Raw genomic sequence first — 72089 nt, forward strand, 5'->3', positions numbered from 1 at the left:
TCTTCCACCAGGCAGCAATGTTCGGCTATTCCGGACGACGCAATTGCCAACGCTCAGGCGTATATATAGCAAACGTTCTGATTCAATTTTAGCATACATATGAACGACGAATTGGTGAAACAGTTCACGGCATTTTAAAATATAATTTTCTTCATCCTGCCGAATCATTAGTCTATAGGAATAATAATGCATTGCACTGCATTTCTTATTCATTTCTTTGTTAGTGGCTGGATTCATCAATTTAATATTAAAGTGATAGCCGTCGACTCCATCCCAAAAAATGATAGGATATTGTAGGGCATCGTAGCATCGATGAGTTTCAGCAACTCTTAACAACTGAGCGTTTCGCTTATGAAGAATAATATCTCGAGGTAAAAACTGATCACCGACCATAACGATTGCCACTTCATCGATAGTTGGAGCATTGTATCTACGCACATGTTGGCCAGGAGGCGTTTTGTCAACGGAAATAACAATTTTATGCGTATCAGTAGGCATCAAATCGATGGCTGTTTTGAACAGACGCACTAAATTATTATTTTCGTGGAAAAGATGTTGCAATTGGGAAACGATTGTCCTTTCAACGTTGAGAGAAATTTCGCAACGTGCATTCAATTCAGAATTTCTATCACTGATGAAGTACAATTGTAAAAATTTATGATTCTCGCCTGAGAATGGTAGAAGGGACCCTGCTCTATGATAAATTTGCCCTTTTACTTTGAAAGTAGACATAAATTGATCTGGATTTTCGATTTGGACTCCAAACGACGTCATTTGGAAACATGAGTTATATTTTCTGATTTGTGATAAAAAACGCTTAAATTTTGACGTAGTTCCAGTAAGGAAAGTCTTCAATGACTCTGGTGGTGCAGCCAATAGAGGAAGTTTAACTTTTCCTGAGGCGCAACACATTCCCATTGTTTCACCATTGAATTTCAAGGCCTTGCAATAGGGACAAATTTTAGACATTGTCCCGATTTGAACACATCTACTCAAGCTATAATCATCGACTGGGTTGTACCTGAATGCCAGGCGATAACTTTCAGGTTGCTCTGATTCCTCGGCACGCTTTCTTTTCTTACTTTCTCTATCAGCAGCAAGCCTGATTTCTTGCTGTTCTTGTGATTCCTCGGCACGCCTTCTTTTTTCACTTTCTCTTTTAGCAGCAAGTCTGGTTTCATGTTGCTCTGGTAGTTCCTCGGCACGCCTTCTTTTTTCACTTTCTCTTTTAGCAGCAAGTCTGCTATCGCGTTGCTCTGGTAGTTCCTCGGCACGCTTTCTGTTCTTTCTTTCTCTATCAGCCTCAAGCCTGTTTCCTTGCTGTTCTTTTGATTTCTCGGCACGCTTTCTTTTCTGACTTTCTCTATCAGCAGCAAGTTTATTGGCATAGACTCTTTGAGCATCTTCCTCGGCTGTTGCCATTGTAAGTTCATCAGTCATTTTAAAGTTAAACATTAATAGATTTCTACGTGAACACATGTCTTAAATATCTTTAATGACGTCACCGTCATAACAAAAATGACGACAACTAACTTCATGACGTCAGTCAACACACAAACATGACGTCACCTGACAGACACATCCACAGACAACTTATTTTTATATATATAGATAGATAGAAGATATATATAATATATATATATAGATAGAAGATATATATAATATGAATTATAGTGGCTTTGTTATGAGGAATTTACAAATTTAAAGATTCAAATTAATATAATAAGTTTTACCAAAACAAAAATATTTTAAAAAGATTTTTTTCCTTGACAGTGTATTACTTTTTGAATATGTAATCAGAAATCCAGTTTTTTCTATCCCTTTAGCTTATTTCTTGGAAAAGCATATCAAAACTTATTTTAGTATTATTATTATTTATTGAAAACCCGTCTTTATACAAAGAGGGAGCACTATAAAAACAAAAAACACACACAAAAGCAAGGATTACTATACAACTGTGACAATGTAACTAGGTTAGAAGAAGTCGGTTCCAACCATGTTTTGAAATCTTTCGGTTGTGTTTCTCTATAAGTTTGGCAACAGCTATAGTAGGATCTGCTATATGAAGACTACTGATGACATTTAAACTGCGTTTCCAAATTGGGTATATAAGTAGGTATTTTGCTGAACGCAAGAAAGTAGAACAGATTTTCAATTTATCAGCATTTGTTAGAATTTTCCACAAGGGTGCAATGAAGAAGATGTGGGGGGTGAAAATAGTGTTGAACAGCTTTGCCAGATAACAGAGATTGACACGAAGCTTAGCAGATATTATGGAAGTATATGAAGCTGATATGCAGCGTTTGATGTGTTATGTTAGGAGATGTGGCGAGCGTGAATAGTTTTATTTACAATGCTAATGCCAAGATAAACGATTTGGTCAAACGGATGGATCTTCAAATTTCCAAGTACACTTTCGTCAGGAAGTGGGCCTTTCCAGTTAAAAAGTACTATGTCAGACTTTTCAGCATCGAATTCAAGACCAAATTGATGGATACCCTTTATATAGTAAAAGTCTACCAAAGATGGCGGAAAATCAGCAATCATAAAGTCGCGTAACCGTTACATCAAAGTAGATAACCAGTGGGTCGTTCCATACTCACCTTTATTAACATACTATGCGCACATAAACGTGGAATACTGTAATTCCGTAAAGTCAATCAAATACATATGTAAATACGCCAACAAAGGCAGCGACATGTCAGTTTTTGGCTTGCAGTTATTTCTCCTATTTTAGTTTTTCTTTTTTTTAATGTTTTTCTTTTTTGAGTTTTTTTTTCTTTTTTTCCTTTTTAGCTTTTTTTCTTTTTTACATTTTTTCTTTTTTTGGTTTTTAGTTTTTTTTTATTTTATTTCTTTTTAGTTTATTTTTACCTTTTTTTAGATTTTTAGTTTTCTTTTTCTTCTTTCTTTTTTAGTTTTTTTCCTTTTTTTTATAGAAGACTAGCTGTTGGGGTGGCACTTCGCGCCACCTTAACACCTAGTTGGTGGGGGCGCTTCGCCCCCCCCGTGCGCGTAAGTCATAACGCGCCATATTAGTTACGTGCCAGTGTAGTTGTGTCCCTGTGTCCCACCTGTGAATATAGATATAATATATATATATATTATATATATATATATATACTAGCTGTTGGGGTGGCGCTTCGCGCCACCCCAACACCTAGTTGGTGGGGGCGCTTCGCGCCCCCCCCAAGCCCCCCCGCGCGCGTAAGTCGTTACGCGCCATAATAGTTACGCGCCATTGTAGTTGTGTCCCTATGTCCCACCTGTGAATATAGATATATATATATATATATGGTTTTAACTACGTAAAACTTGCGAATATACAACATTCTTTGCTGTCCCATTGTCTTTGCATATAAATAGATTGTCAGGTTATCCCCCTGTTTCCCCCGGTGTCCCCGTTGTAGTTGTGTCCCTGTGTCCCGGTCGTCATTTATATTCCCTGTGTCCCGGGTCCCGGTCATCATTTGTATCCCGGTGTCCCGGTCTGTATATACATTCGTTTTTTAGTTTTGTTTTTCTCCTTTATTTTTTTCCTTTTTTTTTCTTTTTTAGCTTATTTAGATTTTTAGATTTTTTAGTTTTTTTTATTAGTTTTTAGTTTTTATTTCTTTTTAGTTTTTTTGTCCCGGTCGTCATTTATATCCCCCTGTTTCCCCCGGTGTCCCCGTTGTAGTTGTGTCCCTGTGTCCCGGTCGTTATTTATATTCCCTGTGTCCCGGTCGTCATTTGTATCCCGGTGTACCGGTCTGTATATACATTCGTTTTTTAGTTTTGTTTTTCTCCTTTATTTTTTTCCTTTTTTTTTCTTTTTTAGTTTATTTAGATTTTTAGATTTTTTAGTTTTTTTATTAGTTTTTAGTTTTTTTTTCTTTTTAGTTTTTTTGTAGTTTTTACCTTCTTTTTAGTTTTGTTAATTTTTTTTTTTACTTGTGTCCTGGTCGTCATTTATACTCCCTGTGTCCCGGTGCTTTGTTGATTGCTAATCGAACATTCCTTTTGTCCTGGTCGCTTTCTCTTTGAGTGTCGTCATTTATTTTTTTCTTTTTTAGTTCTTTTAGTTTTTACCTTTTTTAGTTTTTTTTAGTTTTTAGTTTTTTTAGTTTTTTACCTTTTTTTAGTTTTTTTAGTTTTTTAGCTTTTTTATTTTTTTTATTAGTTTTTAGTTTTTTTGTAGTTTTTGCCTTTTTTTTTAGTTTTTTGTCCTGGTCGCTTTCTCTTTGAGTGTCGTCATTTATTAGTTTTTTCCTTTTTTTTTTTGTTTTTTATTGGTTTTTACCTTTATTTTAGCTTATTTTTCAGTTTTTTCCTTTTTTTTAGTTTTTTTTTTATTTTTTATTTTTTTTAGTTTTTTACCTTTTTTTAGTTTTTTTAGTTTTTTTAGTTTTTTAGCTTTTTTACTTTTTTTATTAGTTTTTAGTTTTTTTTTGTAGTTTTTGCCTTTTTTTAGTTTTTTCAGTTTTTTTTTTAGTTTTTTATTGGTTTTTACCTTTATAGTTTTTTTAGTTTTTTAGCTTTTTTATTTTTTTTATTAGTTTTTAGTTTTTTTTGTAGTTTTTGCCTTTTTTTAGTTTTTTCAGTTTTGACGTCACCTAATCCAGTTTTTTCAGGTGACGTCACCTGACACATCCATCCACACATCCATCCATCCATCCATCCACAGACAACTTATTTTTATATATATAGAAGATATATATACTAGCTGTTGGGGTGGCGCTTCGCGCCACCCCAACACCTAGTTGGTGGGGGCGCTTCGCGCCCCCCCCAAGCCCCCCCGCGCGCGTAAGTCGTTACGCGCCATAATAGTTACGCGCCATTGTAGTTGTGTCCCTATGTCCCACCTGTGAATATAGATAGATATATATATATGGTTTTAACTACGTAAAACTTGCGAATATACAACATTCTTTGCTGTCCCATTGTCTTTGCATATAAATAGATTGTCAGGTTTACCGACTCTTGAACATGCAACATATAATGGTCCATGGGAAAACAATCTGTATTCAGATCTATACCTCATGATTCTAATGATTGCCCTTGAGCTTTGTTGATGGTGATTGCTAATCGACCATTCCCTGTCCCGGTGTCCCGGTCGTCATTTACATCCCCCTGTTTCCCCCGGTGTCCCCGTTGTAGTTGTGTCCCTGTGTCCCGGTCGTCATTTATATTCCCTGTGTCCCGGGTCCCGGTCGTCATTTGTATCCCGGTGTCCCGGTCTGTATATACATTCGTTTTTTAGTTTTGTTTTTCTCCTTTATTTTTTTCCTTTTTTTTTCTTTTTTAGCTTATTTAGATTTTTAGATTTTTTAGTTTTTTTATTAGTTTTTAGTTTTTTTTTCTTTTTAGTTTTTTTGTCCCGGTCGTCATTTATATCCCCCTGTTTCCCCCGGTGTCCCCGTTGTAGTTGTGTCCCTGTGTCCCGGTCGTCATTTATATTCCCTGTGTCCCGGTCGTCATTTGTATCCCGGTGTACCGGAGTTGTGTCCCTGTGTCCCGGTCGTCATTTATATTCCCTGTGTCCCGGGTCCCGGTCGTCATTTGTATCCCGGTGTCCCGGTCTGTATATACATTCGTTTTTTAGTTTTGTTTTTCTCCTTTATTTTTTTCCTTTTTTTTTCTTTTTTAGCTTATTTAGATTTTTAGATTTTTTAGTTTTTTCATTAGTTTTTAGTTTTTTTTTCTTTTTAGTTTTTTTGTCCCGGTCGTCATTTATATCCCCCTGTTTCCCCCGGGTCGTCATTTATACTCCCTGTGTCCCGGTGCTTTGTTGATTGCTAATCGAACATTCCTTTTGTCCTGGTCGCTTTCTCTTTGAGTGTCGTCATTTATTTTTTTCTTTTTTAGTTCTTTTAGTTTTTACCTTTTTTAGTTTTTTTTAGTTTTTAGTTTTTTTAGTTTTTTACCTTTTTTTAGTTTTTTTAGTTTTTTTTAGTTTTTTAGCTTTTTTATTTTTTTTATTAGTTTTTAGTTTTTTTGTAGTTTTTGCCTTTTTTTTAGTTTTTTTAGTTTTTTAGCTTTTTTATTAGTTTTTAGTTTTTTTTGTAGTTTTTGCCTTTTTTTAGTTTTTTTAGTTTTTTAGCTTTTTTATTTTTTTTATTAGTTTTTAGTTTTTTTTGTAGTTTTTGCCTTTTTTTCTCTTTGAGTGTCGTCATTTATTAGTTTTTTCCTTTTTTTTTTTAGTTTTTTATTGGTTTTTACCTTTATTTTAGCTTATTTTTCAGTTTTTTTCCTTTTTTTTTTTTTTAGTTTTTTTTTATTTTTTTTTAGTTTTTTACCTTTTTTTAGTTTTTTTAGTTTTTTAGCTTTTTTACTTTTTTTATTAGTTTTTAGTTTTTTTTGTAGTTTATGCCTTTTTTTAGTTTTTTCAGTTTTTTTTTTAGTTTTTTATTGGTTTTTACCTTTATAGTTTTTTTAGTTTTTTAGCTTTTTTATTTTTTTTATTAGTTTTTAGTTTTTTTTGTAGTTTTTGCCTTTTTTTAGTTTTTTCAGTTTTGACGTCACCTGATCCAGTTTTTTCAGGTGACGTCACCTGACACATCCATCCACACATCCATCCACACATCCATCCACAGACAACTTATTTTTATATAGATAGATATATATATATATATATATCTATCTTCTATATATATAAAAATAAGTTGTCTGTCTGTGGATGTGTGGATGGATGTGTGGATGGATGTGTCAGGTGACGTCACCTGAAAAAACTGGATTAGGTGACGTCAAAACTGAAAAAACTAAAAAAAGGCAAAAACTACAAAAAAAACTAAAAACTAATAAAAAAAATAAAAAAGCTAAAAAACTAAAAAAACTATAAAGGTAAAAACCAATAAAAAACTAAAAAAAAAACTGAAAAAACTAAAAAAAGGCAAAAACTACAAAAAAAAACTAAAAACTAATAAAAAAAGTAAAAAAGCTAAAAAACTAAAAAAACTAAAAAAACTAAAAAAAGGTAAAAAACTAAAAAAAATAAAAAATAAAAAATAAAAAAAAACTAAAAAAAAGGAAAAAACTGAAAAATAAGCTAAAATAAAGGTAAAAACCAATAAAAAACTAAAAAAAAAAAGGAAAAAACTAATAAATGACGACACTCAAAGAGAAAGCGACCAGGACAAAAAACTAAAAAAAAAGGCAAAAACTACAAAAAAACTAAAAACTAATAAAAAAAATAAAAAAGCTAAAAAACTAAAAAAACTAAAAAAAGGTAAAAAACTAAAAAAACTAAAAACTAAAAAAAAACTAAAACGAAGCGCCACCCGGCGCTTCGCGCCACCCCAACACCTAGTTGGTGGGGCGCTTCGCGCCCCCCCCAAGCCCCCCCGCGCGCGTAAGTCGTTACGCGCCATATTAGTTACGCGCCATTGTAGTTATGTCCCTGTGTCCCACCTGTGAATATAGATAGATTTATATATGTGTTTCAAACTACGTAAAAATTGCGAATATACAACATTCTTGGCTTTCCCATTGTCTGTGCATCATATCTTTATTCATGAATGAAAGACTATCTATACTAGTGAAGCCCTTTTCGCACAGCATATCCTTCGCAAGCATGACCAGTGCACACCTCAAATGTGAAGCAGGGCCCTTCAAAAGACAATTTATAAGTCAGACTACAGATGAAACCGAAATCGCAGGAGAGGGGTGTGCAAACCCAAAGCCTCCTTCTCTGTGTACGTGTCGTGAAACCATTGCTAATGAAGGACTAAAAATGTTGTCTGCACTAGGAAAAACTACCAGGACACTTCCCAAGGACGCTTCACACCTGTGGGATAGCTGATTTTTCAAGTAAGATTTCTTAGAAATTTACTAACATTATTCAAATTCAAGCAGCTTTAATTAATTTGGTTAGTAACAAATGGCTTTAAAAACTTGAACAAAGAATTTCCAAAACTTCAACTTAAAAAAAAATCCTTGGAGCGAGAGTCGGTCCAGCACAAAGTCTTCTATTACAGTGAGGACTTAAATAGCGAGAGCGGATCGTTGAGGAGGGAACAGCCCCTTTCATACACAGACTAGTTTCTGTTCGTTTTAAGTTTTAATATCGCTCCTTACTTCCAGTTAAAAAAACTGTTTTTTTTTATTTAGTTTCTGAATGTTTTTGAATTAATGCATGTTTTGATTTTGGTTCTCCGCAGGTGAATAATTAAAACTAAATTTGTAAACTAAATTAATTTTTTTTTTGCTAAATGGCTTTCTCATAGTTTTGATCGAATGATTTTGAGAAAAAAGGAGCGGGGGAGGAGGCCTAGTTGTCCTCCAATTTTTTGGTAAATAAAAAAGGCAACTAGAACTTTTAATTTTTTACGAACCTTTTTATTAGTAAAAGATATACGTAACTTACAAATTAGCTGACGTAACGAACTTCTATATTTGTATATTTTTACTACGTATATGAGGGGGTTCCCCCCTCGTCAATACCTCGCTCTTCACACTTTGGTGTTAGTGTGGAATTGTTGTCAAAAAGCCTATTGAGCCACAGGAGGGATAAAAATGCATTACCAGGTTATACTGTGATATTAAGGGTTATGCTCCCTATACAAGTTTCTGGTAATTTATTCTTCTGCATGCCAAAGACTTCAATGTTTCAACGTACGATGGCAATTTTGCTGTTATTCGATAACTGAGATTTACCTTTATCTACCATTAAGTTTTAACTTGCTTTACATTTTAGTAGATTGAAAAATAGCTTGAAAATTGGAAAAGTAAGAAAATATCCAATTTTTTAAACAAGTTCAGTTCAGTCTCTAAGAAAAAAGTAAAAGTGATGTCTAAATTGCAGCTCAGAGAATGTAAGGGTGAATAAACAGTTTTAGTAAATGAAGTCTATATCATCGACGAAGACTATATAAAAAAGACTGGTAAGCTTACCAGTCTTTTTTTTATCATTTTTGAAAAAAAAAAAAATCAATTTTACAATGGGTAAAGTTTTTATTTTTTTTTGGGGGGGGGGGGGTGAGTGCGTTTTTTGGTTACAGAAAACCAAAAAACGCATCAAAAACTTGTTAATATCCATTTTGTTACGTTTTTACGAGTTACACAAATATTTTTTTTGGGTGGGGAGGGGAAGGGTCAAAACACCTAACTGGTTCCGAAATCCTTCATTAGACAAAATGAATCCTTCATTAGACACAATGTATTACCATTAAATACATAGGAAACAAATTATAGATGGAATATTTTTAGACAAGCTAACGTTGCCTTAGCTTTTACAAGCTGCATTTTTAGATATAAGAACATACTTTGTGTAATCCAAAGCTAAATCCGACGAATTCTATAAAATAGTATATAGAATTCGTATATAGAATAGAATAGTATAAAGAATTATAATAGAATTAGTAAATGAATAAACAGCTTTAGTAAATGAGGTCTATATCATCGACGAAGACTATAAATGTATGACTGCTAAGCACCTAACTCTTAGATTATTAAAAAAAAGTGCCCAACAAGCTAAATCCGACGAATTCTATTTACTCATAAGAAAACCACGACAAACTGATACCTATGGAGGCATTTTAAACTTGACTCCCTAATTAATCCGTTTTGAATTCCTTATTTGAATTCATCTTAAAAACATCCAACTAACAATATCAATTCCAGATTGTTTTTCTATCACCCTCGTTATATAATACTATTTAAAAAAAAATACTGTCACATAAATGTTATTAATGGTCATTCTATAAAAGTCTTTTCGAACAGAAATAACCAGCCTTTAAAAAATAACCCCTATTTCCAAAGACGGCAACTCCTCTCTTTGTATCAACGCCATCTATCATAGCTATGAGGTCAACATGGGAATGTAACTTCTTTTGGTGCACGTCGCCGAATGTTTTCTCTATTCTGTTGTCATCCTAAAATATAAAACTGCATTAATGAGTTGATTGAAGTCAAACTTTGTAATATTTTCCCTTCAATAGGGAGGGGGAGAGATCTCGATTAGTTTAGAAGTGGAATATTAAGAACACTTGGGGCAAAATCAGCTTATGTAAAGTGTAAATCAGTATTAAAATAACCTATGCAAAGATGAGTGCTAAATTCATTTGAAGGTAAAGGTGTGGCTAGGGACACGTCTTTAATGATCATGCGCAAGTTCTTTGTATGTCTTAAGCAGCCTGGCTGCTATAATTTTTTTTGCTGAAAACGATTTGTATTTCGAACAGGTTTTTTTTTTTTATGTTTTGGGTTTTTAGGTCATATTGTTTTAAGCATTGTTTGGCTACTATGATTTATTTGCTGAAAACGATTTGTTGTTCGAGCAGGCTTTTTAATGTCATATATTTTAGGTGTGGCTAGGGACCCATCTTTAATTATCATGAGCGAGTTCTTTGTATGTCTTAAGCAGCCTGGCTGCTATAATTTATTTTGCTGAAAACGATTTGTATTTTGAGCAGCTTTTTTTATATCAAATATTTTAAGCAGCCCAGCTGCGATGATTTATTAGCTGGAAACGATCTGTATTTCTAGTAGTTTTTTTTTATTTTTTTTGTGTCATTTGTTTTAAGCAGCTGCTTAGATTTATTTGCTGAAAACGATTTATATTTCGAGCAGGTTTTTTAATGTCATATGTTTTAGGTTTTTTAGGTCATGTGTTTTAAGCAGCCCGGCTACAATGATTTATTTGCTGAAAACGATTTGTATTTCCAGCAACTTTTTTATGTCAAATATTTTAAGCAGCCCGGCTGCTATGATTTATTTGGTGAAAATGATTTGTATCGTTTTGAAACACCCCACGTTGAGGAGGTTTGACTTTTCCCCCCCGCGTTTGACTCTTTCTCTCAACTCTACTTTTTAAAACAAAAAAAAACTTTAGCGTAAAGAGCGGAGCGTTGAGGAGGGAACAGCCCCTTTGATACACGGAATAGTTTCCGTTCGTTTTAAGTTTTAATATCGCTCCTTACTTCCAGTTAAAAAAAAACTGTTTTTTTCATTTAATTTCTGAACGTTTTTGAATTAATGCATGTTTTCCGCAGATGAATAATTAAAACGAAATTTGCACATTAATTTTTATGGCTAAACGGATTTCTCACAGTTTTAATCGAATAATTTTGAGAAAAAAAGGAGCGGGGAAGGAGGCCTAGCTGCCCTCCAATTTTTTGGTAAATTAACGGCAACTATAACTTTAAATTTTTCAAGAACCTTTTTATTAGTAAAAGATATACGTAACTTACGAATTAGCTTACGTAACGAACTTCTATATTCGTATGTTTTATTACGTATATGAGGGGGTCCCCCCCCCCGTCAATACCTCGCTCTTTACATAAAACTTAAATTTTGTCCCAATTCCTTAAAAATGACCCCTGAATCACAACTTACTTAGACTTAGGTCCTCCCACGCCTGAGGGCACATAAGGCAGCAACAGTGGTTCGCCACGACGACCTGTCCTGAGCCTTCGACCAAAGCTCCTCCATCGAGGACCTCGCCAGCTTCGCCTCCTTCTCTAACATCCTGCCAACTGTCATTTTGGGTCTCCCTGACTTGCGGAGGCCGGGGGGTATCCAACACCATATGTCATGAGGTAGCCTTCCATCACCCATTCACACCATGTGCCCCCAATACATCCATCGTCGCTTTCTAATGGTATCAAGGATGGGGGTATGATTTGATATGGTATAAATCTCATCATTTCTTATTCTCTCAGTCCAATGTATATTCAAAATATATCTTTGGCAGTTATTATCGAATGCCCATAGTCGTTTTCCTAGTTGCGCAGTGATACTCCAAGTTTCACAACCATATGTAAGGACGGAGAGGACATTGCTATTATAAATTCTGAGTTTTAGCTTCTGGGAATATTTACTATTTCTCCAAATATTTCTGAGACAATTGACGGCAGAGCCAGCCAATGCTATTCGGCACAAAATTTCTCTTTCAAGATTGGCATCTTGCGTAAGAATGCTGCCTAGATATTTGAACTCTCTCACTACTTCAATTTCCTCATTGTTGACCAAAAGTCCCTCAGCTAAGTCAGGAATGACTGCATTTGACATTGATTTAGTCTTGTTAGCGTTTATGGAGAGTCCAACAGCATTTGCCACACGCTCAAGTTCATTTATATTGTGTTGTATATCTTCTGATTCGTGAGTGAAGAGTGCAATATCGTCCGCAAAAACACCATCATGGAGGGTTCTTAGTGGGTTTAATTGTAGACCCCCACTGAAGCTACATCCACGAAGCACAAAATCTATGACTATGGCACCCCTCATAACGTAATAATTTTGGTTTGTTTTAAGTTTTAATGCTGCTCCTTGCTTTCAGTTGAAAAAACTTTTTCATATTTATTTTTCATTGTTTTTTAAATAATGCTAGAAAATCCTGCGCCACCTTCATGAAAATTTCCTTCCCTCATGACAAATTCCTCCATGGAAAGTTCCCCCCACATAGTTCCCCCCACTCTTCTCTACCCCCCCCCCCCCCCCGACCAAAATTCCCCCTAAAAACTTCTGTACACTTCCCAATAACCATTATGATATGTAAACACTGGTCGAAGTTTGTAGCTTGCATTCCCTCCCACGGAGACTCTGGGGGAATAAGTCGTCCCCAAAGACATATTTATAAGGTTTTTCGACTATGCTGAATAAAATTGCTTTTTCAGAATTTTGATCCGTTGACTTTGGGAAAAAATGAGCGTCGGAGTTGCCCTCCAATTTTTTGGTCACTTAAAAAGGGCACTAGAACTGTGCATTTCCGTTAGAATGAGCCCTCTCACGATATTCTAGGACTACTGGATGGATGCAATGACCCCAAGAAAAAAAAACGCAGCCGTGATCTGTCTTTTGGCAAAAAATAAATCGCTAAGATTCTATGACTTTTTGGGGGTGTTTCCCCCTAAATCTAAAATAAGGCAAATTTTCTTAGGCTCATAACTTTTGATGGATAAGACTAAACTTCATGAAACTTATATATTTAAAATCAGCATTAAAATGTGATTCTTTTGATGTAACTATTGGTATCAAAATTCCGTTTTCAGAGTTTTGGATACTATTGAGCCGGGTCGCTCCTTACTACAATTCGTTACCATGAACTGTTTGATATATTTCAGGTTTTTTAGTTCGTATGCTTTATGAACAGACTGTTATAATTCATTTGGATTTGTATTTTGAGTAGATTTTTTTTTTATGTTTTAGGTTTGTAGGTGATGTTTTAAGCAGCCCGGCTGTTATAATTCATTTGCTGAAAAAGATTTGTAAATCAAGCAGGTTTATTAATCTCATACGTTTTAGGTTTTTTTAAGGTCATATGCTTTAAGCACTCCAGCTGTTATAATTTATATAATTAACATTTATATAATTATTATATAATAAATAACAATGAAGTTACATTAAATTTTTTATTGTGTTTCATTGACAGTTCTTCACCTCTTTTTACTTTTCTTCATTCGTTTTTTTGTACATTTTTTTATCCTTATTATTTTTACTCACACTTTCTTTACTCTCTATGTAAGCTAGATAATTTCACGATAACACGGCAGTGTTTAAAAAAAATGTTTCATTGGTTAATTCTGGCTTATATGACCTTACTATATCATCAGACCAATGAGTGTGAGAAATGATTGTCAAATCTGACAGCCGGAGGCCCGATCGAGTGCAGGTAGACTGAAAATGGTCAACAAAGCCATCTTAACATTATCGTAGTAAATTTACCTGCATAATTATTTTCTTTCCCCTTTTCTCTGGAAATATGCTTCATTTGCTCTTGTATCAGTTTAGTACTAAGAGCAACACTAGATGGCAGATAATGCTTTTATATTTTGAAGTGCAAACGAGTTTATTGCATTTTATTTTCCATTCGCATTTCAGATGACCATCAGCAGCTGAGCAGGCCATCAGCACCTAAACAAACCAACAGTAGCAGTGGTGAAAACAATGGTCACAGAGTTATAAAAGCTCCCGTCAGATCCCGTTTCGACTTTGTCATGTGTTTTGGTGGTCTTGCTTATCGGCAAGATGTGAGGCTCATCAAATATGTTCGAATAAAATACAGTATACGTTAACTGTTCAGTTTCTTTGCTTTGCCCTTTTCTCTTTTTTCCGTTTTGTCGTTTTATGCTACTTTTTGTTTAGTTTCTTTTGTTTTCTCTTTTTTCCCTTTTATACTTTCATGTTATTTTCTAGTATATGTTAAGCGTTTAGTTTCTTTTGTTTGTCTTTTTCTCTTTTTTCCGCTGAAGTAGGCTGCTGGACACAAAATAGAAAGAGCAGATCATTTATTCTTTATTCTTTTTGCGAGAACCAGACGACGAACTGTCCTGCCCGGCACCAACGGACTTCAGGATTATATCCAACGACTACTTCGATCTGTTGGCTGCATCTTCCCCAGCAATCTTCAGTCAAAAACCTCCCCATGGTTCAAATTACTCTTTGATTTTCCTTTGTCTCCAGGGTGGTACTGGCTCGCAGATAGGATGTCTCGACATATCCTACCCTTGGTGCGGTGCCAAGTGTGGCCGATGAGTTTGAGGCGACGTCTTTTAATGATTAAGGATAGCTCTTCAACCTAGCCACAGTGGGTTCTTACTTCGTTATTGGAAATTCTAGACCATCTGTTGATTCAGAGTATATAGCGTAGGCAGCGGTGATCGAACTCGTCCAGACATCTAGCCTCTTCAGCCATGAGAGGCCAGGTATCATAGGCGTACAGTAGTATGCCTCACACGGATTCTATTTAGACCTGAGTTTGGTTTTTGTTGAGATCTCACGTATGGCCCACAGCGCCTTTTTTCAGACTAGTGAACACTCCCCAGGCCCTTGATATCCGGGCAGAAACGTCTTTCCAGCTCCACCATCTGGTATTAAAATTACTGTTATTTATTAGTAAATCATTTATTACTTAATATATGGTAATATTTCATTTTATTAGTATATGTTAAAATTTTTTTGATAAAATTATATTATTTGTTATAATTAAAATTTTATCCCTCCATTATATTTTCACTCATTTTAATTATAAGTTTAAAAGCTTATAATTAAGCTTTTAAACTGATAAAGCTTAATTATAATTAAGCTTAATTAAAGCTTTAATTAATTAAAGCTTAATAGATTTTATTAATTAAAGCTTAATAATGTTTATTATAGTATAATCTAGGTTTCCCGCCCCTTCTTCTCTTTTGCAAGCAATTAAGTAAAATAAAAAAGAGATTCGGTCTTTTTCAAAAGCGGAACTAACTCACCTCCGTGTCAGAAATAAGAACAGATTCATGCAACTTATTCCCAATTTCCCTAAGTATTGCTTCTCTGTCTGCTGCGACCATTTCAATCTTCTTTTGTTTTTTTACAATTCGCTCTTGAAAGTCTTTGCTGAGGTGAGTCAATTGTGACACATTCAGGGATTTCAAATCATTAACGCTTAAGCTCTCCAATTTTGAAAAAAGATCCTCAGGTAAGACAGGGTCTCCAGCTTCTTCCTTTTTCTGAAGTAAAATAGATATAATTTTTACTGCCTTATAAGTGTCACTCAAAATTTCGAAGAAAAGAAAGAATTTTCTCAAGTTCATGTCAAATCTTACCAGCCTCGTGTTTTCACTTAGTTCTCTCTGAATCTGACAGAAATCTGCATACAAAACATGGAAAACTTTTAATTGTGATTTTCGAATTCATAGAAAGTTTGAAAAAAACTTAAGAAGATCATCAACCAGCCCATAAAAGTAGTAAAATATAAAAATAGTAGAATATAAAACACTTTTTGCAACGCACTTAACTATGTATAAGCCCCCTGAAATACTTATGTCGACCTGACCTGATGCCGACCTGATATATGACAATTTTGGTGGAAGGTGCCCTTAAAAGTCAATATTTCAAATTCAGCATATTCTAGTGTCGCATTCTGGTTGTGATATCTTTCAGGTTTCATTCTACATAAGACCTTTCAGGTTTCATTCTAATGAGAAAACAACATCATTATTAAAGGCTAAAAGGCGGTTTTACTAGCGTGTCTAAAATCATCACTTGACAACGAAGAAATAAGAACCTTGTAGCCCCAAGGTAACTAGCCCCAAGGAGGCTCAACATGCAAAATTTTACAGCAACTATGAAAAAGATCACAAAATAGGATTTCCACAGGCTGATGAAAATATGAAATTACCCTTGCAAAATTTGTATTTCACAAAAGAAACATTATACAGAGATAGGACTAGAGAAGGTACTGTTGTATCAAAAAGGTAGTTAAAAAGAATTGTTGGCTTCTAGTTATTTATTTATTTTTTACAGTTTTTTTAGGCGGGATTCAATGGAGTCTATTTAATTTTCCTACAACCTATTCATCTATCTATTTAATCTTTATAATTTATTTAATAGTTGAATTTTTGGGTTCTGCGATTTTTCTTTTTCTCTCTTCTCTCTGTAAGCGATTCTTTTCTCTGAGCTAGTGACTCGTGTCTCTTTCCCCTTATTTACAAGCCAAGGAGCCATTGGGGGAATAGTAAAGTGTATTATTGTGTGTATATTTCATCATGAATTAATCTATCTTATCCCAAAAATGCGCCATGGCCTATAAAATAAGCAAATTTACTATTTTGAACAAATAAAATAAATTGTTTCCATATATTTTGCCATGCGTCACTCTTGTTTCAACCCATGTACACGTAAACTGAATCAGCGCTGTCGAAATCAAGAAACGGAAAAAAACGAGGAAGATAAGCAATTTGGGCTATATATTCGCATATTATAGGGGGGGGGGGGTATAGCGGAATCATTTTCATTTTTTAAACTACAATTTCTGGCATATTATGAAGTAAGAATTGTTTTCTTACTTCATAATTTCTTACTGATTTAAGAATTGAACAATTCCGATATACCAACTCCAACCCAGCGAATACTATATTCGCATATTAGGGGGGGCGGAGTATAGCGGAGTCACTTTCAAATTTTTTTAACAACAACTTTTGGCATATTATGAAGGAAAGAATTGTTTTCTTAACATGTTTCTATCTAAATAGCCCATAATTCTAGGCTTATACATCGAATTCTCAAATGCATACCAGATTCTAAATTCGTTTTATAGTTTTCTATTTGTCTAGTAGAATTATAAAAGAAAACACCAGATTTACTTCTACTCATATAACTTCGGGAGCTTACATCTCTACGTACAGAAAAATTGGTAAAATATGAATTTCTAACTTTTTTACCGAGAATTTCCTAAATTTCTCATAAAATATACCCGTACTTTTCGTCTTTTATCCCCTTCTCCTGTTCCGCAGAAATAAATTCGTGTCTGTGGATTGCTCCATGAACTGTCAACTCGATTTATATACCAAAGGAATATAAAATGATCTGCTTGTAGTTGGTTGCGAATTGGTTTGTTTTCAGTACCTGGAAATTCTATTTCAATGCTGAATACACAAAATTTTCAATAAAAATTAGCTGTTTGCTCTATTCACAGATGCCCTTATATATACATTTGCACATTATTAATTTGTTTCAAATTCATTTGAATTGAAATTGAACTGATTGCGTACTGTTGACCTTTTGTAGCCACTGCTAAAACAACTAGGTCTGAGAGGTACGATGAAAGCCATATAATCGACTCCGACTCCAGACATTTCCAATATACCAACTTTGAATTTAATCAGCAAAAAATTACTAAAACTCCGACCCCCCTCCCGCCCTTTTTTAAGCTTCATTTTTCTTGATTCCATAAGTTTTAACCGACTCCAATTCCATACCTCTTGGATATATCGACTCCAACTCAGACTTCATTCAGCAAAAATCTACTAAAATTCCGATTACACAGCCCTGTTTTTAAGCTTTATTTACCTAGATTTCAAAAGTTTTAACTGACTCCAGACATTTTCAATATACCGATTCCAACTCACACTCCATTCAGTAAAATTTACCCCGACTCCGACTCCAGACATTTTCGATATACCAACTCTAACTTAGCCTCCATTCGACAAAAATTTACTAAAACTCCAACTCCACAGCCTTGTTTTAAGCTTCATTTAACTGGATTTCATAAGTTTTATCCGACTGCGACTCCAGACATTTTCGATATACCGACTCTAACAAAGACTCCATACAGCAAAAATTTACCAAAATTCCGACTCCACAGCTCTGTTTTTAAGCTTTATTTAACTGGATTTAATAAGTTTTAACCGACTCCAACTTCAGACATTTTCGATTTACCGACTCCAACTCAGACTCCATTCAACAAAAATGTACTTAAACTCCGACTCTAAGACTCTTATTCCAATCCCTGGATAAAATGCATGAAAGGTACGAATTGTGGTCAAAACTAAGAAATTAACTAAAACCAAGATGCGGATTAAACATTCAAAAATAATAAGATAAGATATATTCTCCAACAAATAAAAAAAACAGGCAGCAAACATAGGCAGTGATTCACATTTAAGGTCAGATTTCAATCCTGTCATAGCGAGCCATAATAAGTAGAATATGATGTCTGAATAAGTGAATCAGCTCGAAGGTGCCACTCTTTCAGGTTATTCAAAAAAAAAAATTGCCATTTTTTTAAATGTAAAATTGTAATTTTTTTTTTATTTCATTAGTTTCTTTTATTCCCTTTTTGGTGCAGGATTTATTGTTATCTATTTAATCTATTTATTTAATCTATCAGATCTAATTAATTTTCTGCACAATATTTTTTTATCTCTTCTTTCTGTAAGTGTTTTTTTTTCTCTGAGACAGTGAATCGTGTGCATCCCCCTTCTTTACAAGCCAAGGAGCCTTTGGAGGTATAGTATAGCGCATTATCATATGTCTATTTAATCATGAATAATTCTTAAAAAATTACTAATTATCTTATATAATTATATTTATAATAATTATTAATTATTAAAAAATTAAATTAATTAAAATGAATAGATCTTATCTTATTGTGTCAGCAATTCTTTGCTATGTGGACATGACTTGGGAGCCAAACAAAACATTTTACAATTTACATTTCACACAAACCGCTAACTTAAAGACCTTATTTCACAAGCTGGAAAGTGAAGCTGGAAAGGTTATTCGCAAGAAGACAACAATTGGTTAGATTTAGAAAGAAAATCCAGCCCGCGATTGTAAAGTGTTTATGGCTTGTAGTTTTTACATCTAATTCGAATTCTTATGCTCATGACTTTAGTAAGAACTTTAGCATCTTAAATTTCTTGTAAAATCACGACTGAGATCCATTGTTAACGCTTGTTATCCGATAAAAACTGATTATGACCACGGAAATATTTCCGTAGAAATTTTCTATCGGAGGGGGGAGGGGGGTTTCCAACATGATTTGGAGAACGATCAGATTTTTTTTTAAAAAAGTAAGGAGAATTTTCCAGGGGAATTGTACACAGGAAATTTTCCGACGGAAAATTTCAGCGAGGAAGGAACTGTCCAGGGGGGAGGAGATTTACGTGGGAGGTATTTTTGGTTGGGAAGGGAGGAATTCCCACGTAGGGGGGGGGGGTAGATTTTCTGGCGTGTTCTGAAAAACGATAAGAAGCAAAATGAAATTATTCCGTATATAAGAAAGCTGCCTCCTCCTCATTCCCTTGTTTCTTAAAGCAAAAGTTCAACTTTTTGTCCCAAATCTTCAAGAACTACTCTTGAAACACAAGGGCTGTCTAATTGGAATAAAAAATCTTTTTAAAGCGCTAGAAAACTTTAGCTTAACGAGTGAGGCATTGAAGAGGGGGCTGTTCGTTTTAAGTTTTAATTTTTATCCTTACTTTTAGTTGAAAAAATTTGTTTTTCTTACTTAATTACTAACTTCGAAGCTGTTTCAATTTGAATCAAAAATACGTTATAATTTTGTAGTACGGTGCGAAGATTAAATGAAAAACACATGGTTATATTTTATCACGTTTGTGATGCTTTTGTCAGTAAAAAAAAAGTAGTAACGACCCATAACAGAGACACATGAAAACACTGCCTCAATAAAAGCACGTCATTCCTTTTAAAACCCGTACATTTACGAATCCACCTATTATCTAAGTTGAATTATATGCTTGTTGTGCGTGGAAACCGTTAGCCCCTTAACTCAGAGATTATAGTCAAATGAAATTAAAAAACATACAGTATAGTACACACAGCCCATATTAGCAATGAAGTTTGTAAAGTAGCCCTCCAAAAAAATGTTGGCCTGCAACTGACTCAACTAATTAAAACCTGGCGTGGCTAAGAAGTTTCTTTAGTATGAAACGTTTTGGCAAAAATTAGGAAAGGCATTCACCACTAATTTGGTGCCAAGATCTAATCGGATCATCGCTTTTATAGACTATGTTCTTCAATTATGTGAGTCTATTTTCTTTTTTTTTTAATAGAGTGTCACTAAGGGAATTATCGATAATCCATAGATTTCCAAACTTGTTAACTCACACCCCTCCCCTTCTACCCGAAGTTCGCATACCACGCCTTATCAAACTGACTTGTCAAGAGTCAGCTGCAGAAATTAATTAAACAATAAAACCTATCTATCTTATGAAACAAACAATAATGTTATATGGTATATATATATATATATATATATATATATATATATATATATATATATATATATATATATATATATATATATATATACTAGCTGTTGGGGTGGCGCTTCGCGCCACCCCAACACCTAGTTGGTGGGGCGCTTCGCGCCCCCCCAAGCCTCCCCGCGCGCGTAAGTCGTTACGCGCCATATTAGTTACGCGCCATTGTAGTTGTGTCCCTGTGTCCCACCTGTGAATATAGATAGATTTATATATGTGTTTCAAACTACGTAAAAATTGCGAATATACAACATTTTTGGCTTTCCCACTACTGGAAGCTTTCCGTTTCCAATTGCCAGCAATTGATCTGAAAATGTTTGACCGAGAATCATCGTTTTGCAATCGGACACGCATATTTGTAGTTAATTTTAATATTTTTACGTGTGCCCATAAATTAGAATTTTTCAGGCAAGCATTCATTTCGTCTGCAGGAGTTAAACTACGTAAAAATTGCGAATATACAACATTCTTGGCTTTCCCATTGTCTGTGCATATACAAAGCCGTATGAACTAATAATGATGTCATATGCAAACGCTCTTTTTACAAACAAACAAACATGCATACACACAACTCGTTTTTATATAGATAGATAGATAGATGGATACAATACAAATTAACTGCGTAAAACTTGCGAATATACAACATTCTTCGCTGTCCAATTGTCGCTGCATATAAATAGATTGTCAGGTTTACCGACCCTCGAACATGCAACGTACAATTGTCCATGGGAAAAACCATCAGTATTAAGATCTATACCACATTTTTCTAATGATTGACCTTGAGCTTTGTTAATGGTGACTGCAAATGCTAATCGAATTGGGAATTGCAATCTTTTAAATTGAAAAGGCAGATCCGTTGGAATCATGGGAATGCGAGGAATAAGAACAGCCTTACCCTCAAAATGCCCTGTCAAGATTGTCGCCTTTATTAGGCTTTCCATTGTTTTTTTTTACGGCAAGTCACGTGCCATTGCAAAGCTTTGGTGGGTCGCCTATTTTTAGTTGTAGCACGTGTCGTGGAAACCCTGAAAGATATATGGAATTTAAAAATTCAGATGGATAATTAACCGCTTCATTCGGTTCCAAAACTGTGTCGACTGACTTGCAAAGGACTGCCTGGTCTCGAATCTTGGTCAAAACAATATTGTTGATTTCGTGGACGTCTATATTTTTGGGTGCGAGAATCGCTCTTTCACTTAGCCATTTATTATTTTTATAATTTTTTAGAATATTCGGAAATACTTTTTCAATCAATTCATTTTTGGACGTCACTAAACTACAGAAATCAGCAGGTAGTTGTATACGTCCTGAAATTGAGTCTATCGTATCATAAATGTCTTTTTGTTCCGACGTTAACTTGTAAATGTTATTTTGTACATACGACAATAGATCACTCGTACTGTAACTTTGTTCACGATCCAATTCTACACATGTCAAAACAGCAGCGATACGGTTAGGTGAAGGCATTCCCAAATCCTGAAGAGGTTTGTTTGCCATACGTACGCACAAATCTTCTATAATAACTAAAGTGTCGTTATAAATTTCTGATGTAAAATCAAAAGTCATTTCTGACGTCTCTAACTGTTTTCGATGGAGTATATCTTCGGACATTTTTGACTTATATTTTCCCATAACTCTGTAGGAGCTGATGGAGAGCAAGTGTACGAATTTGACTTGGGGTTGACGTTTCGCACGCGTCATTGATGCAGTTATCCCAGTGTTGGTCATTCTCCAATAAATTCAGAGCTTGGCATGCACTACGGTAAGTGTCATGTATAGTACCGTTTACAGTTCTCAAATACTCAAAGGATGTGGGACCGGGTACATTCACCAAAAGCAGGCGTAGAAAGAAGCATTCATGTTGATTGGGGTGAACGGTGTAGAGTCTTCCTATCGTGGTATCTTTGAAGATGGTAGGTTGGCCGTAAACCCACTGGTTATCTACTTCGATGGTGGTACCGTTGCCATTTTAGGTTTTTCAGTCATTTTACAATTAGAAATTTCTCTTTCAACGGTCTTCTTACAATTAAAAATTTGTCTTTGAACGATATTCTTAAATACCTGTGTCCTGGTCGTCATTTATATTCCCTGTGTCCCGGTCGTCATTTGTGTCCCGGTATCCCAGTCTGTAATTTCTCTTTTTTCTTTTTTCAGTTTTCTTTTTCTTCTTTATTTTTCAGCTTCACTATGAAATACATATCGCCGAATCTTTGTTTTTTTTAACTAAAATCTGGTAGTCATTGATGACCTTATCCAAGTCAAAATCCCAAACCCAATCATCATCGCTATCATTTTCAGTTTTAATATGTTTTGACTCTCGCTGTCCAGGTGGATCTTCATCTAACTGCGCGGTTTTGCGTTCTTTAGCCTCAAGTCTGTTTCCTTACTGTTCTTTTGATTCCTCGGCACGCTTTCTTTTCTGACTTTCTCTATCAGCAGCAAGTTTTTTGGCATAGACTCTTTGAGCATCTTCATCAGTCATTGTAAACTTAAACATTAATAGAATTCTACGCGAACATATGTCTTATATAACTTGAATGACGTCACCTTCAAAGCAAAAATGATGGCAACTAATTTCATGACGTCAGCCGAAACATGACGTCACCTGATCCATGATCCACAGATCCACAGACAACTTATTTTTATATATATAGATATATATATATATATATATATATATATATATATATATATATATATATATATATATATATATATATATATATATATATATATATATATATATATTTCTGAAAATTGGCCTATTAACACCTTCCAGTGTGAAAAATGATCTACATTGGTCACGACATACGAATAGTTCCTTTAGAACCTGAATATTGGAAAAAAAATTGTTTCATTACATAATTTTTCTTAATAAGGACCGGCTTATTCTGCACGTCATTGATTGTAGTATTAAGGTAAACTCCCCATTTCCTTTCTCCCATGTTTGTATGTAAGGAGAACCTTTCATGTCCCCTAGTGAGACCAATCCCTACACTAGGAACATGGCGACTAAAAAACTATAGATCATGCATAGACATGACAAAAACTTACCAAGATCTGCTCCCTTTTGAAATTGCTATATGACTTTATATGTCTCCACCATCTTAGTAAATACACAAGGTCATTGCCTGGTTCTGATTTAAATTGTTTCCATAGTTCTAAATCACTAATAGATACACTATGGCCACCTATGTAACTTTGTTTCATAAACAAAACATTGAAGTCCTGAATCATGTCAACCGTTACGGTTTCAAAAGCTTTCGGCTGATTTACCCTTTCTAGCTTAATACAATCTTTCTATAAAAAAAAATAAAGAAAAGGGTCAAACTATTACATGTTTCAAAAAGTATTGTTTTCTTAAATCAGTAATTAAATGTATCAACTAATAAACGAATTTCGACCTTACTAATCAATACGTGTACATGAAAATTTCTTTCAGAGGGGGAAGGGATTATATCTGGTGGTTTGTTTTGCATCCTTAATTCAAGAGGAACAAAAAACATTGGAGAATTATATTTTGTAATCACAAATACTACATCCTAAGTTCCTCTGAGTACGTTAATATCCCGATCATACTCGAGTACACCAGAACCTTTCATAAATAATAAAGACCAGGTAATACCTGGTAATAATACTAGGTAATAACACCGATATACCTGAACCTTTCAGTACACCAGAACATATTATCGAACAGCTGGTCATTAGTTTGTTTTTCTTGATTTAATTTTTATTACGAAGGAAATGGAAAGAATTTCTATTCAATCAGGAAAAAATATTCATTAAAGTATATTTTTAAACAGCTAGTTTTTCTTGTTGCTCATTGTATAAATATCAAAGTTTTATTAACAAAATTACTATTAAATAAAGCAAGTCAGTTTTGCCACACAAGGCTTTCGAATCTCTAATATGCTAAATGATATTACAAACTAGATCTACGTTGCATGGGCAACGTGAGGTGTTGCGGCAACCTTTGCTCGGCTTCGCCGAGTAAAGTGTTGCGAGAGCAACACTTTGGTTTTGTTTCCTCGCTGCAACTAAACGCTGAAGTTGTTAATCTGTAAGGATGCTAAAATACATACTAGGTACACCAACTCGCAAAAGTTGCAAACTCCTCATTACTAAAGATGATTGTAGCCTTACAGCCGATTATTACTTACAAGTCCCCTACATGTCTTACCACTGGAACCAAATTGGTCTTACCATCAAATACAACGGAAACAAAAATAGGTACACCAACTAGTAAGAGTTGCGAACCCCTCATTGCCGAGGAAGATTATGAGCTAACAGCCGACTGTTGCTTACAGCTCCCCTATATGTCTCACAATTGGTATCGGCCTATTTTTGGTTTCAGTGTGTACCTTACTACTGAAGTTGTCAACCCCTTTAAACTTTCAAACTGGTATATCTCATGAAGAAATTTTTGTACAAAAAAATGGATGACATATACTTTGATCAGCTCATCAAAAGCTATCGACTGCCGTCGAAAAAAAAAATCTATCTGTCTTAGTTCAAAAGTTGACTTTTTTGCCGTAGGCCAACTTTCTAATGTAATCACTTAGAAAGGAGCAAAGGATAAACTCTAATTTCTTTAGCAATGAGAGAAATTTTAAAGTTTAAGAGGCACATCTGATACCATTTCTCTACCGCAATCCCAAGTGCGAAAAACCGAATGATAAACTCAGCTGAAATCACGAACAGAAATGGGTAGAAACAATAGATGGCAGCACTTTCAGACCCGTGGGAAAATGCCGCTTTTTTGCTTCTCTAAATTTTTCTATTTATCACTCAAAGAAGATATATTGGCTGTGGGGCAGGGTAACTGTCATATATATTTAACACTTATAGATTTTAGTCCATCTTCAATTTGAAACTGGTGCCTGCCTGCTTGCCTGCTAGAACGGAGCTTTCCACTCGAAAGCAGAAACATGGTTTGATGAAACGAAAGCTTGGCTGCATAACTTCAGATAGTCCTCTCTGACATAGGCTATACAACTCCTCTTCACTTCACACACTATAGGCTCTGGCTCAAGGACAAGCAAAAACCATCCTTTTTGGCCCCAGGCAAGAGTTCTACGAAGCTTTTCAAAATGTTAAGTCATATTCATCAATCCGGCCTAAGGTCCACACTTTCCGTAAAAACCGCAGAGGTTAGACCCTTACCACTTTCTAGGAATAAGCTGAAATCGGGGTGCTAGGAAAAAAAAAAAAAAACACGACAAAACCAAAGTGTTGCTCTCGCAACACAATGAAGATATGTCCAAAGCTTTGTTAAAAAGTCTTTGAAAATAACAGGGAAAGAGGCGATCCACAATAACAACCATTTGTGGAATCGTCGATTCAAGGCTGCCTAGAAGAAGCTCATCAAGATTTCACTCTGGGCAATTGACTTCAATTTGAGATACCTCATGGCACCTCTAGAAAAAATGGCCCAAACCATCTTCTTTCGCATTGCAGATTGGGCAATTTTTCTTTGCTGTAGTACATCTCGAAAAAATTTAAAATTGCTCCCCTTTTGAGACAAAACGAGTTACTTCCCTGTTTCCTTTGTAAAAGATTTATGTATATTGTTTCTTGTTTAATAAAGTCAAATCCCTACGGGTAGACATGTTTGGTGTAAAATCAATAAAGGAAGCAGTACTTTTATTTTTATCCTTTTATATATATTTTTACTTTTTTCTCTTATTTATTTTTTCACTTTTAATTTCTTCTTCTGCAATTAAAAGTGTTTAGCTCCTTTTAAGCTACTCATTTTTTTTCTATTTTGCTTGCTACATTCCCATGCAGCAAGCAAGGTATTAAATAACATCACGAATACAGTAGCAGTAGCATCCTAGAAGGGTGACTCTTAATGGTTGAAAACTGAAAAACTTGCCCAAAGAAATTGTATAGTGATAAAAAAAATCCTTATTTTGTAGTGATTCGTAAGCATTAATTCAACTAAACAGTAATTTGCAATTAAGAAAGTAAATTAAAAAAAAAAAATCCCAAATATGACATTTCAGCAATTTTCATTGCTGAAAACGCTCATTCTACTTTCTTTACTCTACTTTCTATTCTACTTCTACTTCTCTATTCTTCTCTTTTATTCTACTTTCTGTGATCATTCTGTCCTTTATGCTTCAGGTCTTTTCCCCCTTCTTAATAATGGTAATTTAAAAAGAATTCGGATAAATTATTTCAAATTTTGCAAATTTTTTCTGTATCTTCCTCCTTGGACAAAAAACTGGACTCTTGTTAAAAAATTCTCGGTTCCTGATATAACTTTGAAGTTGGAGATTCTTCACAGAAAACTCTCTAGTACAGCTTCTGCGCGCCTATCCCCTCACCACCGTCTTATCCGTTTTTTTCGTTGACTATTTGTGTTTATTGTTTTTCTTTTTGTGCTTTTTTTATATTTATTCTTACTCCACCATATTTACTTTATGTATCGTGTTGGTGAAAAATAAAATAATTAATAATTAATAATAATAAGGTTCAAGAACCTTAAGTTTTTACTTTGAAAAAGTACATTTTAGGCTCAAACGTTTTTGTTTTCTAAAATAGATGTTTAAATAGTCAATAGAGGGCCCCCCTTACCCCTAACTTCTCATTATGACAAAATATATAAATTCACAAATTCTTTTTTTTATTTCTGACAAAAACTGATTCAGCTATTTACAAACTTTGCATAAAATGTGAGATAGATGCAAAGGTTAAAGGGCAAGTTTTATGTAGGACCCTAACCTTTTTAGAGGTCAAAATAAATTAGATATGAACACACAATTCTTATCATATAAGCTTTTTAAATAATTCTGGCCAGTAGAATTCTTATGGTCCCATCAAAAATATCTTAGATAAAAATATTAGCAATCAAGGGATGTTTTTCCCTTGAATTCAAGGGAGCAAGGGAGCAAAATATTAGCAATCAAGGGAAATCGGACTCATCTGGACAGAAAAACATACTTTTATATAACATGAAATATGAATTTTAAAATGAAACCAACGAACTATGATAAATTAAATGTTTTTAATATTTAAATAGGAATATGTTATGTCAACAATGGCGAGTGTAGAATAAACCACTTACTTCCATTCTTTCTGTTATTTCTTTGGAACATTGGTTTTTTAGCTTGTTGTAGAGATCTAGTTCAAATCAACCTGTAAGGAAAATTACAAATTAAGGTCAAATAAATATAATAGAGCAGAGTTAATCCTCACTAAAAATAAAGCATGGGTGGTCAGATTATATTCCTATTCTTTTGGATAGAACATTCTTTTTCAGCCTATCAAGTTTTTAAGACGGTATGTTCAAATAAGAACGTAATCAGTTATCAAATGACCAAAGGCTATTCCTCAGCGTTGAAAAAACAACAACTACTAAATAATATCGCATAAGGGACTAAATTGACTTTGCAGCTAGTTGAACTTTATCCTTTTCAATCGTAAACATCGTGACGGATGAAAAATTGGAACAATATTTTATATAATCTAGTTGGTATTATAAAGCTATTCGTCAGTTTTCAGGATTAAAATACCACAGGTGAAACTAATTATTACGAAACTACCTCATTGTTTAACGTTATAGTTTGTACTCGTTACGTAAATACTTAATTCTGTCAGATTTAAAGAGATCGAATACAATTTGCACCAATTTGCACAAATTTCTAGCCCAATGTGAGCATATTTTTACTTACAAGTTAATCTCCCGTGATAGACATCAAGTTTACCGGAAACAAATTAATGGGTACACCAAATAGCAAAAATTTCAAGGCCCTCATCGCTGAAGAGAATTGTAGCCCAACAGCCGATTATTACTTACAAGTCCCTACACGTCTTACCACTGGAACCAAATTGATTTAACCATCAAATACACCGGAAACGAATAATAGGTACACCAAGTAGCAAAAGTGGCAAATCCCTCATTGGCGAGGATGATTATGAGCTAACAGCTGTTTCTTGCCCAAAGTGAACCGATTCTTACTTATAAGTCCTTCTCCCGTGATAGGCATCAAGTTCGCTGGAAACAAATAAATGGGTACACCAACTAGCAGAGTTGCAAAACCCTCATTGCCGAAGGTGATTATTACCTAGCAATCGACTGTTGCTTACAAGTCCTCTATATGTCTAACAATTTATATCGACCTAGATTTTGTTTCAGTTTTAGTCCATCAACCTCACTACTGAAGTTGTCAACCCCTTGTAACTTTCAAACGGGTATACCTCATGAAGAAATTTTTGTACAAAAAAATGGATGTCATATACTTTGATCAGCTCATCAAGAGCTAAATTGGAACCAAATTGGTTTTACCATCAAATACACTGGAAACAAATAATAGATATACCAACCAGCAAAAGTTGCTAACCCCTGATTGCCGAAGGCGATTATTACTTAACAGTCGGCTGTTGCTTACAAGTCCTCTATATGTCTCAAAATTTGTATCCACCTAGATTTAGGTTCAGTTTTAGTCTATCAACCTTACTACTGAAGTTGTCAACCCCTTGAAACTTTCAAACGGGTATACCTCATGAAGGAATTTTTGTACCAAAAAATGAATGAATTATACTTCGATCAACTCGTCAAGAACTATCGATTGACGTCAAAAAGTTCTATCTGTCTTAGTTCAAAAATTGATTTTTTTGCAGTAGGCCAACTTTCTAACGTCACTACTTAGAAAGGAGCAAAGGATAAGCTCCAATTTCTTTAGCAATGAGAGAACTTTTAAAGTTTATTAGGCACATTTGATACCAAATCTCTACCGCAATCCCAAGTCAGAAAAACCGAATGATAAACTCGGCTGAAATCACGAAAAGAAATGGATAGAAACAATAGATGGTAGCACTTTCGGACCCATGGGAAAATGCCACATTTTTGCTTCTGTAAATTTTTCTGTTTATCACTCAAAGAAGATATATTGGCTGTGGGGCCAGGTAACTGCGGCATATATTTAACACTTATAGATTTTAGTCCATCTTCAATTTGAAAGTGGTACCTGCCTGCTAGAATGGACCTTTCCACTCGAAAGCAAAAACATGGTTTGAGGAAACAGAAGCTTGGCTGCACAACTTCAGATACTCCTCTCTGACATAGGCTATATAACTCCACTTCAATTCTCACATTATAGGCTCTGGCTCGTGGAAAAGCAAAAACCATCTTTTTTGGCCCCAGGCAAGAATTCTGCAGAGCTTTCCAAAATGTAATATCATATTCATCAATCTGACCTGAGGTCCACATTTTCCGTAAAAACCGCACAGGTTAGACCATTACCAGTTTCCAGGAATAAGCTGAGATCGGCGGCATAGGAAAAAAAACCGGGAAAAAACCAAAGTGTTGCTCTCACAACACAATATAAAGGAGATCTGGCACAAAAAATGATAATCAGTCTTTCTACTACAAGCCTACTTCACACTTGCCGCGTAGTAAAATATTGCCTGGTGGTGCAAACTTTGGCAAAAGTGATAAGAAGCTCAATTTCCACCCATTGTTCAAGGCCCTTCCTAATTAAACACTAGACCTATAATGCCTGAGCAACGTGAAGCGTTGCGGCAACCTTTGTCCGGCTTCGCCAAATAAAGTGTTGCGAGAGGAACACTTTGGTTTTGTGTCTTTGCTATCGGTTAAACGGTGAAGTTTTAAGCCTATCGAAGCTTTTAAAACGTTATGCTCAAAGAAGAACGCGATCAGTAATCACATGATCAAAGGCTATTCTTCAGTGTTGAAAAAACAACAATCACAAAAGAATATCGAAACAAGGGACTAAATTGACTTTGCAGCCAGTTGAACTTTATCCTTTTTAATCGTATGCATCGTGACGGATCAAGACTTGGAACAATATCTTATATAATCTAATTGGTATTATAAGGCTATCCGTTACTTTTCAGGATCAAAATACCATAGATAACACTCTATTAATTATTACAAAACTTCCTCGTTGTTTTACGTTATCGTTTGTACCCGTGACGTAGAAATTTAAATCTAAGTTATAGTGAATATGGGTAGGCTACGCCAACTATCAAAAGTTACAAGCCCCTCTTCACCAAAAATGATTATAGCCTAACAGTCGATTATTACTTACAAGTCCCCTACATGTCTTACCACTGGAGCCCACTCGGTCTTACCATCAAATACACTGGAAACAAGTAATAGGTACACCAAATAGCAATACTTGCAAACCCCTCACTGCTAAAGATGATTATGAGCTTACAGCCGACCTTTCCTTACAAGTCCCCTACATGTCTCACAATTGGTATCGGCTTATTTTTTGTTTCAGTGTGTACCCTACTACCGAAGTTGTCAACCCCTTGAAACTTTCAAACTAACATATCACATGAAGAAATTTTTGTACCAAAAAATGGAAGGCATATACTTTAATCAGCTCATCACGATCTATCGATTGCTGTCGAAAAAAAATTCTATCGGTCTTAGTTCAAAAGTTGATTTTTTTTGTTGCCGTAGGCCAACTTTCTAACGTCACCACTTAGAAAGGAGCAACGGATGAGCTCCAATTTCTTTAGCAATGACAAAACTTTTAAAGTTTGAGAGGTACATCTGATAAGATATCTCTACCTTAATCCCAAGTCCGAAAAAACAAATGATAAACCCAGCCAAGTTACAGCAGCACTTTCGGACCCGTGGGAAAATGCCGCTTTTTGGCTTCTGTAAATTTTTCTATTTACCACTCAAAGAAGATATATTGGCTGTGGGGCCGGGTAACTGCCACATATTTTTAAGACACATATTGTATCAGATTGACGACGCTTCTTGACTACTAAGGTCCCTGCGTCGGCCCTGCACTGCATTCGCACAGCATTATACGATCTAGATTTTAGTCCATCTTCGATTTGAAATTGGTGCCTGTCTGCTTGCCTGCTAGAACGGAGCTTTCCCCACAAAAGCAGAAACATGGTTTGATGAAAAGAAAGCTTGGCTGCACAACTTTAGATACTCTTCTCTGACATAGGCTACATAACTCCACGTCACTTTGCACACCATAGGCTCTGGCTCGTAGACAAGCAAAAACCATCCTTTTTAGCCCCAGGCAAGAATTCTGTGGAGCTTTCCAAAATGTAATGCCATGTTCGTCAATCCAGCCTGAGGTCCACACTTTCCGTAAGAACCGCAGAGGTTAGACCCTTACCAGATTCTAGGAATAAGCCGACATCGGCGGCATAGGAAAAAAAACGGGACAAAACCAAAGTGTTTCTTTCGCAAAGCAATTAAAAAAAAATTCTTTTATAAGGAAGGCTGTGGGCGGGCCTCATAATTCAATTGCCCCCTTAGCTTTTTACTCCCAGTTTGGAATTTGCTCACAGGTTCTGGAGCTGATTGATCAGGCTTGTTAACTGGAGAAGCAATACATGGATAGAAGGTATAGAACAGGGATCGAAGGTATCGGAGCTTTTGGTAAATTTGGCGCAAGGAAATAAATCGGTGACGGTTGTAGATTCCTGTAGGTTGTTTTCAGGCCCAACAATTTAGTTATAAGTATCATAGTTTTTTCTCATAAGATGATGGTAAGACGGTTGACTCTAAAAAGCTGAAATAGAGTGACGGAGAGCAGTGTTCTTCGAAAATAAAACAGCGCATTGGAAATGCGGAAAATCACCCTTCCGCAGAAATTTTTTTCAGGCAAGAAAACATGCAGAAAATAGCCCCCGTATAATTCCCCAAGAATTTCTCCACAAGAAAAATTGAGTTGGCAAAGATAGTGTAAGGCAATTAACATGAATTTCACATTGGAAAATGTCCCCACAGTGTCAAATTTTCCCATGAATTCCCCCCCCCCCCGGAAATTTCCCATCCGAAGAAAGATTCTCCCAATGGATACACACCCCAAGCACAAAATCACCCCCCCCCAAAAAAAAAGAAAGTATCTATACTTCCTAATAACAAAATCAATGCGTAAACAATGGGTGAATTTCACAACTTACAAGCCTATCCCCACAGACCGTGGGGAGAGGGCTTGTTTGAACAGCAAACAAATCGTTTAAAATAAATCATTTTGAAAAGCAGTTCAAATACAATCATACCATTATACATGTGTCTACCCATGATTCTGTCTATTTGTTTTTGAAACAGTATGTAAAACTCATCTGGATCATTCTTCTTATTGTTTCAGTTTTTACTGAAACTCTATGAGCAATGCACATCTCATTGAGCAGGTTGATGTTGAAACTCTCTTAGTAAATTACCTCCTCTTGGCCCTTTTAGCTTAAGACTCTTTTTAGTAAAGCACATCTCATTGGACTGATTTTGTTCAAGGTCTGTAAAGAACACTAAATTGATCATCCATTCAGTTTCTTATTGTCTTAATTTTTGTACAAACTCAATTAGAGAATCTTCCTATATTGGACGAGTTTTGTTGAAGTTATGTTAGTGAAGAACATTGAATTAATCATCTCTTTGCTTTCTAATTGTTTTAGTCTTTGTTGAACTCTCAGAGTGAAGCAAACCTGAACGGCAAGATATCATTTAAACTTTGTTGGTAGAGCATATAGAATTGATTTAGTTTTTGTGGAAATTCTATTGGTTAAGCATTTTATATCCGACTAGTTCTTGTCGAACATCATTACTGAAGCACATCTTATTGAACTGGTTCTTGTTGAAACTTTTAAGATGAAGCATTTTACATTAGTCAAAATTGTTGAACATCATTGGTGAATCATATCTCATTGGACTAATTTTTTTAGAAACTCTTTTAGGGAATCATGCCTTATTTGACAAGTTTTTGTCAAAACTATCTTAGTGAAGAGTATTGAGCTGTTCATCTCTACGCTTTCAAATTGTTTTAGTCTTTGCTCAATCTTTCAGATGGAAGTAAACCTTAACGACTAGTTATTATTTAAACTCTGTTTGTGGAACATATCCTATTGGAATAGTTTTTGTTGAAACACTCATGGTGAAGTACTTTACGTCAGACTAGTTCTTGCTGAACATCTTTAGTGTAGCATATCTTATTGGACTAGTTTTTGCTGAGACTCACTTGGTGAAGCACATCTCCATGGAATAGTTTTTGGTGAAATTGTAGTACTGAGGAGCTCATTTAAGCGATAATTCATAATTTAAACAACTAAATATAAAGTATATTATTTGCTAGATTATTTCTCTTGGTCGGGATTTCAGCTAATTTCTTGATTCTTAAATTTCACTTCCCAATATGTAGGTGTTCACAAAATATATCGAATAAATTGTTCAAGCAGGAAATGCTTGAAGCCACTTCTGTTGGCTACTGCTCAAAGCCTAAGAGAAGACAGCTGCACAAAAAGCCACAGAAAACTAAGAAAGTAAAATGCATATATTTTATCTATATAGTTTATATCTCTCGCACAAGGACATAGGGATATTGAGAAAAAAAAGGTAAGCTTGTCAAACATGCTATCCTTGTGCTTTGAAATAATATCCTTGTACCAGCTTTCCGGCTTTGCTAGAAGCTTATCCAGGTTTGATAGTTTGGCGTCAAATTTTAAATCTTCACGGTGTTCAATCTTCAAAATTTTAATCTTTTCCTCATTACAATCTTCGGAAACTGGTCTCTCTTCCACTTGTTTCTCTTTTTTAGAAGCACCTGACTGTACAACAGCTCTTTTAGCATTTTTAGTTGATTTTGCTTTGATGTATTTGTCAGGGAGATTTTTTTCTTTCTTTGCATCTATCCCCAGGGCTGTTATTTTTTGGGCATCTTATTTTACTGCAGTTGCCTCCGGCCTCTTCATGCTTTTGGCAGCTAGGGTTTCTACAGCTGGTTCATCAACATCTTTCGTGTTAGATTGCCTTGTCATTTCCTCGTATTCTTTCTGCGACTCCTTGTTATTGACAAGGAATTCTTGTCTGATTTTGTTTTTCCCTCCTTTCGTCTTATTTGTACCAACTTTTTCATCATCAAGCAGTAGCTTTGACTGACACGATTTTTTCTCTGCTGTATGTTCTTTAGCCTTATTGGCTGTTTTAAGATCATTCTTCTTCATATTACTAATGTATTTACTGATACCCAAAACACAAATGGATAATGTGATAAAAACCATAAATAATAAAATAAAATAATAATATGTATACCTTAGCAATATACCATAAAAAAATAAAACCATAAAATGATGTGATAAAACGTGAAATAGATACAAATCCATACCTGTAGTTCCAGTTAATATTTTTCTCAGACTGATCACATTCATTACTTCTTATCAACTGGTTGACGTATCCAGAATTGCAAGTAATATTGTGAATTTGACGTCATATTTTTTGCCCATCTGTGACGTCATAAGGAATAATTTCTCTATATATTCTACTATGATATTGTGATACATCATAACCTCACTTTGAGGGTACTGTCATAATGTATGCAGAAGAAAAAATAGAGATTGAAGATGTAAACCTTTCTCTAATGAGTCTTTTTCAAAGAAACTACCATTTAAAAAAGAATGAAGTAGATCTTATCTCAATAATAAAAATCTGATTCCTAATTATGGTATCCAGACTATTTTGGCTGGACTGATCTCAAAGGTGTATCCTAATCACAGAAAAATATTTACAGATTGATCTGTCCAGAGGGAGAGAGCTGCAGCTGGAGCATGTATCCCATCTCTGAGCTTGAACATATATTCTCTTCTCCCATTGGGATCTTCTGTTTCGTCTGCTAAATTATGTGCCAGTTATAAATAACAGTTATAAATTAACTAAAAATTAGACCTAGGCTGCCCGGGCAACGTGAAGGGTTGCGACAACCTTTGTCCGGCTTCGCCGACTAAAGTGTTGCAAGAGCAACAATTTTGTTTTGTTTCTTCGCTATCGATCAGTAATCACAAGATCAAAGGCTATTCCTCAGCGTTGAAAAAACAACAACAAAATGGTGTCGAAAGAAGGTACTAAATTGACTTTGCAACCAGTTGAAGTTTATCCTTTTCAATCGTAGACATCTTGACGGATGAAAACTCGGAACAATATCTTATATAATCTAGTTGGTATTATAAAGCTATCCCTAACTTTTCAGTATCAAAATACCATAGATGACATTCTATTAATTATTACGAAACTTTCTCATTGTTTTACATTATCGTTTGTGCTTGTTTCTTCACTATCGGTTATATGATGAAGTTGTCAGCCTATCGAAGTTTTTAAAACAAAATATTCAAACAAGAACCCAATCAGTTATCACATGACCAAAAGCTATTCCTAAGCCTACAAAAACAACAACTACAAAATAATATTGAAAGAAGAGACTAAATTGACTTTGCAGCCAGTTGAACTTTATCCTTTTCAATCGTGGACATCGTGACAAATAAAACTTGGAACAATATCTTATATAATCTAGTTGGTATTATAAAATTATATGTAACTTTTCAGGATTAAAATACCGTAAGTGACACTAATTATTACGAATCTACCTTATTGTTTTACGTTACTGTTTGTACCCGTTGCGTAAACACTTAATTCTATCAGATTTAAAGAGATCAAACACAATGTGCACCAATTTACACAAATTTCTAGCCCAAAGTGAACAGATTCTTACTTACAAGTCCCTCTGCCATGATAGACATCAAGTTTACCGGAAACAAATTAATGGGTACACCGAATAGCAAAAGTTGCAAACCCCTCATCGCTGAAGATGATTGTAGACCAACAGCCGATTATTACTTACAAGTCCCCTACAAGTCTTACCACTGGAACCATGTTGGTTTAACCACCAAACACACAGGAAACAAATAATAGGTACGCCAAGTAGCAGAAGTGGCAAACCCCTCATTGCCGAAGATGATTATGAGCTAACAGCCGTTTCTCTCCCAAAGTAAACCGATTCTTACTTATAAGTCCGTCTCCCATGATAGCCATCAAGTTCATCAGAAACAAATAAATGGGTACACCAACTAGCATAGTTGCAAACCCCACATCGCTGAAGTTCACTGCAGCCTAACAGCAGATCATGACTGACAAGTCTCCTACATGTCTTACCACTGGAACCAAATTGGTTTTACCATCACATACACTGGAAACAAATAATAGATACACCAACTAGCAAAAGTTGCTAACCCCTCATTACCGAAGGTAATTATTACCTAACAGCTGACTGTTGCTCACAAGTCACCTATTTGTCTCATAATTTGTAACGGCCTAGATTTCGTTTCAGTGTTTCCTTACTACTGAAGTTGTAAACCCCTTGAAACTTTCAAACGGGTATACATCATGAAGCAATTTTTGTACCAAAAAATGGATGTCATATACGTTGATCAGTTCATCAAGAGCTATCGATTGCCGTCGAAAAAAACAAATTTATGTCTTAGTTCAAAAGTTGATTTTTTTTTATTGCCGTTGGCCAACTTTCTAACGTCATCACTTAGAACGGAGCAAAGGATAAGCTCCAATTTTCTTAGCAATGAGAGAACTTTTAAAGTTTATTAGGCACATCTGATACCATTTCTCTACCGTAATTCCAAGCCCGAAAAACCGAATGATAAACTCAGCTGAAGTCACGAACAGAAACGGGTAGAAACAATAGATGGCAGCACTTTCGGAGCCGTGGGAAAATGCCACATTTTTACTTCTGTAAACTTTTCTGTTTATCACTAAAAACCGCACAGGTTAGACCCCTACCAATTTCAGGGAATAAGCTGAGATTGGCGGCATGAAAAAAAGTGTTGCTCTCGCAACACAATATCAAGGAGATCTGACACACACAAATTATTATCAGTATACTAGCTGTTGTTAACTGGAGAGGCAATACATGACGGCAATTCCTGACGGCTGTAGATTCCTGTAGGTTGTTTTCAGCCCAACAATTTATTTATAAGTAACATAGTTTTTCGTCATAAGATGGTGGTAAGACGGTTGACACTAAAAAGTTGAAATAGAATGACAGAGAGCATGGTTCCTCGAAGATAGAAAGCGTATTGGAAATGCGGAAGCTCACCCTTCCGCAGAATTTTTTTCAGGCCCCTCCCCCGGAAATTTCCCTTTTGAAGGAATAATCTCCCAATAGAGATACACCCCATGCACAAAATAAACCCCCCCCCCCTCCAAAAAAAGTGTCTATTCTTCCTAATAATAAAATTTATGCGTAAACAATAGGCGAATTTCTTAATTTACAGGCCTATCCCCACAGACCGTGGGGAGAGGCCTTGTTTGAACAGCAAACAAATCGTTTAAAATAAATCATTTTGAAAAGCAGTTCACATACAATCATACAATTATACATATTTCTACCCATTATTCTGTCTATTTGTTTTTGAAACAGTATGTAAAACTCATCTGAATCATTCTTCGTACTGTTTCAGTTTTTACTGAAACTCTCCGAATGATGCACATCTCATTGAGCAAGTTGATGTTGAAACTCTCTTAGTGAAATACCTCCTCTTGGCCCTTTTAGGTTAAGACTCTTTTTAGTAAAGCACATCTCATTGGACTGATTTTGTTCAAGATCTGTAAAGAACACTGAATTGATCATCCATTCAGTTTCTCATTGTCTTATTTTTGTTTTGTTTTTTTTTTCCTATGCCGCCGATGTTGGCTTATTCCTGGAAACTGATAAGGGTCTAACCTGTGCGGTTTTTACGGAAAGTCTGGACCTCAGGCCGGATTGATGAATATGGCATTACATTTTGGAAAACTCCGCAGAACCCTTGCCTGGGGCCAAAAAGGATGGTTTTTGATTGTCAACGAGCCAGAGCCTATGGTCTGCGAAGTGAAGTGGAGTTATGTAGCCTGTGTCAGAGAGGAGTATCTGAAGTTGTGCAGCTAATCTTTCATTTCATCAAACCATGTTTCTGCTTTCGAGTGGAAAGATCCGTTCTAGCAGACAAGCAGGCAGGCACTATTTTCAAATTGAAGATGGACTATAATCTGTAAGTGTTAAATATATGCGGCAGTTACCTGGCCCCACAGCCAATATATCTTCTTTGAATGATAAATAGAAAAATTTACAGAAACCAAAAAGCCCACAGGTCCCAGAGTGCTGCCGTGGTTTTGGCTGGGTTTATCATTTGTTTTTTCGGACTTGGGACTGAGGTAGAGAAATGTTATCAGATTTACCTCTTATCCTTTAAAAGTTCTATCATTGCTAAGGAAATTGGAGCTTATCCTTTGCTCCTTTCTAAGTGGCGACGTTAGAAAGTTGGCCTGCGGCAGAAAAAAAATTAACTTTTGAACTAGCAATTTTCGACGGCAATCGATAGCTCTTGATGAGCTGATCAAAGAGTATGTCATCCATTTTCTGATACAAAAATTCCTTCATGAGATATACTAGTTTGAAGGTTTCAAGGGGTTGACAACTCCAGTAGTAGGGTACACCCTGAAACCAAAAATAAGCCGATACCAATTGTGAGACATATAGAGAACTTGTAAGGAAAGATCGGCTTTTAGCTCATAATCATCTTCGGCAGTGAGAGGTTTGCAAATTTTTCTGTTTGGTGTGCCTAATATTTGTTTCCAGTGTATTTGATGGTAAGACCGAGTTGGTTCAGGTGGTAAGACATGTAGGGAACTTGTAAGTAATAATCATCTGTTAGGCTACAATCATCTTTATTGAAGTGGGGCTTGTAACTTTTTCTAATTGGTCTAGCCTACCCATACTCACTGTAACCTAGAATTAAGGGTTTACGCAACAGGTACAAACGATAACGTAAAACAACAGGACAGTTTTGTAATAATTAATAGAGTGTCATCTATGGTATTTTGATCCTGAAAAGTTACAGATACCTTTATAATACTAACTAGATTATATAAGATATTGTTCCAAGTTTTCATCCGTCACGATAATTTTAGCAACTAAATATAAAATATATTATTTACTAGATTACTTTTCAGCTAATTTCTTGATTCTTAAATTTCACTTCCTAATATGTAGGTATTCGCAAAATATATCGAATAAATTGTTCAAGCAGCAAGTACTTGCAGCCACTTCTGTTGGCTACTGCTCAAAGCCTAAGAGAAGACAACTCCACAAAAGCCACAGAAAACTAAGAAAGTAAAATACATATATTTTATTTATATAGTTTATATCTCTCGCACAAGGACATAGAGAGATTGACAAAAAAAAACAGGTAAGCTTGTCAAGCATGTTATCCTTGTGCTTTGGGGCAGTATCCTTTTACCAGCTTTCCAGCTTTGGTAGAGCTTATCCAGCTTTGCTAGGTTGGCGTCAAATTTTAAATCTTCACCGAGTTCAATCTTAAAAATTTTAATCTTTTCCTCATTACAGTCTTCGGAAACTGGTTTCTCTTCCACTTGTTTCTCTTTTATAGAAGTACCTGAATGTAAAGCAGCTCTTTTAGCATTTTTAGTTAATTTTGCTTCGATGTATTTTTCAGGGAGATTTACTTCTTTCTTTGCATCTATCCCCAGGGCTATTATTCTTTGGGCATCTTCTTTTACTGCAGCTGCCTCCAGCCTCTTTCTGCGACTCCTTGTTATTCTTTCTGCGACTCCTTGTTATTGACAAGAGATTCTTTTCTGATTTCGTTGTTCCCTTCTTTTGTCTTATTTGTGCCAACTTTTTCATCATAAAGCAGTAGCTTTGACTGACATGATTTTGTCTCTGTTGTATGTTCTATAGCCTCGTTGGTTGTTTTGAGATCAATCTTCTTCATATTAATAATGTATTTACTAATACCCACAACGTAAATTGATAATGTGACACCCATAACTGTATTTCCAATTAATATTTTTCTCAGACTGAACATATTCGCTACTTCTTATCAAATGTTTGACGTATCCGGAATTGCAAGTAAAATTGTGAATTTGATGTTATTTTTTTTGCCCATCTGTGACATCATAATAAATAATCTATATATATAAAAATAAGTTGACAGTCTGTTATGTCTGTTCCACTTTGTCTGTTAATCAGCTTGCTTGAATAATCAAATATCTTTGAAAAGACAACAGTATGAAAAGGGATTGAATTTCTTAAAGAATAAAAAACTGGTAACTTCAAAAATCTATCTATCTATTTATCTTCTATATATATAAAAATAAGTTGTCTGTCTGTCTGTGGATGGATCAGGTGACGTCACCTGAAAAAACTGGATCAGGTGACGTCAAAACTGAAAAAACTAAAAAAAGGCAAAAACTACAAAAAAAACTAAAAACTAATAAAAAAAATAAAAAAGCTAAAAAACTAAAAAAAACTAAAAAAAGGCAAAAACTACAAAAAAAACTAAAAACTAATAAAAAAGCTAAAAAACTAAAAAAACTAAAAAAAAAGGCAAAAACTACAAAAAAAACTAAAAACTAATAAAAAAAATAAAAAAGCTAAAAAACTAAAAAAACTAAAAAAACTAAAAAAAGGTAAAAAACTAAAAAAACTAAAAACTAAAAAAAACTAAAAAAAAGGAAAAAACTGAAAAATAAGCTAAAATAAAGGTAAAAACCAATAAAAAACTAAAAAAAAACTGAAAAAACTAAAAAAAGGCCAAAACTACAAAAAAACTAAAAACTAATAAAAAAAAGTAAAAAAGCTAAAAAACTAAAAAAACTAAAAAAACTAAAAAAACTAAAAAAAGGTAAAAAAGTAAAAAAAATAAAAAATAAAAAAAAACTAAAAAAAAGGAAAAAACTGAAAAATAAGCTAAAATAAAGGTAAAACCCAATAAAAAACTAAAAAGAAAAAAAGGAAAAAACTAAAAAAAATTTTCATCTAAAAAACTAAAAAAAACTAAAAAAGGTAAATACTAAAAGAACTAAAAAAGAAAAAAATAAATGACGACACTCAAAGAGAAAGCGACCAGGACAAAAGGAATGTTCGATTAGCAATCAACAAAGCACCGGGACACAGGGAGTATAAATGACGACCAGGACATAAGTAAAAAAAAAAACTAACAAAACTAAAAAGAAGGTAAAAACTACAAAAAAACTAAAAAGAAAAAAAAACTAAAAACTAATAAAAAAAATAAAAAATCTAAAAATCTAAATAAGCTAAAAAAGAAAAAAAAAAGGGAAAAAAAAGGAGAAAAACAAAACTAAAAAACGAATGTATATACAGACCGGTACACCGGGATATAAATGACGACCGGGACACAGGGAATATAAATGACGACCGGGACACAGGGACACAACTACAACGGGGACACCGGGGGAAACAGGGGGATATAAAAAAAAACTAAAAACTAATAAAAAAACTAAAAAATCTAAAAATCTAAATAAGCTAAAAAAGAAAAAAAAAGGAAAAAAATAAAGGAGAAAAACAAAACTAAAAAACGAATGTATATACAGACAGGGACACCGGGATACAAATGACGACCGGGACACAGGGAATATAAATGACGACCGGGACACAGGGACACAACTACAACGGGGACACCGGGGGAAACAGGGGGATATAAATGACGACCGGGACACCGGGACAGGGAATGGTCGATTAGCAATCACCATCAACAAAGCTCAAGGGCAATCATTAGAATCATGAGGTATAGATCTGAATACAGATTGTTTTCCCATGGACCATTATATGTTGCATGTTCAAGAGTCGGTAAACCTGACAATCTATTTATATGCAAAGACAATGGGACAGCAAAGAATGTTGTATATTCGCAAGTTTTACGTAGTTAAAACCATATATATATATATATATATATATATATATATATATATATATATATATATATATATATATATATATATATATATATATATATATATATATATATATATATATATCTATCTATATTCACAGGTGGGACATAGGGACAAAACTACAATGGCGCGTAACTATTATGGCGCGTAACGACTTACGCGCGCGGGGGGGCTTGGGGGTGGGCGCGAAGCGCCCCCACCAACTAGGTGTTGGGGTGGCGCGAAGCGCCACCCCAACAGCTAGTATATATATAAAAATAAGTTGTCCGTCTGTTATGTCTGTTACAATTTGTCTGTTAATCACCTTGCTTGAATAATCAAATATCTTTGAAAAGACACAGTATGAAAAAAGATTGAATTTCTTAAAGAGTTAAAAACTGGTAACTTCAAAAATCTATCTATCTATCTATATAAAAATAAGTTGTCTGTCTGTGTGTCTGTCTGTCAGGTGACGTCATGTTTCTGTGTCGACTGACGTCATGAAGTTAGTTGTCGTCATTTTTGCTATGACGGTGATGTCATTAAAGATATTTAAGACATATATGTTCACGTAGAAATCTATTAATGTTTAGCTTTAAAATGACTGATGAACTTACAATGGCAAAAGCCGATTAAGATGCTCAAAGAGTCTATGCCAAAAAACTTGCTGCTGATAGAGAAAGTAAGAAAAGAAAGCGTGCCGAGGAATCAAAAGAACAGCAAGGAAACAGGCTTGAGGCTGATAGAGAAAGAAAGAACAGAAAGCGTGCCGAGGAATCAAAAGAACAGCAAGGAAACAGGCTTGAGGCTGATAGAGAAAAAAAGAACAGAAAGCGTGCCGAGGAACTACCAGAGCAACGCGAAAGCAGACTTGCTGCTAAAAGAGAAAGTGAAAAAAGAAGGCGTGCCGAGGAATCACAAGAACAGCAAGAAATCAGGCTTGCTGCTGATAGAGAAAGTAAGAAAAGAAAGCGTGCCGAGGAATCACAAGAACAGTAGGAAATCAGGCTTGCTGCTGATAGAGAAAGTAAGGAACGAAAGCGTGCCGAGGAATCAGAGCAACCTGAAAGTTATCGCCTGGCATTCAGGTACAGCCCAGTTGATGATTATAGCTTGAGTAGATGTGTTCAAATCGGGACAATGTCTAAAATTTGTCCAATATAAGATAAGGTCATCAATGCCTACCAGATTTTAGTTAAAAAAACAAAGGTTCGGCGATATGTATTTCATAGTGAAGCTGAAAAATAAAGAAGAAAAAGAAAACTGAAAAAATGTAAAAAACTAAAAAATACTAAAAAGAAAAAACACTCAAAGCGAAATTACAGACCGGGACACAAATGACGACCGGGACAGAGAGAATATAAATAACGACCGGGACACTCAAAGAGAAATTACAGACTGGGATACCGGGACACAAATGACGACCGGGACACAGGGAATATAAATGACGACCAGGACACAGGTATTTAAGAATATCGTTCCAAGACAAATTTTTAATTGTAAGAAGACCGTTGAAAGAGAAATTTCTAATTGTAAAATGACTGAAGAACCTACAATGGCAACGGTACCACCATCGAAGTAGATAACCAGTGGGTTGTTCCATATTCCCCATTATTATCAAAAACATTTAATGCACACATAAACGTTGAATACTGTAACTCCGTAAAGGCAATCAAATACATATGTAAATACGTCAACAAAGGCAGTGACATGGCAGTTTTTGGCTTGCAGCCCGAAATCAAAGATTTCGACGAAATCGTACAATATCAGGCTGGAAGATACATAAGCAGTAATGAAGCTGTTTGGCGAATTCTTTCCTTTCCGATACATGAACGTAGTCCAGCTGTTGTTCACTTAGCGGTACATTTACAGAATGGTCAACGTGTTTATTTCTCGGAAACCAACGTGCAACAAAGAGCCCTGAATCCATCGGATACAAAATTAACAGCTTTTTTTTCGCTTTGCAAAAATGATTCTTTTGCAAAAAAACTGCAGTATACTGAAGTGCCTTCGTATTACACGTGGAATACTAAAAATAAAGTATTTGAACGTCGAAAACAGGGTAAGTCAGTCGACGGCCAAACTACCATCTTCAAAGATACCACGATAGGAAGACTCTACACCGTTCACCCCAATCAACATGAATGCTTCTTTCTACGCCTGCTTTTGGTGAATGTACCCGGTCCGACAACCTTTGAGTATTTGAGAACTGTAAACGGTACTATACATGACACTTACCGTAGTGCATGCCAAGCTCTGAATTTATTGGAGAATGACCAGCACTGGGATAACTGCATCAATGACGCGTGCGAAACGTCAACCCCAAGTCAAATTCGTGCATTGTTTGGCATCATTTTAACAACTTGCTCTCCATCAGCTCCTACAGAGTTATGGGAAAAATATAAGTCAAAAATGTCCGAAGATATACTCCATCGAAAACAGTTAGAGACGTCAGATATGAGTTTTGATTTTACATCAGAAATTTATAACTACACTTTAGTTATTATAGAAGATTTGTGCGTACGTATGGCAAACAAAGCTCTTCAGGATTTGGGAATACCTTCACCTAACCATATCGCTGCTGTTTCGACATGTGTAGAATTGGATCGTGAACAAAGTTACAGTACGAGTGATCTATTGTCGTATGTACAAAATAACATTTCCAAGTTAACGTCGGAACAAAAAGACATTTATGATACGATAATGCATTCTGTCGATAACAACGTTGGAGAAATTTTCTTTTTGGATGTGCCAGGAGGTACTGGTAAAACGTTTGTGATAAAACTGATTCTGGCATCAATTCGATCAAAAAATGATATAGCGTTGGCAATTGCGTCGTCCGGAATAGCCGCAACATTGCTGCCTGGTGGAAGAACTGCTCATTCCGCTTTGAAATTGCCTCTGAATTTGCATTCTACAGAAACTCCCACGTGCAATATTTCCAAATCATCTGGGATGGGTAAAGTATTGCAGCAATGCAAACTTATTATTTGGGATGAGTGCACAATGGCACACAAGAAATCGCTCGAGGCTCTGGATCAATGCTTAAAAGATTTAAGAGGGAATTCGAAACCCTTTGGCAGCACATTAATATTGCTTGCGGGAGATTTCAGGCAAACATTACCTATAATACCTAGATCAACTCCTGCAGACGAAATGAATGCTTGCCTGAAAAATTCTAATTTATAGGCACAAGTAAAATATTAAAATTAACTACAAATATGCGTGTCCGATTGCAAAACGATGACTCTGGTCAAACATTTTCAGATCAATTGCTGGCAATTGGAAACGGAAAGCTCCCAGTAGACTCAATTTCAGGACGTATACAACTACCTGCTGATTTCTGTAATTTAGTGACGTCCAAAAATGAATTGATTGAAAAAGTATTTCCGAATATTCTAAAAAATTATAAAAATAATAAATGGCTAAGTGAAAGAGCGATTCTCGCACCCAATAATATAGACGTCCACGAAATCAACAATATTGTTTTGACCAAGATTCGAGACCAGGCAGTCCTTTACAAGTCAAATAGACACAGTTTTGGAACCAAATGAAGCGGTTAATTATCCATCTGAATTTTTAAATTCCATAGATCTTTCAGGGTTTCCACCACACGTGCTACAACTAAAAATAGGCGTACCAATAATACTTTTAAGAAATATCAAACCACCAAAGCTTTGCAATGGCACGCGACATGCCGTAAAAAAAACAATGGAAAACCTAATAGAGGCCACAATCTTGACAGGGCCTTTTGAGGGTGAGGCTGTTCTTATTCCTCGCATTCCCATGATTCCAACGGATCTGCCTTTTCAATTTAAAAGATTGCAATTCCCAATTCGATTAGCATTTGCAATCACCATTAACAAAGCTCAAGGTCAATCATTAGAAAAATGTGGTATAGATCTTAATACTTATTGTTTTTCCCATGGACAATTGTACGTTGCATGTTCGAGGGTCGGTAAACCTGACAATCTATTTATATTCAGCAACAATTGGAAAGCGAAGAATGTTGTATATTCGCAAGTTTTACGCAGTTAATTTGTATTGTATCTATCTATCTATCTATCTATATAAAAACGAGTTGTTTGTATGCATGTTTGTTTGTTTGTAAAAAGAGCGTTGGCATATGACGTCATTATTAGTACATACGGCTTTGTATATGCACAGACAATGGGAAAGCCAAGAATGTTGTATATTCGCAATTTTTACGTAGTTTGAAACACATATATAAATCTAACTATATTCACAGGTGGGACACAGGGACACAACTACAATGGCGCGTAACTAATATGGCGCGTAACGACTTACGTGCGCGGGGGAAGGGCTTGGGGGGCGCGAAGCACCACCCCAACAGCTAGTATCTATATAAAAATAAGTTGTCTGTCTGTTATGTCTGTTACACTTTGTCTGTTAATCGGCTTGCTTGAATAATCAAATATCTTTGAAAAGACAACAGTATGAAAAGAGATTGAATTTCTTAAAGAGTTAAAAAGTGGTAACTTCAAAAATCTATCTATCTATCTATCTATATCTATATAAAATAAGTCGTCTGTCTGTTATGTCTGTTACACTTTGTCTGTTAACCGGCTTGCTTGAATAATCAAATATCTTTGAAAAGATACAGCATTAAAAGAGATTGAATTTCTTAAAGAGTAAAAAACTGGTAACTTCAAAAATCTATCATCTATCTATCTATCTATATCTATATAAAAAGTTGTCTGTCTGTTATGTCTGTTACACTTTGTCTGTTAATCGGCTTGCTTGAATAATCAAATATCTTTGAAAAGACAACAGTATTAAAAGAGATTGAATTTCTTAAAGAGTAAAAAACTGGTAACTTTATTCGCAAGTTTTACGTAGTTATATATATAAAAATAAGTTGTCTGTCTGTTATTTCTGTTACACTTTGTCTGTTAATCGGCTTGCTTGAATAATCAAATATCTTTGAAAAGACCACAGTATTAAAAGAGACTGAATTTCGTAAAGAGTAAAAAACTGGTAACTTTATTCGCAAGTTTTTCGTAGTTCAAAACACACATATATAAACACACTAGCTGTTGGGGTGGCGCTTCGCGCCACCCCAACACCTAGTTGGTGGGGGCGCTTCGCGCTCCCCCCAAGCCCCCCGACGCGCGTAAGTTCTTACGCGCCATATTATTTACGCGCCATTGTAGTTGTGTCCCTGTGTCCCACCTGTGAATATAAATAGATATATATATATATTTTTTTAACTACGTAAAACTTGTGAATATACAACATTCTTTGCTGTCCCATTGTCTTTGCATATAAATAGATTGTCAGGTTTACCGACTCTTGAACATGCAACATATAATGGTCCATGGGAAAACAATCTGTATTCAGATCTATACCTCATGATTCTAATGATTGCCCTTGAGCTTTGTTGATGGTGATTGCTAATCGACCATTCCCTGTCCCGGTGTCCCGGTCGTCATTTACATCCCCCTGTTTCCTCCGGTGTCCCCGTTGTAGTTGTGTCCCTGTGTCCCGGTCGTCATTTATATTCCCTGTGTCCCGGTCGTCATTTGTATCCCGGTGTACCGGTCTGTATATACATTCGTTTTTTAGTTTTGTTTTTCTCCTTTATTTTTTTCCTTTTTTTTTCTTTTTTAGTTTATTTAGATTTTTAGATTTTTTAGTTTTTTTATTAGTTTTTAGTTTTTTTTTCTTTTTAGTTTTTTTGTAGTTTTTACCTTCTTTTTAGTTTTGTTAATTTTTTTTTTACTTATGTCCTGGTCGTCATTTATACTCCCTATGTCCCGGTGCTTTGTTGATTGCTAATCGAACATTCCTTTTGTCCTGGTCGCTTTCTCTTTGAGTGTCGTCATTTATTTTTTTCTTTTTTAGTTCTTTTAGTTTTTACCTTTTTTAGTTTTTTTTAGTTTTTTAGATGAAAATTTTTTTTAGTTTTTTCCTTTTTTTCTTTTTAGTTTTTATTGGTTTTTACCTTTATGTTAGCTTATTTTTCAGTTTTTTCCTTTTTTTTAGTTTTTTTTTATTTTTTATTTTTTTTAGTTTTTTACCTTTTTTTAGTTTTTTTAGTTTTTTTAGTTTTTTAGCTTTTTTACTTTTTTTATTAGTTTTTAGTTTTTTTGTAGTTTTTGCCTTTTTTTAGTTTTTTCAGTTTTTTTTTTAGTTTTTTATTGGTTTTTACCTTTATTTTAGCTTATTTTTCAGTTTTTTCCTTTTTTTTAGTTTTTTTTAGTTTTTAGTTTTTTTAGTTTTTTACCTTTTTTTAGTTTTTTTAGTTTTTTAGCTTTTTTATTTTTTTATTAGTTTTTAGTTTTTTTGTAGTTTTTGCCTTTTTTTTAGTTTTTTTAGTTTTTTAGCTTTTTTATTAGTTTTTAGTTTTTTTTGTAGTTTTTGCCTTTTTTTAGTATTCCCTGTGTCCCGGTCGTCATTTGTATCCCGGTGTACCGGTCTGTATATACATTCGTTTTTTAGTTTTGTTTTTCTCCTTTATTTTTTTCCTTTTTTTTTCTTTTTTAGTTTATTTAGATTTTTAGATTTTTTAGTTTTTTTATTAGTTTTTAGTTTTTTTTTCTTTTTAGTTTTTTTGTAGTTTTTACCTTCTTTTTAGTTTTGTTAATTTTTTTTTTACTTATGTCCTGGTCGTCATTTATACTCCCTATGTCCCGGTGCTTTGTTGATTGCTAATCGAACATTCCTTTTGTCCTGGTCGCTTTCTCTTTGAGTGTCGTCATTTATTTTTTTCTTTTTTAGTTCTTTTAGTTTTTACCTTTTTTAGTTTTTTTTAGTTTTTTAGATGAAAATTTTTTTTAGTTTTTTCCTTTTTTTCTTTTTAGTTTTTATTGGTTTTTACCTTTATGTTAGCTTATTTTTCAGTTTTTTCCTTTTTTTTTAGTTTTTTTTTATTTTTTATTTTTTTTAGTTTTTTACCTTTTTTTAGTTTTTTTAGTTTTTTTAGTTTTTTTAGTTTTTTAGCTTTTTTACTTTTTTTATTAGTTTTTAGTTTTTTTGTAGTTTTTGCCTTTTTTTAGTTTTTTCAGTTTTTTTTTTAGTTTTTTATTGGTTTTTACCTTTATTTTAGCTTATTTTTCAGTTTTTTCCTTTTTTTTAGTTTTTTTTAGTTTTTTTAGTTTTTTACCTTTTTTTAGTTTTTTTAGTTTTTTAGCTTTTTTATTTTTTTATTAGTTTTTAGTTTTTTTTGTAGTTTTTGCCTTTTTTTTAGTTTTTTTAGTTTTTTAGCTTTTTTATTAGTTTTTAGTTTTTTTTGTAGTTTTTGCCTTTTTTTAGTTTGACAACTTATTTTTATATATATAGATAGTTTTTTTTTTTTACTTATGTCCTGGTCGTCATTTATACTCCCTGTGTCCCGGTGCTTTGTTGATTGCTAATCGAACATTCCTTTTGTCCTGGTCGCTTTCTCTTTGAGTGTCGTCATTTATTAGTTTTTTCCTTTTTTTCTTTTTAGTTTTTTATTGGTTTTTACCTTTATTTTAGCTTATTTTTCAGTTTTTTCCTTTTTTTTAGTTTTTTTTTATTTTTTATTTTTTTTAGTTTTTTACCTTTTTTTAGTTTTTTTAGTTTTTTTAGTTTTTTAGCTTTTTTACTTTTTTTATTAGTTTTTAGTTTTTTTTGTAGTTTTTGCCTTTTTTTAGTTTTTTCAGTTTTTTTTTTAGTTTTTTATTGGTTTTTACCTTTATAGTTTTTTTAGTTTTTTAGCTTTTTTATTTTTTTTATTAGTTTTTAGTTTTTTTTGTAGTTTTTGCCTTTTTTTAGTTTTTTCAGTTTTGACGTCACCTGATCCAGTTTTTTCAGGTGACGTCACCTGACCCATCCACACATCCACAGACAGACAACTTATTTTTATATATATAGATATATATAAATCTATCTATATTCATAGGTGGTACACAGGGACACAACTACAATGGTGCGTAACTAATATGGCACGTAAAGACTTACGCGCGCGGGGGGGCTTTGGGGGGGCGCGAAGTACCCCCACCAACTAGGAGTTGGGGTGGCGCGAAGCGCCACCCCAACAGCTAGTATTTCTATATATACTATTATGATATTGTGACACATCATAACGTCACTTTTAGGGTACTGCCATAATGTATGCAGAAGAAAAATATTGGTTGAAGATGTAAACCGTTATCTAATGAGTCTTATTAGACTACCATTTAAACAGAATGAAGTAGAACTTACCTCAATTAATAAAAATCTGATTCCTAAGAACCAGACTATTTTGACTGGACAGATCTCAAAGGCGTACCCTAATCACAGAAAAATATATACAAATGGATCTGTCTAGAGGGAGAGAGTTGCATCAGGAGCATGTATCCCATCTCTGAACTTGGACATCTATTCTCTTCTCCAATTGGGATCTTCTGTTTCGTCTGGCAAATTATGTGCCATTCACCTGGCCCTGGATGCACTTATAAATTACCAGCTGTTGGTGTGGCCCTTCGCGCCACACCAATACCTAGTTGGTGGGGGCGCTTTTCACCCCCCCCCAAGCCCACCTTTGTGCGTAAGTTGTTACGCGCCATATTAATTACGTGGCATTGTAGTTGTATCCCCGTGTCCCACCTGTATATATATATATATATATATATATATATATATATATATATATATATATATATATATATATATATATATATATATATATATATATATATATATGCTTTAACTACGTCTAACTTGCGAATATACAACATTCTTCGCAAATCCATTGTCTGTGCATATGAATAGATTGTCAGGTTTACCAACTCTTGAACATGCAACATATAATTGCCCATGGGAAAAACAATCCGTATTCAGATCTATACCACATTTTTCTAATGATTGCCCTTGAGCTTTGTTGATGGTGATTGCTAATATAACATTCCCTGTGTCCCTGTCGTCATTTATATTTCCCCCTGTCTCCCCCGGCGTCCCCGTTGTAGTTGTGTCCCTGTGTCCCGGTGGTCATTTATATTCCCTGTGTCCCGGTCGTCATTTGTGTCCCGGTGTCCCAGTCTGTAATTTTCTCTTTGAGTATCCCAGTCGTCATTTATATTCCCTGTGTCTCGGTGTCCTGGTCGTCATTTGTGTCCCAGTGTCCCTGTCTGTAGCGTCATGTGATAATGAAGTCATATACAAAGCCTTATAGACTTATAATGACGTCATATGCAAACCCACAAACAAACAAACATGCATACATACAACTTATTTTTAAATATTTAGATATCGTTTCTTTTTTAGTTTTTTAGTTTTTTATTTTCTTAGTTTTTTTCTTTTTAAGTTTTTATTTTTTTTAGTTTCTTATTTTATTAATTTGTTTTCTTTTTTAGTTTTTTCTTTATTTTTATTAGTTTTTTTTCTTTTTTAGTTTTTCTTTTTTTTTAATTTTTTAGTTTTTCTTTTTTTAAGTTTTGTAACTTTTTCAGCTTTTTTAGCTTTTTTTTCTGTTTAGTTTCTTACCTTTTTCATTTATTTTTCTTTTTTTAGTTTTTTTTCTTTTTAGGTTTTTTCTTTTTTTAGTTTTTTACCTTTTTTTTCTTTTTTTGTTTAAATTTTCTTCTTTATTTTTCAGACGTCATATGCAAACCCTCAAACATACACAAAAACAAACATGCTTTAATTTTTTTTCTTTTTTGGTTTTTTCTATTTTTTAGTTTTGTAGCTTTTTTAGTATTTTTTAGCTTGTTTTCTTTTTAGTTCTTTACATTTTTTTTCTTTTTTTTAGTTTTTTCTTTTTAGGTTTTTTTTTAGTTTTTTCTTTTTTTAATTTTTTTCTTTTTTTAGTTTCTTAGCTTTTTTAGTTTTTTCTTTTTTTTTCTTTTTAGTTTTTTACCTTTTTTTCTTTTTTAGTTTTCTTTTTCTTATGCGTCATATGCGGACAAACAAACACACATTTTCGGACAAAATTACAACTTATTTTTATATATATATTCCTCGGCTGTTTCTTCTGCCATTGCAGGATTTATACTAAATATTCTCTTTGAATTGCAAGCCTTATATACGTATAATGACGTCTTATACAAAGCCTTATACTTATAATGACGTCGACTTATAATGACGTCGTATACAAACATACAAAATACATATGCGACGTCATAATGCTCAATCCTTATAATGACGTCAGTCAACAAACATGAAGTCAGTCGACAAACAACTTATTTATATGTAGATAGATAACATAAAATTTGCAAAATATACTCTGTCTCTCTGACTCCAGATCAGCATTACTATTGCTCCAAAATAGATTTGCCAATGACAAGGATTTATATAAGATTAGAATACAGCTTCTTAATCTTAAGACTAAAGGCAATAATATTTACTTCCAGCATTTTTAAGGCCATAAAGGTATCAAATATAATTATATGGCTGATTCTCTAGCAGAAATGGCTTCCATGTTAATCCCTAGTCCTTCCTCTGACCTCAATTCATGAGATATTATTAGGGAAATATCCACTGATAATTACAGTAAATTAATTTTGTACCAGTGTCATACTAGTTTAAATACTGTGCTATGTCGTGCTGGTGAAAACTTATGAGGGTATGTGGTCACGATAAAGTCCACGTAACTACTTACCTATTAATTCAATTTTTGAGAGAGAGAGAAAGATGGGTTTATTAATATAAATAACACAACAAAACAAGCAAATGGCCCGAAGCAAAGCTTGTTTGGGCTTACAACCCCAATAAACATACATATAAAAAAATACGAAAAAGAAGAAAAAATAAAAAGAAAAGAAAAGGAAAAGAAAAAAGAAAGTAAGAAGAAGAAGAAAAAATCAATTACCCTGCATTTCAATCGAAACGGATTTACACTTCAAAAAAGACAAAACAAAAAGAAACTAAAACCACTTAACCAGTATCGCCAAAATCAAAACCAACATCTTGGCTCCACTTGAGGTCCACTCAACTATCAAAACCATAAATATTAAGGCAAAATAGCTTTAATTCCCGCCGAAATTCAAGAAAGCTATCCAAGTTTCTCAAAGTCGTAGGTAAACAATTCCATGCATGGGGTCCTAGATGCCGAATAGAGAATTGAGATCTACGAGTAATAGTAAGCGGACGACGAATTATATCGGACTGTCTCGTAGAATGTGTATGAATATCACTTCCTAATTCAAACATACTTTTAAAACATATTGGTAAACAATTTTGAAAATATTTATATATAAACAGGCTTCGATAAAAAATAATAAGTCCTGCTAAAGGCAAGATTTTGCATTCTATATACCTCTTTTGTACCGAGTCTTTAAAACCTACACCACATAACACTCGGAGCGCTTTATTCTGCAAAACTCGAACACGATCGAGATGAGAAGGAAATGTACTACCCCAAACATTGCAACAATATAGCAGATAAGGATGAATTAAGGAATAATACATTGTTCTTAAAATATCTCTTGGGAAAATATACTGCAACTTTCTTAAAATGCCAACATTCCTAGCGAGTTTAAGACTAATATAATCTATATGTTCTCTAAAGCTGAGATATTCATCAATTAAAACTCCTAGATATTTTGTACAATTCATTCTTAGAATACCCATATCAGCAATATTAAGTCTGTCTATCCAAGGGTAATAATTTGAGCTCCTACCATACAATAAAAAGCAAGATTTACTATAATTCAAATTTAACTTATTAAGCTTCATCTTCAATTCTGTACAAACTCCAGACAAGAACTAATTCGACTCAACAGCTGAATTCCTGTTTGTACAGCCAGTGTTATATGAGTGTCATCCACAAAGCTGGGAACAATTACTTTTTCCCCGTCACATCCAATGTCAAGATCATACGAAATCATATTAAAAGCTCTACATAAATCATTTATACAAATTAGAAATAACAGGGGACCAAGAACAGATCCTTGAGGTACTCCAAATTTAACAATACTGACTGAAGAAACATTATCTCCTAGTTGTACATATTGAGTTCTTTCTTTTAAAAACGAGGACAGTAATTCAAGAAATGGTCCTCTAAAACCGTAATTTTCTAATTTGGCAATGAGTATAAAATGGTCAACGCAGTCAAAAGCTTTTACAATATCAAGAAAAACAGAAGCGACTTTCATACCATTATCCAACGCATCATTCACAAAAGTTGTCAAAAATAAAACAGCATGCTCAGTAGATAAACCCTTCCGAAAACCAAATTGATTTGGATTAAAAAATGATTTACTCTCCAAAAATTCAACCATTCTTTTAACTATCAATTTCTCAAACAATCTAGATACTACTGGTAATAAAGAAATGCGCCTATAATTTCCTAGTACATTTTTATCTCCACGTTTATAGACAGGAATAACTTTTGCAATTTTAAAACAACTTGGAAACACCCCAGTGCTTAAACATTCATTAAATAAATACACTAAATGACCGGAAATAACAGGGTAAATATACTTTAAAGTTTTAACTGTTACAAAATCAGAGCCTGAAGCTCCAATTTTAAAATTTTTCAATGTTTCAGAAAGTTCAGAAGCGTTGATTGGCTTCAAATACGCTGAAACATCACTTGCATTCGATAAATATTTCTTAAAACTACCTTCATGCTCAGAAATAACTATACTTTGGACCAAATCCTTTCCCACATTAGCAAAATGACGGCACATTCTATCAGCAGTTGTACTATCATTATGTATACCGTCAGGAAATATACCATCATTATTAGGACTTACGACGGATTTTATAATTTGCCATGTTTTTCTAGGGTTACCTTCACAAGATTTAAATTTATTACGATAGTAATCAGCTTTGGCTTTACGAAGTAGTGCATTTAACTGGTTACTATAAATCTTGTATTCTGTTTTATCACTTACACTATTACTAGCCGCACACATTTTGAACAAATATCTTCTTCTAATAATAGCCTTTAAAAGAGCTTGGGTGATCCAGGGTTTCTTTGGAGTTTCTCTACGACGAGTTGCATTTTTACAAATACTACAATCAATCAATAAACTATTTATAATTGAATACCAGTTTTGAAACTTAGCATTAATATCTAGTTCATTACTATTTAAAAATTCAAAATTACATTTCTCTAACTTTACTTTATAAATAATGAGCACATTATTATCAATGATCACTTTTTTATATCTATTTTGTGAATTTGAGTTAAGCCTAGTACCTTTACTAAACATTAGGATTCATTTACTTTACTATTACAGATTCATTAGGTCAATATTGAAATCACCACACACAAATATAGGTAAGTTTCTACTCCTAATCATGTCCAACTGTTCTTCTAGTAACATAAAAAATTCATTAATATTGCTCGACGGAGGTCTATAAACAACAACCAAATAAAACACCTTGGATTTCTTGCTAACCTCTAATACCAAGCTCTCAAATACCATTTCTCTATTAACCCTTAAATCATCTCTTTCTATAGCTAGCAAGTCTTTTCTAATGTAAGCACCCAGTCCACCATGCTGACGAGTCTCCCTATTCTTAAGACACAATCGATAATTACCTATTTCTAATAAACTAGAATTATGATTCTGTAACCAAGTTTCAGTTAGAGCTAATATTTGAATTCCAGAAAACATACATAGTTCATTTAAATATGTTACACTGCTTTGCAGTCCCCGACAATTCAAGTGGAAAACCGTAAGAGAATCATTAGGCATCGATTCAGAAATATCAACCGGGCTAATATAGCGTACTGCTATTTTACTTTCCTCTACAACAAAATCATCAATCCCTCTACTTTCATCTATTATCTCCAAATGGGCCAAATTAAGTGGACTATTCTCAAGTGGACGCAATCTATCAAAATCTACAACCATTTTCAAAATCATTTAAACGGTGCTGGTCAAGTGAGAAAAAATCATCATAACTATCCAATATTACTCTTTTCAGTAAATCCCGGGACGAATGAAAGTTAAAAGAGCCCTTAATAACTTCCTTTAAAAAACGGAAATAAATATAACCAGCAATAATATGACTGAAATAACTATCCTTAACACAAGCAATAAGTGAATTAAAAGAAAATAGATTAAGAAAATATACAAACAGAAAAAAGATACAAGCAATACTTTTCCTTTCCAATATCGGCCAAGGAAGGAATGAGTTGCAAACTAACATAATTCTCAATATTTATTTACCGGATACCTACACAATATACACACACAAATGCACCACACACTCACACTAAAAGGGGGAAAAAAAGGGAAATTATTTACTTTTCTCTTTGACATAAATTAATCTTGACAACAAAAACAACATCTACAATCATACATTTAAAAGAAAAAAATATAAGCAAAGGGAAAAAGAAAAAAGAAAAAAAACACAAAACAAAAACAAAAAAAACATTTACATGGACATACAACATAATTATAATTTCACTGTGGAACACCTCCTAAACACATTGGTTGGCTTATTTCGGGAATTAATTGGTCACATTGATAAACAGCTTTCACTCCATTTGCTCTTTCGACACGAATAACTGGCGGAACGGAATTTGAAACCCAAGACGATATACCCAGTGCAGTCAATTTATCCTTCATTGCAAATAACTTTTTCCTAGCAACACGAATAGAAATAGGTGCATCATCACTCAAATGAATGTTAATGTGATTAGCTACTGACTTGCCTTTCAGCCGTTTACCTCTTTTTAATATATCTACCTTAACATCAGATGACCGAACATTCACTTTAAAAAAAATTTTCTCCTTCTTTACCATCACAATAGAGAACTTTGGTACTTCAGACATCTGCAAACCGTCCTCACAAATTTTTTCAAAAATAACTTTAGCTTCATTTTGGCTTTCACACGGAACATTCCACACAATTAGGTTGCTGTCATTAGATCTATATTCAAGGGACATTAGGCGGTTTGTTAAATTAGATGTAGAATCTCTGAAGAAACGAGCCTCTTCTGAGACAACACAGAGATGTTTCTTGAGTTCATCAATTTCGCTTTTCACACCAGTAACTTCAGCTTCAACACGATTAACTTCTGTTTTTAAGTTTGTATGTCCAGATTCCACTGTTGAAATGCGGCATTCCAAAGTTTTTAATCTACCATCAATTGACTCCAAAACCTTCTTATTATCTTCCAAAACTTTCTTATTATCTTTTACAATTTCTAACATCTGAGTGAAATTATCAGCCAAAGATTTTAAAGATAACTCATCATTAGCTTTCGAAAACACTGAATTTAGACCACTTGATGCATCCGAAATATCAAACATGGAGCGGTTTGATGGGTCATTATCACTTGATGCATTTTCAGTTCTTTTCTGCTTCTTTCTTTTCCCCATATTTATGTAGAAATATACGAAACAATCTTACCGGAAAAAAAGTGTCAGATTATTATCCATGCCATTGCCTACATTCAATGCATTAGTCCCCAATCAAGGGCACGGCTAACACCACTATATAGCACAAAGACTAATCCAGGAACTCAGAAACTATAAGCCGAGAAAACCAAATATAATCGCATCAGAAACTATAGGCCAAAACAACCAAGTTTGGTCACATCAAAAAACACATCCTTAGTCACAACTTCTTAATTCAGGGGCATATACAAGCTATTGCTCCTTTTGTATTTTCCCCTCTTCATTCAGTTCTCTTTCCCTACCTCACTTTGCCATGCAAATGACGAGACATAAGGAAATTATTAATCTTGAACACTATAATTCATTTCATCACACATTTTATGTAGGTACCCGGATTCTGCTGTTACTCGTTCAAAGTCAAATTCATGTAGTATTACCAGTCAAGCTATTTCAATTCAATGCAAAATATCCAATAAGTTATTATCCTCTGACACTAAATGATGTTTATAGGGGGGCTATTTAAACCCTTTCTTACAAAGAATGGATTGTAAATGCTCCGTATTGACGACCAAATTTATAATGAACTATCTCCAATCCAGATATACTAATCCAATTATGCAAGTTAGACTATATCAAGAAACCGGTTTTTCTCACTGGTAACTTTGAGCATACAGATAGGTGTTCACGGAATGAATGCTATTTCAGTACTGAAACAGTACTTAAACATCAGCTATTCAATTAAAACTATTATAAATTAACCGAAAATTAGACCTATGTTGCCCGGGCAACGTGAAATGTTGCTGCAACCTTTGTCCGGCTTCGCCGACTAAAGTGTTGCGAGAGCAACACTTCGCTAACGATCAGTAATCACATGATCAAAGGCTATTCCTCAGTGTTGAAAAACAACAACAAAATAGTATCGAAAGAAGGGACTAAATTTACTTTGCAGCCAGTTGAACTTTATCCTTTTCAATCGTAGATATCTTGATGGATGAAAACTTGGAACAACATCTTATATAATCTAGTTGGTATTATAAAGTTATCCCTAATTTTTCAGGATCAAAATACCATAGATGACATTCTATTAATTATTACGAAATTATCTCATTGTTTTACGTTCTCGTTTGTGCTTGTTTTTTCACTATCGGTTAAATGATGAAGTTATCAGCCTATCGAAGTTTTTAAAACGGTATGTTCAAAGAAGAACACAATCAGTTATCACATGACCAAAGGCTATTCCTCAGCGTTGAGAAAACAACAATTACAAAATAATATCGAAAGAAGAGACTAAATGGACTTTGCTGCTAGTTGAACTTTATCCTTTTCAATCGTAGACATCGTGACGAATGAAAGCTTGGAACAATCTATGTATATAAAAATAAGTTGTCTGTGTGTGTGTGTGTCTGTCGAGTGACGTCATGTTTGTGTGTCGACTGACGTAATGTTTTCGACTGACGAAATTACAGACCGGGACATCGGGACACAAATGACGACCGGGACACCGGCACATAGGGAATATAAATGACGACCGGGACACTCAAAGAGATATATAAATGACGACGGGGACACAGAGAATGTTCGATTAGCAATCACCATCAACAAAGCTCAAGGGCAATCATTAGAATCATGAAGTATAACTAAAAAAACTAAAAAAAAGGTAAAAAACTAAAAACTAAAAAAAGACCAATTCAAAAACGAATGTATATACAGACCGGGACACAAATGACGACCGGGACACAAGGAATATAAATGACGCCCGGGACACTCAAAGAGAAATCACAGACTGGGACACCGGGACACAAATGACGACCGGGACACAGGGACACAACTACAACGGGGACGCCGGGGGGCACAGGGGGATATATAAATGACGACGGCAACACAGGGAATGGTCGATTAGCAATCAAAATCAACAAAGCTCAAGGGCAATCATTAGAATCATGAGGTATAGATCTGAATACGGATTGTTTTCCCATGGACCATTATATGTTGCATGTTCAAGAGTCGGTAAACCTAACAATCTATTTATATGCACAAACAATGGGACAGCAAAGAATATTGTATATTTGCAAGTTTTACGTAGTTAAAAACATATATATATATATATATATATATATATATATATATATATATATATATATATATATATATATATATATATATATATATATATATATATATATTCACAGGTGGGACATAGGGACACAACTACAAAGGCGCGTAACTCATATGGCGCGTAACGACTTACGCGCGCGGGGGGGGGGGGGGGTTGGCTTGGGAGGGGGGGGTTCATGAAGCGCCCCCACCAACTAGGTGTTGGGGTGGCACGAAGCGCCACCCCAACAGCTAGTATCTTATATAATCTATTTGGTATTATAAAACTATCCGTAATTTTTCAGGATTAAAATACCATAGGTGACACTAATTATTACGAATCTACCTTATTGTTTTACGTTATCGTTTGTACCCGTTGCGTAAACACTTAATTCTGTCAGATTTAAAGAGATTGAATACAATCTGCACCAATTTGCACAAATTTCTAGCCCAAAGTGAACAGATTCTTATTTACAAGTCCCTCTCCCGTGTTAGACATCAAGTTTACCGGAAACAAATAAATGGGTACATTAACTAGCAAAAGTTGCAAACCCCTCATCGCTGAAGATGATTGTAGCCCAACAGCTGATTATTACTTACAAGTCCCCTGCATGTCTTACCACTGGAACCATATTGGTTTAACCATCAAATACACCGGAAACAAATAATAGGTACACCAACTAGCAAAAGTGGCAAACCCCTCATTACCGAAGATGATTATGAGCTAACAGCCATTTTTCGCCCAAAGTGAACCGATTCTTACTTATAAGTCCCTCTCCCGTCATAAGCATCAGGTTCACCAGAAACTTATAAATGGGTAAACCAACTAGCATAGTTGCAAACCCCTCATCGCTGAAGTTGACTGTAGCCTAATAGCAGATTATTACTTACAAGTCCTCTACATGTCTTACCACTGGAAGCAAATTGATTTCACCATCAAATACACTGGAAACAAATAATAGATACAACAGCTAGCAAAAGTTGCCATCCCCTCATTGCCGTGATTATTATAAAAACAGCCGACTGTTTCTTACAAATCCACTATATGTCTCATAATTTGTATCGGCCTAGATTTCGTTTCAGTGTGTACTTTACTACTGAAGTTGTCAACCCCTTGAAACTTTCAAACGGATATACCTCTTGAAGGAATTTTTGTACCAAAAAATGGATATCATACACATCATTCAGCTCATCAAGAGCTATCCATTGCCGTCAGAAAAAAAAAATTCTATCTGTCCTAGTTCAAAAGTTGATTTTTTTTGCCGTAGGCCAACTTTCTAACGTCACCACTTAGAACGGAGCAAAGGATAAGCTCTAATTTCTTTAGTAATGAGAGAACTTTTAAAGTTTATTAGGCAAATCTGATACCATTTTTCTACCGCAATCCCAAGTCCGAAAAACCTAATGATAAACTCAGCTGAAATCACGAACAGAGATGGGTGGAAACAATAGATGACAGCACTTTCGAACCCGTGGGAAAATGCCAAATTTTTGCTTCTGTAAATTTTTCTATTTACCACTCAAAGAATATATATTGGCTGTGAGGTCGGGTTACTGCCGCATATATTTAACACTTATAGATTTTAGTCCATCTTCAATTTGAAAGTGGTGCCTTCCTGCTTGCCTGCTAGACCGGAGCTTTCCACTCGAAAGCTGAAATATGGTTTGATGAAACGAAAGCTTGGCTGCACAACCTCAGATACTTCTCTCTGACATAGACTATATAACTCCACTTCACTTCGCACACCATAGGCTCTGGCTCATGGACAAGCAAAAACCATCCTTTTTGGCCCCAGGCAAGAGTTCTGCGGAGCTTTCCAAAATGTAATTTCATATTCATCAATCCAGCCTGAAGTCCAGACTTTCCGTAAACACCGCACAGGTTAGACCCTTACCAGTTTCCAGGAATAAGCTGAGATCAGTGGCATAGGGGGAAAAAAACGGAACAAAACCGAAATGTTGCTCTCGCAACACAATTGATAAGCTATAGCCTATATATATGAACCAAGGCTGAAAAAGACCCAAAAGAGAGAAAGTTATCATTTATACAGAAAAAATTCGGTCAGTAGAACTTTTTGCCACTTCTTTCTACGTACGGACAAGGATTCAACATATTTTTTCTTAAGGTGGTTTCGTATATTATAAGTGTTTTCTTTGCATGACCCTCACTGTTGTTTACTTCAAATTCATGTTCTTTAATAACGAATAAAAAAAAAGTTTCCATAAGTCTATCAAATTAATGACCCACGGTGAGAACAACTCATGCGTTGGTTCATACACTAAACAATGAATAAATAGTACTATCTCCAAATACTAGAATGAAAATATTGCTCTTCAACTCTCCGTATGGTAACCTACGTGGGTTTGTACACTAAACAATAAATAAATAATAAATTAATAATTACTAATTAATTAATTTTTTAATCTATATTTTATTACTAACCAACAATTTATTCAAATCTATAAAACTACGAAGTTTGTTCCAATCTCTCTCTCTCTCTCTCTATATATATATATATATATATATATATATATATATATATATATATATATATATATATATATATATATATATATATATATATATATATATATATATATAGATATATATATATATAAATAAGTTGTCTGTGTGTGTGTGTGTGGGTCTGTTGGGTGACGTCATGTTTGTGTGTTGACTGACGTCATGTTTTCCACTGACGAAATTACAGACCGGGACATCGGGACACAAATGACGACCGGGACACCGGCACATAGGGAATATAAATGGCGACCGGGACACTTAAAGAGAAATGACGACCGGGACACAGAGACACAACTACAACGTTGACGCCGGGGGGCACAGGGGGATATATAAATGACGACGGGGACACAGGGAATGTTCGATTAGCAATCACCATCAACAAAGCTCAAGGGCAATTATTAGAATCATGAGGTATAACTAAAAAAACTAAAAAAAAGGTAAAAAACTAAAAACTAAAAAAAAGACCAATTCAAAAACGAATGTATATACAGACCGGGACACCGGGACACAAATGACGACCGGGACACAAGGAATATAAATGACGCCCGGGACACTCAAAGAGAAATCACAGACTGGGACACCGGGACACAAATGACGACCGGGACACAGGGAATATAAATGACGACCGGGACACAGGGACACAACTACAACGGGGACGCCGGGGGGCACAGGGGGATATATAAATGACGAAGGCAACAAAGGAAATGGTCGATTAGCAATCACCATCAACAAAGCTCAAGGGCAATCAATAGAATCATGAGGTATAGATCTGAATACGGATTGTTTTCCCATGGACCATTATATGTTGCATGTTCAAGAGTCGGTAAACCTGACAATCTATTTATATGCACAGACAATGGGACAGCAAAGAATGTTGTATATTCGCAAGTTTTACGTAGTTAAAAACATACATATATATATATATATATATATATATATATATATCTATATTCACAGGTGGGACATAGGGACACAACTACAATGGCGCGTAACTAATATGGCGCGTAACGACTAACGCGCGCGGGGGGGGCTTGGGGGGTGGCGCAAAGTGCCCCCACCCATTAGGTGTTGGGGTGGCGCGAAGCGCCACCCCAACAGCTAGTTACATATTATGCTGTGCTGTGGTGAAAAACGGGACGTTTCACATTTTATTAAAGCCTGACGAACCACAAAACTGCCAAAAGCTAAATATGCATGTAAAACCTGATTTTCATCCTGAAAAAATAAGTTATGCAAACAAAAATAACCAGGCAAAAGACGTTGAACATGTTTTATCATAGGCAGAACAATAGCGCTGCCTAAGTAAAGAAAAATGTTGGCACAATGTATTATTTGTTGTTTTTGTTTAGATCAGCACTTCAAATTAAAGGTGTTGACATAAAAGTTTCAAAAACGGCTCAATCGATTGGAAATTGAAAGAGCTAGTGCCCTTTTTAATAGACAAAAGTTATTGGAGGGCAACTAACCCCCCTCCGACACCCACTATTTCCCAAAAATACATTTAATCAAAATTTTGAGGTAGCCATATTGTTCAACATAGTTGAAAGATCCGGGAATTGTGTCTTTGAGGATGAAAGCCCTCCCTCACAGCCCTCAGAGAGAGGACTCTAAGTTATGCCCTGGGGGCATATAAGGTTTTATAGATACTACCCCCTCTCCTGACGTCCATCATTTCCCAAACTCTTCCTATCAACATTTTGATATAGCAATTTTGTTTAAAGTAGTCAAAAGCTATGGAAATTATGTCTTTGAGGATGAAATCCCTCCACTATTGCCCTCAGGACAAGAGTTGTAAGTTATACCCTTAGGGCATATAAGCTTTTTATATAAAGCATCGTCGTAATTTGATATAAGCAATTTTGCTATGCCCTAGTGGCATATAAGGTTTTTATCGAAGGTGTTGTTGTAGAAACTTTAGAAAGCGCTCATTCTATTAAAAATTGGGAGGGCTATTGCCCTTTTTAATAGTCAAAAATGATAGGAGGGCAAAGAATCCCCTACCATTTCTCCAAACACTTCCAATCAAAATTTTAAAATAGCCATTTTGTTCAACGTATTTGAAAGGTCCAGAAATTGTGTCATTGAGGATAACATATCCCTTCAACCCCCAGGGCAAGGGTAGCAAGCCAAGCCCTAGGGGTATGTAAGGTTTTTATAGAAAAAGTGGTCATGCATCTTTGGAGGAGGTTCATTGGATTGGTAATCAGAAGTTTTAGTGCTTCTTTTTAAGAGTCAGTGATCGATGAGCAGCTATTCCCAACCCCCCACACACATCGTATTGTCCCGAAATGCGTCAAAGGGAAATTTTGATACAGCCATTTCATTTAAAACAGTCTAAATATCATATAACAAGGGTTTTGGGGTTGAAACAAACCCCAGAGCCTAAGTGCAAGGGTGGTAAGTTATACCCATGGCTTTTTTAAGGTTTTCATCGAAGTAATGGTTGTCTAAACTTTAGAGGAGGATCACTTGGTTAAAAATTGGAAATTCTAGTTCCCTTTTAAGAGTCAAAAGAAATGGAGGGCAGCTAGCCTCCCCCTTCCAATAACTCCCCTTCACCAAACGAATCTGAATAAAATTGTGAGATAGCGATTTTGCCCAAGATCATCCAAAGAACTAAAACTATGTCACTAGGGTTGAAGCAACCCCCTCCCCCAGTGCCCTGTGGATACGGTTGTAAGACATAGTCTGGCGTCACATAAGGTTTATTTTGAATGGGGGTTTTATTGAATGGGTCACTAAAACTTTCGATGGGACTCGTTTGATTTGAACTTGAAGGTTACAGTGCCCTTTCTCAGAGTCAAAGTGAGTTGAGAGCACACCCCCCCCCCCAACACTCATCATTTTCCCAAAGACATTCGATTAAAATTTGGAGATAGAAATTTTGGTCGCTGTAGTTGAAACGTCCGGTATTTAAACTTGTATCTCCTTTGTCTTGGACTATTCACTTATGACAATGTTGCAAGCTACTGCAAATGATTCCTGAGAAGAGTGATTTTCGCAGGAAAAGCAAAGTCAAGACATTTGCGTGCACAAGCCTTCTCCCACTCTTATGACCCACCTAACTTCATTTATTTATTGCTATAACTTATCCTATGGTGATTTAACTTTTAAGGTATTACCTTTGATTTGTTTTTCATGTCCTTAAAATAAAATATTAGAAAGAATCCCTTCTTAAATGAATCTTTAAATAATGAGTAAAACCTTCAAATATAATAAATTCTAGTATGTCTTTAGTTAAAAAAAATTTGCTATAAATTAGCATGTGTTAAATTTCATTGATACACCCTTCAACTGAATTATAGTCACTTATTGTTGACTTCATTGTAGTCAAGTCATTTATCAAAGTTTAAGGTTCAGTCGTACAGCCTGCTTCCAGCGGAAGTTAGCTTTGGCCGGTCTGAATACTTTTTATTTACATTTTGGCCCGCCTGTAACAGAAAATTAATCACACAAGAACATTTCTTCCTCTTCCTCAACAAGAGTTTTTTCTTGTTTCCTTTTTTTATATATTTCGTTACAAATTTATATTATACTTATGCCCATATTGACCAGCTGGTTTCGTATTAAATTAAGAGATAAGCAGGGTTGTGCAAAAATTTGCTGGATTTAGTGCCAAAGATATTGTAATATAAATGGCCACTAAAGACAATACGCCGATCCCCCAAATTTGTTTAAAAGTCGCGATAGTTTTGTGGATGATAAGGAATATGGTTTTTAATAGAGCAGAGTATTTATACTTATGGAAAGATAAATATTTGCAAGGATAATTCTGTTAGCTCTTGGAATCTTTGCTACAATATAATATTCAAAAGCCTCAACTTTTTTTTAAGCCAAACACTTTACCTGTAATAATGGTCGTTCCTTTTGAGGGCCTAAAACGAGAGTAGCGACGGTTACTTTGTTGATAAAAAGTACTTTTTCTGCATCAATCTGAAGGTATCCGTAATGTTCCAACATTGAAAGGTATTGTTTGAGGCACACAGCATCATATTTGTTTTGCATTTCAGCAGTACAATCAAGTTTTTAGCATTGTACCCATAGATGATAGACAAAAGATCACGAGACGTTTCATGAGGAATCTGTCGCTTTGCTATGATATACAATAGTATTTAGCAGGTCTCTGACCACCAGTAAGTTCATACAATAGCTCAGGTACATGTTTCTGCCATCAAGGCATAGTGCATATTTTACATTCACATTACGGAATGGTGAAATGCAAACAATGAGCGAACTGAGTAGATTGCAGCCCTTACCCCAATAGCCTTAGAGGAGTGTTATCCCCAGATGCATTGTTTTTGGACATTAAAAAAATGCAAAAGGCAACGGTTTTTCTTAAACTTTTATCATGCCTTTAGAGGGTAAGGGACATGGGTCTCCTTGCCTTCTAATCACTTTTGAATCTTAAAAAGGACAGTAGAACTTATAATTTGCTATAAAATGTTCCTGGTCTGAAGTTTCCTTTCATAGGAAACTTTTAGAAAACAGGAACAATTCCTTTCATATGAAGAGCCTTGGTGAAAAACAAAAAACAAATAAATATTTCACCGAGCCCACTTTGCTCTTTGCTTAGGCAAAGCTATAATTTATAACATTTCTTTTTATCTTACATAATATCATCAAACACAAAAGTACACCCTTAATTTACAGTTACCATAGTAGAGTGGCAGAAGGATTCTCTTCCAGATTTTGCAGAAGGATTGTGGAGCTGTAGGAATTCTTTTCTTCTTTTTTTTTGCAGTATAATACTATCATCTAATTTACTGTTTCTCAACAGCTTTAGTTTATTTCTGATTATTATTTTTATGGGCTGATTGATGTAGGACTTGTTACTAAAAAACTTAAAAGAAGAACATTTCTGCAAAAGAGGTTAAATAAATATCACTTAACTTTTAAAGGAAAGTAGCAATTTTTTCATCATGATTTTGTAAAATTGTAAATATCAGGCCAATGTTTGGTATTTGCCCATTTCCCAAAGAAGGCCAGAGTTTTCAAGAGGTTGATAAGAGCCAAAGAAGATTGAAAAATAATGCTTGAGTTTGAAGAGGGGGACAAATTGAGGGAGAGGAGATAATTCCATTAGGGATCCAACAGGGACAAAAATATTTGCTCAAGCCGCACAATGGTCAATGGTCAGGGCATAAACACATCATTAGCACAGAAAACTATACTGAGATTCAATTTACAATTTAAATTGAGATTATCCAATATTTAATTTCAAATTGAGCCTCTATTGCTATATTACTGTCCCTGTTTTGTTCATTTAGGGTTGTTCTATTATAACTGATCCCCCATGCAACTGAACCTTCATTCAACTGAAATCCTATTTAAATCAACCTCATAACTGAACCGTCTTTTGACTGAGCCCCATGCAACTCAATCCTAATTGACTAAACCACCCATTCCAATCATCCCTATTTGGCTGAACCCCTCCTTTAATCAACAGTATAATTATAAAATTTAGTGTAGCGGAATAATAGAAAAATTTGTCAAAAGTGATCAAAATGGATTGACTCAAAACAAGAAGGAAAATCACTTGAAGAAAGCAATTTTTTAAGTCTACTTAATAAATGTTTCCTAGTTGCTCTTATTTCATTTTAATAGGTCCATTAAACTCTGTAATCAAGTTAAGGTCAGTCACAAACATCAAAGGGGCTGAGAAATCTGCAATAACCACATCACTAGATTTTAATTCCAGATTCAAAAGAAAACTATGAATAAGGGAAGCAAAATCTTTCATTATTCTTGATGGCAGTCCATAACCTGGCAAGAGACTACCAGACAGACAAACTGCAAAAGAAACGGAAAAGGCCATTAATATAAGTTGTGCAACCCTCATTTAACTCCCCAAAACAATTAGTAGCATTGGCTCTTCAATGAATACGCAATATATTTTCAATTGAAATTATACTTTACTCGATGGTCAATATATTTGAAAGAATGAATTATTTTAGTCATTTTATAATTATTATTATTTCGCCATTAGTAAGCATATAGATGCAGTAAACCCTGGCATTGGGGTTTTTGGACAAGCAAGATCCCCTTTCCTACTTTTATCAGGTTCACTCTATATATAAAAAAGTCCTAGCTACATTTTTTAAGTTTAGCATTAATCCGCAAATATAAAATGGCGGGCAAAAAATAGGTCTGTCGAAACTGTTTTTGAAACATAACCACAATATCACTTTTCCTTCATGGCATCCCCTTCTTAAAAGGGGATGCTTAAAGTTAAAAGTATACAATAGTTGTTCGTGTATAGTAAGTGCTCTTCATTAATTGTTTTGATAAACATAGTTATGTATTTATTTTAATTTTCTCTATCTTGTACTCCGTCCCTATGAACTATCCCTAGCTATAAGAACAACAAGCAGTTTGCACAAATACAAAGAAACAATATTTTATTGATTAAATTTATATTAAAATATAAAATAATTAAATGTTCTTGGATCTTGAGTCAGGAAGAGGTTCTTTGCAGGAGCAGAAGCCACATAATTGCACAGCTTCAATGAGCAGTAAATTCGTTAGGTGAAGGATGAGCAAAAAAGAAAATTGATTAAAAAAATTTTTAAGGGTTCTATTTTTTTTAGTAAAATATAAAAAGGAGAGCAAAAAAATATAAGCGACTTTTACTGAGATTCTATTTAACTTGAGGTTTAGAACCCTTGTTTTTTTTTTTTTTTTAACTTTAAAATTATAAGAAACCAGTTCTGCTGCACTGTCTTTTTATGTAAAAATAAGCGTCTATACACAAAAAGACGAATGCAACAGAAAACAGGCTTATACAGAGTTTTAATGCCACAAATTTACTGCCCAGCTACTTCATTATCTAGAAAAGAAAAGGAAAGTCAATCATTTGCAGACAATACACAATATGTTTTTCCGAACTAAAAAATTTATAAAAGGATAAATTTTGAAGACTGGCTAAATACATTACAAGAGCGAAAGCCTAAAGATGGTTGCGATCTCTAGTCAAGACCTTTTTTCTTCACATATAATTATGCTCGCTATTAACAAATCCTTTTAGACTTTCCTGGAACATTTTGTGATACAGGAAAAGCACAGATACAAACGTGTTCATTAAAACTGAATTAGTCAATACAAGAGAATATGCTAAATGTGAAAATGAGCACTACCTAAGGAGGGGCGGGGGTAGCATGGATTAGTTTTTGGCGCGAAAGAAATTTGCTGGGCAAAACCTTTCATGGGTAGATAAAGTGTGATTTAAAAAAATTACATTTTCTAAGAGCCATTTTCTAATCATAAGAATATATGTGCATCCAGGTAGTCAAAAGAGCACATCTCCAATATCTTAGTAATTTCTAAGGGTATTAAGTTGAAACCTTGAATCATTGGTGAGGAGGGTGTCGAACAAAATCAAAGTATACTATATACACCTAAGTAGTCGAAAGGGCGCGTCTGCAAAATATCAAGAGCGGCTAAGATTATTTAGTAGACGCTTTCAGAGGATGCTGGGGGAGGATTCTAAACTAAATCGAAAGATACTCTGTGCATCCATTTCGTCAAAATGATGAACCTATAATATAACATGAATCGCTTAAAGTTGATATAATATAACAGGAATTGCTTAAAGTATTAAGCTGAAACATTCGGTGCATGTTGAGATAAATCCCGAACAAATTGTCAAAAGACAGTATCCGCAACCTGTCACGAACAGCTTTTGATATCAAGTCTAACTTACAAGGAATGATCACAGAGCAAATTGAATTCAACGATAAGATACTACCTGCGTTCAGGTTGAAAAAGGGGAATATCAAAATATCTCAGCAACTTCTTAGGGTATTAAGGCGACTTTCAGATAATTGTACGGATGGTACTGATCAAAATCAAAACGCACTATGTGCATCAAGGTTGCCAAAAAGATATATTACAAGAATCTCAGGAAGTTCCATGGACCACAGTAGAAACTTTCAGGGAATAAAAAAACATTCTACAACAAAGTCAAAAGCAACGGTGTACATAAAGGTAAAAAAGGGGCGCATTTATAATATTTCAGGAACAACTAACAGTAAAAACGCACTATGTGCATCAAGGTAGCCAAAAATACATATTGACAGTATCTCAGGAAGTTCCATGGACCACAGTAGAAACTTTCAGGGAATAAACAAACATTGTATAACAAAGTCAAAAGCAACTGTGTACATAAAGGTAAAAAAAACGGCACATTTATAATATTTCAGGAACAACTAACAGTAAAAACACACTATGTGCATCAAGGTTGCCAAAAAGACATATTGACAGTATCTCAGGAAGTTCCATGGACCACAGTAGAAACTTTCAGGGAATAAACAAGCATTGTACAACAAAGTCAAAAGCAACTGTGTACATAAAGGTAAAAAAGGGCGCATTTATAATATTTCAGGAACAACTAACAGTATTAAATAAAAATTTCGAGTGAATATCGAGAGCTATATTGAACTAATTCAGGAGACATTAAGTGCATTATGAATGTCAATATGGCATATATGCAATAACTCGGGAACATTTAAGAGTATTAAGTGGGAACTTTCACCGAAAATTGAGAGAAATGTTAAAATAAATCAAAAAAACACTCTGTCTTGAGGGAACTTGAGGGAATGCCGATGGGGATATTGAACTAAATCGGTGAAATGTATGAATCCAGAGTGTCAAAATGGTTCATCTTCAATACGGCAGGAACGGCTAAGATATTTGAAACTTTCTGTAAATATTGAAGGTGATGTTGAGCTAAATCAAATGACACTATCTCCATCCAGGATATCAGAATGAGACGTCTTCAATAGTTCATATACGGTTAATGGTATAGATTAACGCCTTAAGCGACCTAGCTGAAACTGTGAGGGAATATTGGACGCGGAGGACAAGTAGATTCCAAATTATTATTTGTTGACCAGAAGGGAGCTTATTAGCAACAAAGAATATTTGAAAAAAAAAAAATGGTTTCAAGTATTGATTCTTAGTGTGAAATGTTCTCTTTTTTGATCTCATTAAAATTTCAGGCCGTGAAGACACCTCAATAAAAGTTTCAGAACCAAGGGAATCGCAACTGGAAACAAATCTTGTCAGGGATTCTTCACCTCCTTTTTTTTTGCATCAAATCGGAACTATATTAGCTAATATACTAGCTCAAAATGCATCAATGTAAACAAACAAGCTATTAAAGCAAAATATAACACACACAAAAAATTCCTACAACGAAGTGGTTGATCATTATTTGTCTATATCAAAGGTTGTAACAGTAGATACGACGGAACAGCTTCACCCCCCGAAAATTCCCAAAATTGTTCACATTTTTTAAAATACTAGTACCCGTACTCAACCATTTGTAGTTCTATAATATAGCTATTTTTAGAATTCCTAGCAAAATTTTGTCCAGAATATTAAGAGCAACCCAAAATCTTTTTGCTTTTATTCATCAATAAAAACAAATACCAACAAAACTTACAGAAATTAATTTTTTTAACTTAACAAACAGAAGATGTTTCAACAAAAGAAGTTTTTTTTAAATAAGTATAGAACTAATTTAAACCAAAGGGGAGCAGAAGTAGTGAAAAAAAAGTCATGCTGCTCGGTTAGGTCTTATTCATTGACAACGATTGTTGCTCGTTATAAGTTTCTAGAAGAATTAATTGACTTTATTTCTGCTAGTCTTTGGCTTAATGCAGCTCTTTACTTTTCTATGAAAAACTGCTTTTTAGAAGATTTCTTAATTTAGTTTATGCTGGTTTGCCAAAATTTTGTCTTGATTGAGGTTCTCTATAATCTGAAATTTTACTTGAGCGTCTCCATGACTAAGTTTTAAAGCAGATTAGCATTAACAAAATAAGATTTTTGAGCTGTGGATGAATATAATCAATTTTTCTTCCAAAAATTATTGTCCTTGTTAAGGTCATCTTAATTTAGAAGTGCATCACACACCAGACCTAAATTTGCGCCTATTTTCGGCCGCAAAAAATCGATACCACCAAAATTAGTTTCAACTTTTTTTTGCTATAGGGGTTCACTTACCTGGGGATAGGAAATAACATGGATACATATAGCTTGTTTTGACTTACATTGCTAATTCTCAGTGAATAAACTCTCATACCAAAGAGGATGAAAGTGCCAAAACGTTTAGGCAGATTTGCGACAAAATCGGTTTAGCCTTTCTCTTCCCCTTTCCTCAAGTTAAAATTCAAGGTGTGTATGGTTCCCCACCCAAAAACAACTCCCTGAAAGTTCCAACTTGATCT

General features: G+C 34.5%; 1 protein-coding gene across 1 annotated transcript; it reads right to left on the minus strand.

Moving 5' to 3' along the window:
- Positions 1-7334: 7334 nt before the first annotated feature.
- LOC136035562 (probable serine--tRNA ligase, cytoplasmic) lies at positions 7335-27617 on the minus strand. Its single transcript, XM_065717432.1, has 5 exons — positions 27535-27617; positions 23520-23765; positions 15168-15407; positions 9711-9851; positions 7335-7587 (listed from the first exon to the last, which is right to left on the minus strand). Exons 1-5 carry the CDS (start codon positions 27538-27540, stop codon positions 7426-7428), a joined length of 795 nt encoding a protein of 264 aa, XP_065573504.1. The 5' UTR covers positions 27541-27617; the 3' UTR covers positions 7335-7425.
- Between the last annotated feature and the right edge of the window lie 44472 nt (positions 27618-72089).

The sequence above is a fragment of the Artemia franciscana genome, chromosome 14, assembly GCF_032884065.1.
Source record: "Artemia franciscana chromosome 14, ASM3288406v1, whole genome shotgun sequence".
NCBI classification, from domain to species: domain Eukaryota; kingdom Metazoa; phylum Arthropoda; class Branchiopoda; order Anostraca; family Artemiidae; genus Artemia; species Artemia franciscana.

Excerpts from the sequence above, each read along its gene's own strand:
- LOC136035562 (XM_065717432.1), bottom strand. Across the intron at positions 15,408-23,519 it reads TCAAAAGGGAGCAGATCTTG|AAAAAGGAAGAAGCTGGAGA; the intron begins GTAAGTTTTTGT and ends ATTTTACTTCAG. Across the intron at positions 7,588-9,710 it reads ATAGGGGTTATTTTTTAAAG|GGCCCTGCTTCACATTTGAG; the intron begins GCTGGTTATTTC and ends TGTCTTTTGAAG.